This window comes from Lynx canadensis, chromosome C2 (genome assembly GCF_007474595.2).
Source record: "Lynx canadensis isolate LIC74 chromosome C2, mLynCan4.pri.v2, whole genome shotgun sequence".
Taxonomy (NCBI): Eukaryota; Metazoa; Chordata; class Mammalia; order Carnivora; family Felidae; genus Lynx; species Lynx canadensis.
The window spans coordinates 40,559,561-40,631,649 of NC_044311.2; positions in this window are offsets into that span (position 1 = coordinate 40,559,561).

Sequence of the window (72,089 nt, forward strand, 5' to 3'; positions counted from 1 at the left end):
TATTTGGAAGTGCTATTAAAAATAAACAGAACAATGTACAATCAAAGTCGCCTGCCACAGTGGAGAACTTTGGGGATGCTCGTTCCGCCAACTTCTGTCACCTAAACTGCTCCAGTTTTGAAATCCTGAGTCAACTGTAAGTAATTCTTAAAAAAAAAAAAAAAAAGTATTTTGTACTATAATACAATTGTATAATTATTTAATAATAAAGGATTCCGGGATAGTGATTTGGGAATTTTCTAGTCAAGTTTAAGTGATAACATTTTATTTTATATAAGTATCCTGAAATTCTGTGTAGTAGACTATTTTTATTATCTTTTTATCCCTTAAGTTTTTATTTTCTATATTTTGAAGTGTTGTAGTTGCCTCACATATTCTAACTAGCTAGAGCTTTGTTTCTTCTTAGTTTCTTAGATATCTGAGAGTTTTTTCTTATTTCAGAAACATTCCAGACATAGAAGATATTTAAAAGTTATTTTCCGTTACTTCCAATATTTTTTGAATTAGATGACTTCCAGATTCTAACATCAGATTCTTCCAAATATGAAAACAATTTTACACATCCATGCTGAGCATGGAGGTGCTTAAGATTCTCTCTCTCCCTCTGCCCTTCTCCAAGCTTGTGCACCACCCCCCAAAATTAAAAAAAAAAAGCCACATGTATTAATATCACCATCAGTCTTATCAGAAAAGCCTTTAAGTATTGAGAAGCTATCAAGCTCAAGGTAGCAGACAAAAAGTTTTACAAAATTTTAGTTTTTGCTCTTAAGCACAATTTTTATAATTGGCAAAAATACTTTTATGTGTTTTCTTTACAGTGATTGGCTGACTTCATCCACATTCAAGAAAATGTCTGTCAAATACTCAAATCTGAGTAAGCATAATTTGTCTGTCAGTTGTCCCTTCAAGTAATAATACTGTTCCATGGGGAAAAGAATTACTTTAACTTCGAACGCAAAGGAATTTATGTCCTTTTATACAACCATCCTATGTCAGTATACAACGCAAAGGCTTTATTTGTACTTCAGGTTTCTTCATACATTTTTTTTAATGTTTGTTTGTTTAGATAAAGAGAGAGAAAGAGAACATGTGCAATTGGGGAGGCAGAGAGAGAGAGAGAGAGAGAGAGAGAGAGAGAGAGAATCCTCAGTGCAGAGCTTAAGGCAAGGCTCCATGTGGGGCTAGATCTCATGGTTCATGAGATCATGACCTGACCAAGACTCAGATGCTTAACCCACTGAGCCACTCAGGTGCTCCATACAAAATATTTTTAAAGCATGTACTTAAGATCACACTTTTATAAAATTAAAAGAAACACTTTTTACTGATACCTGAAGGACAATCTTCAGCGAAACTTGTTTTTCCTAGGGTATTTTGGGGAAAATAAAACAACTAATTAAATAGGTGTCATTGGCTTGATTTATGTTAAGGCAACAGAAGTTTTAATTATCAATGCAAATGACAACACAACTGTAACTGAACAAACCCTGAGACTTAAATTGGTTATTCAACTCTTTGAATATTTTAGCACCAGTTCTGTACATTTCCAAGCATTTCTATAAAATAATTTCTTTGATGATTATATGGTACTGGTATCCAACGAAAAAGTGCAAAACAATGTCTACCTAGTATCTATACATGCATCCATTTGTAAGACATAATTAAAATTCTACAGATAAGAAGAGTATCAGTTCATGTTTACAGCTAAATCATTAATATGACAAGGTAAGGTATTGTTGGAAAATAGCAGTGCTATGATTTTGATTACTGACTTTTCATCAAGCAGCCATTCAGCAATGTCAACTCCATAAAGCTGTATTAATCATTCCACTACTGTATGTATTTCTCAAACAAATATAATATGATGGCTTACCCTGTTAAGATGCTTCAATGGCTTTTTCATTTTCAATTTGAAAAATTATGAAATAAAATTTACAGCTCCTAAAGAGCTCATCAAGTCTACATTTACAATATTTAATTCAGATTTCTTTTTTTTTTATTTTTTTAATTCAGATTTCTTTAAAGTCTAAGCAACTGATCTCAAAATGATGTTATAATTTAATTGTCAGCATAGATTATGAGAAAATATTTTGTTGTAGAAGATGTAATAAGTTAACTTTTTAACAGCTATAAAGCCTAAAGAGTTAAAGCATTTGCCATATCTGTTTTCACTACTTATACAATTTGTCCATTTTCACTGGGGTCAATTTGTCTTTCATGGTTCAAAAGTCTATGATATGTTTGTGTCATGTTTGTTTCAGCATCATTAGACATAGATGATGTACACTGAAAAAGCAAGTCTTCTAGTTTCCTCCTTTTAAGCTCATAGTGCACTTTGAAATACTAGAGACATATAGAACGCATACATTTTATCTTGTAATGAATTAATACAGTAGTCTGACATTTATTGGACAAAAGTGAGATTGTAGAGATTATAACAGATGTAACTGAAGATAGCTAGTAAGTGCCCAGGGGTGCCTAGGTGGCTCATTCGGTCGAGCCTCTGACTTCGGCTCAGGTCATGATCTCACAGTTCATGGGTTCAAGCCCCGCATCAGGCTCTGTGCTGACAGCTCAGAGCCTAAAGCCTGCTTGGGAATCTGTACACACACACACACACACACACACACACACAAGTGCCCAGGAAAGTATGGTATTATGTTTGAACAGGTACATATTTATATATTAAACCTAACTTAGAAATTTTTAGAAAACCAACACACAATTACACTCTCAATTATTCAAAAGAGAGCTGATATCACTATACAGCACATAATTTCTAGAAAACAGAAACTTCTCTATACACTCATATAATCATATAATGTGAAGAAATCATATAATGATTTAGTATTATTTTGAATGTACTTTAATATGGCTAACTCCCCAAAAGGTCCTCTTTTAGTGTTGCAAGACCGAAATAAAAATACCAAAATATATTATACATACAAGGATATACAGTTGACCTTGAACAATGTGAGGTTGGGGATGTTGACTCTCACCCCTGCATTGTTGAAAATAAATGTATAACTTTGGACTCCCCAAAAACGTAGCTAGTAATAGCCTACTGCTACCTGGAAGCCTTATCAATTACATAAATAGTTATTTTAACACATATTTCGTATATTATATGTATTATATATTGAATTCTTATAATAAAGCAAGAGAAAAGAAAATGTCATTAAGAAAACTATAAGGAAATAAAATACATTTACAGTGCTGTACTGTATTACTTTAAAAAATGCACATAAATGGACCCATGCAGTTTGATTCTGTGTTGTTCAAGGATCAACTGTCTGTTGGTTTTTAAGGCGTATTTTCATAGATACATGCATATGTGTGTATCTACCTCTATTGTAAAATGGATTTCTCACTTTCCATTGAGATGAAAACAGCATTCTAATGCAGGAGAAGAAACCTCTGCAAAGAAAGCAGAGGAAATAATGAAGAGAATGAAGTTGGACTGTGGCCGATTTGGTCATGCAGAAGAGGGGGCCTGGTGGGAACAGATCTTTTTGTTTTTTCATAAATTTAACTTTCTATAGGAAACATTTTCCTATGAAAAGTTCAGCAACTAATAACTTTTATGACACTATTCTCCCCCCTCCCCAACTACATCATTATACAAATACATTTTGCATCTTGGTAGTTTGGCAAAATAATTTAAAAGCCCTCTCTGGCCCGCATGCTCCTCATCCACTTTCTCGACCATCCTTCGATGAAAGCATTGATTAAATGCTCTCTTCTGACTCTCTTCTTCAATTCCTATTCACTCTTCAAACCATTCCAATTTGGCTTCCTCCGCCATCACTATATTTAAACTGCTTTTGGGGCGCCTGGGTGGCGCAGTCGGTTAAGCGTCCGACTTCAGCCAGGTCACGATCTCGCGGTTCCTGAGTTCGAGCCCCGCGTCGGGCTCTGAGCTGATGGCTCGGAGCCTGGAGCCTGTTTCCGATTCTGTGTCTCCCTCTCTCTCTGCCCCTCCCCCGTTCATGCTCTGTCTCTCTCTGTCCCCAAAATAAATAAAAAACGTTGAAAAAAAATTTTTAAACTGCTTTTGTAAAAGTTACCAACAAATTTCATGCTCAAAACTTTAATACACACTTCTAATTTTACTACATGTTTCTGACATATTATGAATTCCGACCATTTTCTCATGAAATAATTTTTCTTGCTTTATCCCCACTACTGTAAATACCTAGCTATTCTTTTAATCAGACTTGCCACCCTTTCTTGGTTTCCTTTGCCCTTTCCTGTTTCTAAATGTCACAGTGTCCCCACTGTGGGTCCCACAAAATTAGCAATGCTTTCTTCCTTTGGCACAGTTCTTACAGTAATCATTTTGATCTCAGTGAGATGAAAATTAAGGACAATAAAAAACCAGATAGGTTAATTAACGTGATTTATCATTACCTGATTTCTTATCATGTAAAATTCCAAGCATTACCCACTCTGGTTTTGGACTAAATGAGATGGGATTCTTCAATGTAAAATTTCTGGACCTAAGACCAGAAAAGACTCATTATGCATACAACTTGTGTTTATCATTGTAATTATAAAGGTAGAACAGAGAAATTTCTCACACAGCCTACCTGAAAACCTTGTAGATAACTAGGCTATGTTTCCCACCTTCCCCCCCTTGGGACATAATTGTGGACTCAGATTAGCATAGTATGATTTTGTTTTATCTTACTTTTGATGCAAAGAAATCTGTTTTCTCCAAGTTTAACTGTAGGGATATATATGCCAAGATAATAAACAGGCAGGCTTTCTAAATTAAGACTAGTAAAGCAGGGAAGTTTCAAGTTTCATAAAATTTAACCTCTTTCAGATTATGGTATATTAAAGATAGCTACAGAATCTATGACATTCCTACTAATGAAAAGGCAGGTCTATTTTCATATTCTTTTTGATATGATCTGGCCTGTGACTGCTTGAATCAGTAGAGTACAGAACACAGCATGGGACACTATGCCTTCAGGCTCTCTGTACTTCTAACACTCCTGGGGAGCCCAAGATGTATTAGATCTAACTGTATTCTGAAAAGACCATGTGAGGAAGCCTTGAGACTAAATGGAGAAAGAAAGGGACAAGATGATCCCTTTCTTCAACCTGCTGCCACCAAGTCACGTTGTCAAGTGAATATCATCAAGTGACCCTAGTCAATGCCACTACGGAGAAGAATCCAATAGCAAAGTCCTGCCCAATTCCCTGACTCCAAAATTATGAAATACAATTAAATCGTTATTATTTAAAGCCACCAAATTTTGAATTAGTTTGTTAGGTAGCAAAAGATAGCCGTAACAAAATTTGGTAACTGGCAGTAATGTGCCACCATAATAAGAAATCCAAAACATGAGGCATTGGCTGTAAAACCAGGTTGGAATCTGAAAGGATCTTCAGGAAACTGTAAGCAAAAGTTGGAAGACCTTTGTGAAGATAGTCTATGAGAACTTGAGTGATAAAAATTGTCATTGGAGGTTAGAAAAAACTGGACCCTTGTTATATAATGGCATGAAGTTTGGTAACAACAACACGTCACACTGGGAAAACTAATGGGCTTATATGTCTGGCTGAGGCATCTTCCATACAAATATAAAAATGGTTTTTTTATTAGAGTTGTCAGGGATAAAATAGACAGACTAAACATAAAAATATAAGGTTTTAGCAGAATTTAGAGGAAATAAAAAGCATCTTGGAGGGGTGCCTGGGCTGTCAGTCGGTTAAGCATCTGACACTTGACTTCAGCTCAGGTCATGATCTCACAGTTTATGAGATCAAGCTTAGTGTGGGGCTATGCACTGACAATGTGGAGCCTACTTGGGATTCTCTGTCTCTCTCTCTCTCTCTCAAAAAAAAAAAAAGCATCTTAGATAGTCTGTTAAAACACTCGTATACACATATACACACACATCAAAACAAAACAAAACAAAACATAACAAAAAATATTTTTTCTATCCTAGTCTCTTCTAGAAAAGGGTTATCAAGGTAAAAACAAATAGCCTCAATGGGAGGTGGAGGCTAGGGTAAATCAGTGAAGGTAGTAAAAATCTACAAACTTCTAGCTAAAAGATAAATAAGGTCTGGGGATATAATGTAGAGCATGGTGAATGTAGTTAAAAATGCTGAATTATATACTTGAAAGTTGCTAAGAGAGTAGATCTTAATGTGCTCATCACAAGAAATAAAATCATAACTATGCAAGGTGACGGATGTTAATTAAACTTACAGTGGCCATCATTTTATAAAATATATATATTAGGTATATAATATATGCAAAAAATATATATATGTATATATCAAATAACTATGTTGTACAACTTAAACTTATATAATATTATATGTCAATTATATCTCTATAAAGCTGAAAAAAGAGGAATAGCCTCAAGGCAAATACCACACCAGGATTACCAATAGGTATGTAAGACACTCAGATATCAGATCCCAGATCTTTTCAGCTATACAAAAGGCCTTTTAAAAAGGAGCTTAAAAATATGTCAAAAAGTCTTGCTCTTTTATGTTAAAGAATCTCTAAGAATCCTTAGCACTTTGGGTTACAACAGTCTCACATACCACCAAGATGGGAAAAAGTATCTGTCAAGAAGGCAGACTATGAGTTTAGCCATTTGTCCAATGGAGTAAACTGCAATGAAATTCTTTAAAGACCCACACAGGTTTTGCTCTAATGGTAAAAAATTTAAAAAGGCTTTGGATTCCCAAGTATACAATTGGAAAGAAGGCAGGAAAACCTATTCCGTTACCTAGGCTACTTCTTTTGAAAAAGGAAGGGTATCTCAGAGAGTGGTGCCAAGAACTCAGAAAGTAAAAACAGTATTCAAGGAGAACAATGGACTGGAGACATACCATCTAAGAGCAGAACCAGGCCCTAATCAAGGAACATCCTCAGCCCCCCAGATTAAGACTTTGAAATATTTGCCCTGTAAGATTTCAGAATTTTTTATGGACCAGTGACTGCTACTGGCCTCCCCTTACCCTCTTTGAAAAAAAGTGTCTATTAAGCCTATCCGTTCTCGCCCCCATTATTTGTTGGTTTGTGGATGGCAGGTAACTAATCTTTTAGTTTATAAGTCTATGCATCAGGAGGAGCCACAATCAAGGAGCTTCCAGTGCTCTTAGACTTGACTTAAATCATGAGCTCCTGAGCCTCAAGCTTGTTGCCATAATTCAGGGAAGACTTTTGAGACCTACAACTGGGGTCAACATAATTTGCATTTTTGAAGAATGTAAAAAATAATTTGCAGCCAAAACGGTAGACTCTAGAAAATTACATCCTTATATATACTCCTCTATATGATGTGACTTTGCACCTGCTCCGTTAAGAAATGGATTCTATTTCTCCATTCCTGAACTCTGGGTTCAGCCATATGCTTTGCTTTGGCCAATAGGATGATATCAAGCATGTTTGGAGCAGAGACTTAAAAGACATTTATCAACTGTGACTTGTCCTCTATTGGTACATTTGAAACTAGAGAGCACCATGCAAACAAGTGTAGGCCTCTAGCAAACTGAGGGAGAAACAAGAAGGGGAACTGAGATGCTATGATGAATATCTGCCTTTCTACAACAAATGAAGAAAGCTAACCTAGATCATCTAGTCACCATCCAACTCTCAAAATAGTACAACCAAATGGGAGAACCCAAACCAAGATGAGCAGAACCATCCTGACTAGAAAAACTGCTCAACAGATCCTAAAAAATGAACTAAATATGGGGCGCCTGGGTGGCTTGGTCGGTTAAGCGTCCGACTTCGGCTCAGGTCATGATCTCATGGTCCATGAGTTCGAGCCCCGCGTCGGGCTCTGTGCTGACAGCTCAGAGCCTGGAGCCTGTTTCAGATTCTGTGTCTCCCTCTCTCTCTGCCCCTCCCCTGTTCATGCTCTGTCTCTCTCTGTCTCAAAAATAAATAAATGTTAAAAAAAAATTTAAAAAAATAAAAAATAAAAAAATAAAAAAAATGAACTAAATAGAAAGCTTGTTTTTTTTAAGCTGCCAAATTTCAAGGTGGTTTGCTGTGCAACGAAAGTTTATGATGCAACCATATTAGCCTATATCCTAGCTATTATAGAGAAGTGGTATAAGAAAGTAGGGTGCTATCATAAAAATTTCCTATATTTATATCAGTCATATTGTAGGCAGCAAGGGTAAATGTAGAGCAGGGTAGAAAGCTAATGATGTATGTTATGCCATGGCAAAACATCAGTAAAGCTGTCATCTGACATAACTTGGAAGTTAAACTACATGCCAACACAGCCTATAATTTTGCATAATTGGTTGCTTTTAGGATGTGTGTGTGTTTCAACTATTCAAAACATGTTCCATTAAAATCAGGAAGATATTCTACAAACCCTTTACTATGGAGAAGGCTTTCAACATTCCCGTTCTCCATTCTTATTCAAAGAAAACTCTATACCCAACATCCTGTTGGTAATGAAACTGATTTTTTTTCTAATATAGTATTAGAAAAATCAAGTGGAACTAACCTCCACTGGAAGACCAAAAGTACATTTTTGTACTTAAAAGGGCATTCTTGTTTGATACATAGCTTTGTGGAAGCCAATCTCCAAGATGGCCTTCAATGATCTTCACCTCTTAGCACTTATGACCATAGACCTGTATCATCTAGGATATTACAGAGGTGACAGTACATAATTTCTGAGGCTAGATCATAAAAGGCATCATGACTTCTGCTTTTGTGACTTGGATCTTTCCAATTGGGGGAAGTCAGCTGCCATGTCATATACTTAAGCAGCTGTATGGAAAGAACTATAGGGAGTTAGGTGGAGGACTGAGGGTTCCTGCCTACATCCAGCTGGCCACGTGAAGGAGCCACGTTGGAAGTGAATCTTTTGGCCGTAAGTCAAGCCTGCAGATGAATGAACACCTGGCTGAAAGATCATGAGAGACTCCAAGGCAGGACTGCTCAGCTAAGAGGCTGCCAAATTTCTGATTTGCCCAAAGTACACGAAATAAAAACGTTCCTTGTTATTTTAAGGCGGTTAGTGTTGCAGCAATAAATAATGTGAACCGTAAACATTTTATGTTTTAAATTTTACTTGAAGGCCAAATTGATTTTTATTTAAAAGTACTACTGACTTACGGGGCGCGCCTGGGTGGCTCAGTTGGTTAAGCATCCGACTTCGGGTCAGGTCATGATCTCACGGTTCATGGGTCCGAACCCCGCGTCAGGCTCTGTGCCGACAGCTCAGAGCCTGGAGCCTGCTTTAGATTCTGTGTTTCCCACTCTCTCTGCCCCTCCCTCTCTCATGCTCTGTCTCTCTCACTCTCAAAAATGAATAAATGTTTAAAAAGGTTTTTTTTTTATTTTTTTTAAAGTACTGACTTAGGACACCACCCTTTGGATTTGCCACTTACCGGGGCGCCTGGGTGGCGCAGTCGGTTAAGCGTCCGACTTCAGCCAGGTCACGATCTCGCGGTCCGTGAGTTCGAGCCCCGCGTCAGGCTCTGGGCTGATGGCTCAGAGCCTGGAGCCTGTTTCCGATTCTGTGTCTCCCTCTCTCTGTGGCCCTCCCCCTTTCATGCTCTGTCTCTCTCTGTCCCAAAAATAAATAAACGTTGGATTTGCCACTTACCTACTCTGTGACTATGGGCAAGAGTCTGTATATACTCATTAATATGCAAAATGGAAGAATAATAGTAATCACACGATTGAGCTATGTTAAATTTAAATTAAGTAATATACATAAAGTGATTAGAAAGGTACTGGCCACATAGTACAGCACCTCTACCAAAAGTCATTTTGTGAAAGGGTTCATGTTTTAAGTTTGAAAATACATACAATATACCACATTTGACTGTATTCTAATATTTCAGGCTTGTTTCTTAAAATAATATACTGAATATTGAATAATATACTGAATAATATACTGAATATAACTGTTACTATTTTTTCTCATGGACTGTTTCTAAAAGTTGCTTTCACTTCTGCATTGTTTTGTTTCACAGAATTATAATGCATTTTGTACTTCTGCTATAAACAAACTAAGCTTTATGAAGATAGGCATGGTAGTTTCTCATATATGAAATAGTCATCCTAAGGCATAGTATGGAAGTTATATATCACTTCAAGGTCTGGATACAGAGTGGAGACTTCTATTAGGAGACTTCTATTAATATTAAGTATGCACTTCTCCAATTTTATTTTATTTTATTTTATTTTATTTTATTTTATTTTATTTTAACGTTTATTTATTTCTGAGACAGAGAGAGACAGAGCATGAACGGGGGAGGGGCAGAGAGAGAGGGAGACACAGAATCTGAAACAGGCTCCAGGCTCTGAGCGGTGAGCACAGAGCCTGACGCGGGGCTCGAACTCACGGACCGCGAGATCATGACCTGAGCCGAAGTCGGACGCTTAACCGACTGGAGCCACCCAGGCGCCCCAACACTTCTCCAATTTTAGACTCATATCCTTTATCTGAGCTTCACACTCCTTGGGAGACATATCAAATTGTAATTCTTGCCCTTTTGATGTTTACTACAGCAAATAACTTATTTCCTATGGCGCTATTCATTTTACTCTCATAAATAAAACATTCTTTCATCTATTGTATATTTTATTTGCTACTGAGAGCAAATTCTAAGACTAGCATCAGGATTTTATTTCTTTGGTTTGGCCATTTTATTGCTCCTTTAAGCTACCGTATGTTGGGAATACTTATGTATTACACGTTATGAATATTAGAAGCCTTCGCTTTGCATAACTTGTGTCTCCTTTTCAACTTCCCAAAAGACTAATTCTTCCCTAAATAATGCTTCCTTTTCAAGCAGAGTTGTTTCTCACACATATGATGAGAAGTCAGGCCCCTAAAGAATAATAAGGATAAAATTCACTAGATTAACTCTATTTTTGAATTTTTAAAAATGTTTACTTCAATAATTCAGATAAATCGTTGAATCATCCATAAGAAAACAAAATAAAAAATGATTACCTAAGGTGGCTACTGATGTAATAGTTTTATAAAGATGCTGGTTTCTAAACTGAGCTATTTATTAGTTCAACATAAATTAGGGGCAATGACAGTAGAATTTTCCATTAGATTTATTATGTTAATGTAATAAACTAAGAAAAATGATCTGCATATGTTATACAGGAAGAAATAGGAAAAGTCATCATATTATCATTGGTTTTATTTTTGACCTGGCTATCACCAACATGAAGAACATACGTTCACTGAGCTTTATTTGCACAACATTTAAACTGCACATACAGGCTACTAGCTTCTAGTTGCTGAGATGGCACCTATCGAGAAAACAACTGTTTAGGTGATGTTTAAAATATTGGGGCGCCTGGGTGGCGCAGTCGGTTAAGCGTCCGACTTCAGCCAGGTCACGATCTCGCAGTCCGGGAGTTCGAGCCCCGCGTCAGGCTCTGGGCTGATGGCTCGGAGCCTGGAGCCTGTTTCCGATTCTGTGTCTCCCTCTCTCTCTGCCCCTCCCCCGTTCATGCTCTGTCTCTCTCTGTCCCAAAAATAAATAAAAACGTTGGAAAAAAAAAATTTAAAAAAAAAAAAATATTACTACCAAACAAGTCAATTTGCAAAACGTAATATTACACTTTTCAACAGTTGCTTGAAATTATTTAGCTCACACTATGTACCCCACACAGCACAGGGATGTAAATAAAGCGGCCATTAGTTTCTCATACTTTAACACTCAGAAGAGAGAATGAGAAAAAAAAAAAAAAAAGGCCCACTTTATGTTTCCCCCCAACCTTATCTATTTGATAAAGATAGAATCTGTAGCTGTGGGGGAAAAGGTTATATCATACAGATGCTCAACAGGAGGAGCATTGTATTTTCCTACAATTATATATAAATATATGTAAGCACACCCCCCCACACACACTCCTACTGGATTCCTTCTCCTTCTACAGTTCCACACAGATTCAGCAGAGCCACGGGAGGGATTGTCTCCACCCTGTATGTGAACAGTTTATAGGACCTTCTAAATAATCTGAGACACTGAAAAAAAAAAAACAAACTGATTTCTTTTTTCAAGTCAGAAGACATGAGTTTTAATAATTATTGGTGTAAAATTTTTTAAGCATGTACAATCTAGAAAAAGATTTACCAGGGTATTTTCTTCTATTTGTGCATGAATACTTTCTTATTGTCATAGCTAAGCTGTGTAGGCAAAGGTATGCCCTATATCCAAAGTGGAAGCAAGAAATATATTGTGTGCATACAGTGAGTACTCAAATATAAACAATGATCAAACAGTATTAGGTTTTAATTCTTTAAAACCACCAAATAGGATGGTTTTAAGCTCAAGAGAGAAAGAAAAAAGGAAGGGAGGAAGAAAGGAAGGGAAGAAGGAAGAAAGAAAGGAAGGGAAGGAGTAAGGAAGGAAATCATCCAACATTTAATTTTTCCTCAAAAACACCATGTTCACACAAAGGTATCACCATATTTTATGCTTTCTGCCTGAAAGAGAAGAAGAGTAACAATGACCGCTGAGTCTAGAAACTCTGCCAATGACTAGAAGTTGGTGAATGTAAAGGAGAGGAGAATTTGTAGCCAGGCACACTTGCTTTTGAATCTCAATTCTATCACTTACTATGTGGTGGTAACTATATCTCAGTCAACATATTTAAGCTCACCCAGTATTTAAAATAGAATAACGAAAATTATAATCCAGACTTTTTGAGGGATAATTAAATGAAATGGTATATCTAATAACCTTGAGACTGAACAGTTTTTTAAATGTATGCACCTTTTTTGGACAATGAGTTACTGCCATGAGAGATCAGAACCCCCACAGCAGAAGTTTTATATATATATATATATATATATATATATATATATATATATATATATGGAGAGGCAGTTCTTTATTATCTTTATTACACACACACACACACACACACACACACACACACACATAATTAAATGAGAGACTACAGATCTTCATATTTTTATCAGATGAATGGTCTGGACTAGCCGGAATTTGCCAGTTAGAAATTTAAGATAAAGCAACTCACAATCAGAAGAACAAAAATATAAACCCCAAATTACAAATGTACTCTTTTAAATGAGATTAATAAAATAAATAGAATTTCTCTAAATTCTAAAGTAAGCTACATGATAGCAAAATTTTGTTCAGAATCACTGAGAAACCAATTAAAACCTTTCCTTAAATCATTCTGTTCAAATGTACACTTCCATTTAGATGTTTAAGGGAAACTAACTTGAAAATCACAGACATAATAAAATATTTGCTACACTTCATCAAGCCTGAAGAAACTGCAATGTTTACTTTTTTTTGCATTAGTTCATAGCGTAAAATGTTTCTAGCATTACCTGTACATAACTTATACCAAGTTTCCACAGTGTAGAAACATGTTTGAAATACATTTAGGGCCTTTTCATTTTATAGGATGCAAAGTAGGACCAAAGTAAAATTGGAGGAATGATCAATATTTTTTCCATATTCCAAGTTCCAGTTTGATAATTAGATAATTATTGATCTAGTCAATCATAGTCAATTCCTCCAAAATTTTGAAGGAATGATTTTTGTTTTCTAAAAATGATAAGAGGGGTGCCTGGGTGGCTCAGTCTATTGAGTGTCCGACTTTGACTCAGGTCATGATCTTGCAGTTTGTGAGTTCGAGCCCTGCATCGGGCTCTGTGCTAACAGCCCGGAGCCGGGTGCCTACTTCAGATTCTGTGCCTCCCTCTCTCTCTGCCCCAACCCACTCGCATTCTGTCTCTGTCTCTCTAAAAAATAAATAAACATTTAAAAAAATAATAAAATTTTTAAAAATAAATAAATAAAAATAAAAATGATTTAAAAAAAGTAAAATATCATCAAAGGAGAGTAATAACTTATTGCCTCAAACATCTTATAATATCCAGAAGCTTGAGATACTGGGCAGCTCAGGGGGTTCTTGACCGTGGTAAGTTGGCTCCACATTTGGTATCCATGTAGAATTTAAAAATTGCATGAAAAGAGATTTGTATAGTTCAGTTAGAGAAAGATACATGGAAGGAGTGATGAAGGAGCCAAGCTTTGCTGTTTCAGAAAAATTAAAAGAAAAATATAGGATACATTAGAGCTATTATTTTCCTGTTGTTTTCTGTGTGTGTGCTATTAAATTTGCCAGAAGTCATAATGTAATATGAAACAATGATCTTGGTACAAATATCCTGTCTAGTTCCTGCTTTTAATTAAAATGTTTTTAATATTTCATCAAGATATTTGCAGTGATTTCTAGTCAGTAGTTGTTATTATACTTAGAATGTTTACTTTAATTATTTTGTCATTTAGAATTTCTATTAGAAATAGTGACTGGGTCCTATGAAATACCTTTTCAGATTCTGTTGTTAAAATAAATTTGTTGCCCTTTCTTATTGATACAATGGGTTAGACTAATAAATATGGCAGCAGACAACCTTATATTTGTGGGATAAATGCAAACAGCTATTGAAATTTACTCATTTAAAATCCTTTAAACATTTTTTTTATTTTTTTTTAAATTTTTTTTTCAACGTTTATTTATTTTTTGGGACAGAGAGAGACAGAGCATGAACGGGTGAGGGGCAGAGAGAGAGGGAGACACAGAATCGGAAACAGGCTCCAGGCTCCGAGCCATCAGCCCAGAGCCTGACGCGGGGCTCGAACTCACGGACCGCGAGATCGTGACCTGGCTGAAGTCGGACGCTTAACCGACTGCGCCACCCAGGCGCCCCTAAACATTTTTTTAATATTTATTTATTTTTGAGAGAGACAGACACAGAGTGTGAGTGGGGGAGGGACAGAGAGAAAGGGAGACAGAATCGGAAACAGTCTCCAGGCTCTGAGCTGTCGGCACAGAGCCCATATGGGGCTCCAACTCACGGACTGTGAGATCATGACCTGAGCTGAAGTCAGACGCCCAACAGACTGAGCCACCCAATCGCCCCTAAAGTCTTTTTTAAGGAAAGAACTATTGAACTCAGTAATACAATTTTAGTATCTCTAAGTAATCATTCCTTGATTTCATCTATTATCTTTTTATTTGTTTTCCTAGTTTTCTTATTTTCTTATTTTCTAATTTTTATTTTTTTTTAAGTTTATTTATTTGGAGAGAGAAAGAACGTGAGTGGCGGAAGGGCAGAGAGAGAGGGAGACAGAGAATCCCAAGCAGGCTCTGTCTGCACTGTCATCAGAGCCCTAGGTGGGGCTTAAGCTCAAGAACCATGAGATCATGACCTGAGCTGAGATTAAGAGTCAGAGACTTAACCAACTGAGCCACCGAGGCACCCCTTTTCAAATAATTTTTAAATGTTACTATGACTTCCAATTTCCAGGTCTGCTTGTACGGAGCTTGGCGGTCACCATTCAGTCCTAACACATGAAAAAAACTTGACAACAACTCTTCTTGGATCTAGAGAGGGGATCAGCCCCAAGAATGGAGAGACAGACGGGCAGGTAGAAGGATATATGGTTTATTGGAGCAAAGACTCACAAATGGAAACTCTGGACACAAGCAGCGTCAGAGTAGGAAAACCTAAAGTATAAGTGACAATTTGCTGAGGCTTGGTGTGGACAACTCTGAGTGTTAAACACTCCAGGGGATCCTGTCATAGGTGGGCATCCACAACATTGTGAGATTTGTCTCCAGGAGCTCAACCAGATTTCCACAGTAAAGACAGGAGAAAAACCTCCCCAGGCTTTCAATAGAAGTGGGGGGGAAAGAACCATTTTAAAATGTCAGAGTATTCCATTCTTCTCAACAAGGCCTGCCTTCAGGGGAAACTGGTCAACCAGAGCCTAACCTTCTGTGCTACTATCAAAACCTAACTGACCTGTGGGGCCCCTCGGTGGTTCAGTGGGTGAAGCTTCCAACTCTTGGTTTCTCCTCAGGTCCTGATCTCACAGTTGCGTGAGTTTGAGCCCCGCATCTGACTCTGCGCTGCTTGGAATTCTCTCTCTCCCTCTTTCTCTCTGCTCCTCCCTCACTCGTGCGGTCTACTGTCTCTCTCCCAAAATAAATAAATAAACTTAAAAAAAGAAAAAAAAAACTGACCTGTGAAAAGAGAATATGTAATTCCAGCCAGCTTAAGTTGGGAGAAGAGAAATACACAACACCAGTTCTCTTTAGGCATTTTTTCCCACCTAATTGGAGACAAAACAAACAAACAAACAAAAACCTTAAAAAACAGTTGTGAAGTTTACATACCAAAAGCATGGGCTCACTAAAAGACTGAGCTCTAACCCTAGGATTATACAATGGATAGGATTTCTTCTCCTCCACACCTCCCACCACATTAATAAAGGCCTGGTCACAACAGTTCTTTTTACCCAGTAATTCAAATTTGGCTCTCAAGAAAGAATTATAAGGCATTCCAAAAGGGAAAAAAACACAATCTGAGGAGACAAAGCATAGCATCAGAATCAGACAGGGCAGTATGTTGGAATGATCAGACTGGGGATTTAAAACAACTACAACTAATACGCTAAGGGCTCTAATGAGTAAAATAGACACCATGGAAGCACAGATGGGCAATTTAAGCAGAGAGATGAAAATTCTAAGAAAGAGCCAAAACAAAGTGTTGAAGATCAAAAACACTGTAACAAAAATGAAGAAGGCCTTTGATGGGCTTATTAGCGGACTAAACAGGGTTGGCATAAGAGTCTCTGATCTAGAGGGTAGATTCCTTCATGAGATCACTCATAAAACCACAAAAGCACCTCGTAAATATCTGGATGTATCCTGGTTTATGTCATTTTCTAAACAGATAACTTATGCACAAATCACAAACGGCTTGTGGCATCATTGGTGCAACACTGTCGCCTTGAAATCAAAGGCTTTAGGCACACTGATTCCATTTACAAAAATACACAACACACATGCATATATACATACACGCATATATAAAATCTTTGGCTTCTGATTCAAACCAACAAGGAAAACATTACCTTCAAAAGTAAACATCAATTGTCGTCAGGTTATTTCAAATTGAAAATAGTGACAGACTTTTTTTCCTTCTCCTGGAGCAGTTAACAGATGAACTGGGAAAGGATGGCCAAAAAATAGGAACTAAAGTAAGGAGATTTTTCTTGTTTGGTTGGTTCATTCATTTCGTTTTTCAATGAGATCTTTTGATAAAAAGTACTGGGGGTGCCTGGGTGGCTCAGTTGGTTGAGCATCCAGCTCTTGATCTTGGCTCAGGTCACAATCCCAGGAGTGTGAGATGGTGTTCCGCCTAGGGCTATGTGCTGAGGGCGGGGCTTCCTTAAGATTCTCACACACTCTCTCTCTCTCTCTCTCAATAATAATAATCATAATAAAAATCCTGATAACATTTCTGCTAAAATGACATCTAATAATTTCCAATAGAATAACATTAATTCAAAAAAAAAAAAAAAAAGGATGAGAAGAGATGGTAATATGACACATTTAAATGTGATTTTTATAGTACTATACATGTTTTGGGGGGAAATGAGGGCTTTAGTCTTTTATATTTCTTTTATATTTTCTTTTATATTTTTTCATATTTTTTATGTTCCTATTATATTTCTTTTTTATTTCTTTTATATTTTCTAGAGTTTCTAGTCACTACTCTCAAGTTGATATATGATATGTCAATCCCTATAGCCCTTCATAGAACATATTTCAAATTAGAATAGGTCTTAGTATTGTAATAATACATAGTTGAGTAGAACTGGACACCTAGCCTCAGTTCACAGGTCCATGAAAACTTCTAAATATCTGTAGAATAAATTGATACAAATGTGGCACCAGAGTTCTGATTTATTAGTGAAAGATTAAATTTTATTTTTTTAATAATTGCGTTATTAAACAAATTAAGACTTCCCTGTGTCCTCAGATAGTAGCATCAACTTCCGTAGGTGCCCCACAACATTCTATCATTCCAGTGATATTAGATCTAGTCTACTATTGAAATTGTTTTGCAAATTTTTCTTTTATTCACATTTTAAGCTGCTCAAGTTTATATAATTAAAATATTTTAATGGGGACTTGCACACCTATAGGATTAATGGAAAGACCATATTCCCCCTACATACAGAGAATAGTTTTTCATTATTCATTCGTTCAAATTTCATTTAGTTATTAAATCATTCCACATTTACTCATCATTTTCTATTTATTAGAGATTCCTGGTAGGTTTATATATTGGTACAAAACTATAGGACCTTCCCTGATTTTAAGAAGTTTGGCCAGTTTTTCTCAATAGGTTGTCTCCACCAGACAAGCAGTTGCTAAAAACACCTTTTTACTTGAAAAGAATAGGTTATGACTGAAGAATTCCAATCAGAGTTCAGAGGCCTCAGCAGTAACAGAAAGTTTTGTTAACCAACCAAGTACAAGGAAAAGAGAATATTTTACTTAGAGATAGTTACTTGTATGAAATTCCACTCAGGGGGCAAGTTGCAAATAGAGAATAAAGAACTGCAAAAACTGGTGAGGGAGGAAACTAACAAAAATTAAGGATGGGCACTCTCAGAAATTTGCCTTTTGTCTGTGTCATTATGTCCATGGTTACAGGACACAATTGAAGCTGTGTCTTCAGCTATGAAATGTTCTGTGCATATTTATATCTCTTCTCTTTGATAGTGCTTAACACACATGCCCAGCAAGTATTTGATTAATGAGTAAAATAAACTACTTTGTAGAATGAGAAACACCATGAAAATAACAAATACGAGTTTTAAAGACCAAAAAAATCAATAGGCTTAATAAAGCCTAATATTTCCAAAACACATAGTAATACTCCTATACTAGAGAATAAACTTTTAAAATACTAAGACCTACAACCTCTTTAAAAGCATAAAGTTTTATTATTGTAGTCTAGCATCAATTGTAACTCACAAGTACTTATAACAAATCAATTTATTTAAGAGTTCTGTTTTGTGTTATGACCTCTTATGATAACAAAATATTCCCAACACCTTTGAAATTTTTCAAAATGCCCTGATGTAGAATTCCTCCATTACAACCGACCTTGTATCAAAACTTTCTGTCTCTGGGGCACTTGACTGGCTCAGCTGGAAAAGCGTAAAACTCTTGACCTAGGGGGTCATGAGTTTGAGACCCACGCTAGGTATAAAGATTACTAAAATAAATAAATAAACAAACAAGCAAACAAACTGAAAAGAAACCTTTCTGGCTCAAATCAATTCATTTAATATCTCTATTTCATCTTCTATCTCTTTATTAACATAAAAAATTACGTTTGCAACAGATGGCAAGTAACTTCAAGATCAAAATAATAAAGTAATACATTTAAAAATAAATTCGTTAAATGAAAACCTCTCCACATTAAGACCTGTACAAAATATTCATTACATAATGCCTTATTTAGAATAGCAAAAATTGACAATCAAATGTCTATGAACAACCAATAAAATGGATCCAACTACTATGCTATAACAAGCAACAAATTACCAATCCACACAATATACATGAATCCCAAAGGCATTATGCTAGTGAAGGAAGTCCATCACAATCCACTTCATATCGGATGATTGCATTTTTTTAAGTTCTAACAGAGGCAAAGTATAGTGATCTATGGTTGCCAGGAGATGGGAATGAGGAAAGGAGACCAACACAAAAGAACACAGGAGGCTGATCAAACTCAAAGAGGGTTACTTCAGAGTTAGCTGTCACTGTCCCAACAGAGTCAAAGCTCAGAGTGAACCAATGAAATGAGTAATGTGTCTATCAATTTTCAGGTCATGGATAAAGCAAAGGAGGAAAGAGAAAGATGACATATGTCACCAGGTGCCACTCAGCAGTAACTTGTAGAGCTCCAGACCAAATTCTAGCAAAGGCAGTGAGGAAAGAAAACGTTCAGGAAACATGCTATGTTCCTTCCAAGTATTGTTTACTCTAGCTAGACCATGGAATAAGAGTTTAGTAGTTTTCAAACTGTTGCCCAGGGGCTATTTCTGTCATAATAAAAATTCTTCATATAATTGCTCTTTTTCAAGTTCATTCTCTCACTATGTAGAGTGGAAAACTTCTCAGAGACTGCATAATGTGGTGACATCATCGTTCTGAAGGCTAATGGAATGGGGGTTTGTATAGCTTTGGGTTTCAAATGTTTTTGGGATTTAATTATTCATATGGTAAACATTAGAAGAGATAATTCACATAAATAAAACTGTGGAAATGAGTCCTAAGACCAGAAAGTTTGAAAATTACTAGCATAGTTAAATAAATAATGGACCACCTACCAAGATTGGGTCTGGAACCACCCCTCCCCTCTAGTATAATAAACAGCATTTGCTTCTAGGTTCAAGCTGTGAGAATCACTTTCTAACCACAGCAAAATATTTGCATAGGGAGCTCATATGGTTAAAAAGAAGAACATAGTCAAATTCACTACAGACCTCTATAGGGGACACAGATGAAAAGGACAAAATCTAAATGTCCCTCCATTCAACAATGTGACATTACCCTCAGGTACTCCAACATAGGACCATCCTTATTTTAGTCTGCTTACAGCAACCACATGCTCAGAGGATGCCCAGAGGCAGCTAATTCAGAAGAATAAAGAGACTAACACAACTACAAGGAAAATATATTACTTCTCATAGTGTTCCTCTCAAATATAAAAGCACAACAAAAGGCAAATAAATATTTGAGAAATGTAAATAATATTAAAGAAAATTTTGCTATGGGGGTGCCTGGGTGGCTCAGTCAGTTGAGCATCAGGTTCTTGATTGCCTCTCAGGTCATGATCAGGGTCATGAGATGGGGCCTTACATCAGGCTCTGCGCTGGGTGTGGAACTTGCTTAAGATTCTTTTTCTCCCTCTGCTCCTCCCCTTACTTGCAAATGTGTTCTGTCTCTCTCAAAAAAACGAGAGAAAGAAAGAAAGAAAGAAAGAAAGAAAGAAAGAAAGAAAGAAAGAAAGAAAGAAAAAGAAAGAAAGAAAAATTTGCTATGAACAATGAGAATAATTGGTCTAGTCAAAAACTGGATCTATGAATCTGAGGACGAAAGCATAATACTATGTAATCATAGAATCATAAGCATGTTATATACAGAAAACTTTATGAACTTCTCAGAACTTCAAATCAGAAAACAAGAAATAACTTCAAATTACAATGTAATTTCTAAAGACATTCAATAGAATAGAATAGAATAGAGAATGTATGTATAAGCGACTGGAAATTTAAAATTAGAAAATCTCCCAGAAGTTTCAAAAATAAGTAAAAGAAATATAAAATGTAATATAAAAGTTTAGAGTTCTGGAGTACAAAGCCAGAAATTCAAATGGCCATATAAATAAAAGTGCTGACGGGAGAACACTGAATTTACGGCAATAAATGATAGCTGAGAATACGTCTTCTCACTTCAGTTCATCTTCACAGAGTTCACCACTGACAAGCAGAAAATTAAATATACATATATCTAGACATATACTTGTGATTTTAAAAAGATTTTAAAAACTGAATTTTTAGTAATAAAATAATAATAATAATAATAACAATATCAACAACTTTACCTCTAACATAGTGAGAATAAGACTGAATTATCTCATTAGTTATATCTAATGTCAATTACTGACAAAGTAGTAAGTCCCTTGTCTTCCATGTTTTGACTATTACTGATCCTTGAATTATATATAACAAAAACAGTCAAATGTGAGGGCAATATGAAAGTATTTTCACATATATAATGACCAAAAACACTTCTCTTCCTGATAATCTTTCCAAAAAACTTCAATTTTCTCAACAATAAAATGAGTTTCTAAGATCTTTCATTTTCCCAATCAACAAAATTCTAGATGGTTCCAAATGAGCCATTTCTGTTTGATGTTTACTAACAATGCTAACTGAATATCAGTTGTGAAAACAAAAAGAACCTGAAGAAGTGCACCAGAAAATATAAAAGAGGAAGACAGGATCTAAATCTAATCCAGGGGTGCAGTGAACAAATGTGTCATTAGACCGGGGCAGCAGGCCCCACAGTATATAGGTCCAAATTATGTTAGGAGAACATATGAGAACTTCAAGTGAAGGGACTAGAAATGACTCAGGACTCTGTATCTTCAATGAATAATTGATGAGACCTATGCCTAAAATTTTATGTTCAACCATTTGCCTTCCAGGGCAGATATATGAAGCAGACAAACTTACGTGTATCCATCAGGAGAGGCGGTCATATGCTAAAACTACCCTGCATCTACAGTGGCTGAGAAAACCAACGTCAATATCTCACATGGCAAATGTGCATCATGGATCAGCTGGGGGCTCTCCCCTACCTTATCTTCACTTGAGGGCCCCTGCTAAATCGACTTCGTCGGGGGGGGTGCCATGTTTGCTAAGGTGATAGGAGTACACATGATGAACTGTGCCCAAGCTCAACATCTTTATCTGGAAGTAAACAAATTGCATGTTATCATCCATGTTTTACTCACCAAAGCACAGCCTGCTTTAGGAGCAGTGAATTGACATCTTATGTTTGGAGAAAAAACAGCCACAACTTTTTGCTAAATAGTATTTATGACACACATATTTCATAGAATTATTACCTATTACTTTATTTTATCATAATATCATTTTTGATACATAAGGATTAAATTTATCCCTGAGAAAGAGAGGTATTGATAAATTTAGCACAGGGGCGCCTGGGTGGCTTGGTCGGTTAAGCGTCCGACTTCGGCTCAGGTCACGATCTCGCGGTCGGTGGGTTCGAGCCCCGCGTCGGGCTCTGTGCTGACAGCTCAGAGCCTGGAGCCTGTTTCAGATTCTGTGTCTCCCTCTCTCTGTGACCCTCCCCCGTTCATGCTCTGTCTCTCTCTGTCTCAAGAATAAATAAACATTAAAAAAAATTTTTTTTTTAAAAATAAAAAAAAAAAAATTTAGCACACACAGGTTTAGGTCTAGTTTTGTTCTCCCATTACCAAAGGCTCCTTGGGTAACTGGGGCAGATCACCTTATCTAAGATCTATTTCTCAGGCATAAAGTCAATCTAAGTTGTTCAATTTCCTATGGTTTTAAAGAGACTTCCCCTGCTGGCTTGACATTGGCTTCTACATTATAGACATAAAGTAAGAACTTTAATGCACAGAGAAGTTCGATGACTCAAAGAATTTCACAGGACATGTTGGTAATCAATCTGAACTCTATTACATTATTTATATAGCTAAAGTTACATATATTTTATATCAAAAGCACATGGTGAATCTCCCAAAACAAAAGCAAAGACATAATAATCATAATTGCCAACCACGGAAACAAAATCTGTCTTAACAAAGCCAAATGATCTATTTTCCTTTTCAAATCTGCATTTGCATATCATATACTGTGCTCTTAGAAGTTAATGATGGTTATAGAACGGGAAAAAAATGAAATAAATGTGGAAGAGAACTGAAAAATATGTCATGTCATAGTCCAGACAGTATCTAAGATGTATTGCATAAAATATTTGTCAGCAAATGCACTTCAATCTCTGTAGGATTCTCTACACTTGAAAGAACAGATGTTCATTGTGTTTGATGAGCTGCAAAACCATTGCCTGCATCGAAAACAAAAGGAAAAAAGTGACATTGACATTGACATGTGACAAAAGCAGTCACTTCACAGCAAATTTCTGTTCAATCATTTATACCTTTCTTGAGTATCTGTAAGGTTCTAGTAACAAAATATCAAGAAAACAGTTATTTATTTTGCTTGATTTTAAATTACATATTTGTTTACTTCATTTTCTTCTCAAGATGGGAGACAAAATATTAATATACACAACAAATGTGGTTTTTTCAGCAATACAATACAAAAAATTCATTCTCCTTATAAAAATGTGAGACTTGTAATGATAAATGAGTCACTAATTACAATTGTCTTTCCTATTCTGCTTTATCTCCCATCATCAGTTACTGGTTTTAGGTTTTTCATGTATATTTACGAGCAATAATAACTGATAATACGCCTGTGTGTAAAGTTTATATAGATATACATTGTGTCTAAATGTAAATGTGTGTGTTGCATATGTTACATTTGAGCTATAAAGCTGGAACACGTTTATTTTTGTGCACATTGTATTATTTTTCAAATATGAAGATCATGTTTGATCTTTGTAAAGTTTAATACTGATATTCTGATATGATCACGGCAGTTTCTAAAATGTGGAAATAATTCCATACGTGTATAGTTAGTAGCATTTACCCCAAGCCATTTTCTTCCAGCTAACTTCCCTCTCCCTAAGGAGTCCCATGACCCACCAACTACATAGTGAACACTTAGCCTAAAAGAAGGCCTTCAGATCTTGCACTGTGCCCTAGAGAGTTAGCACTCTTCTGAATGGCCAAAGGAGTGAATTATTGTCAATATCACCCCTGGATATATATCAAAATATAATTTGTCATTTTGTCATTAGTAATTTTTTATCCCACTTTTTTTGTTGTTGTTTGTCTTGTTTTTGTTTTTGTTTTTTCTTTTAGAGAGAAAGAGAGAAGCATGAGCAGGGGAGAGAGGCAGAGGGAGAGAGAGAGAATCTTAAGCAAGATCCATGTTCAGCACGGAAGCTGACACGGGGCTCAATCCCATGCCCCTTGGATCATAACTTGAGCTAAAATCATGAGTCAAGAGTCCAGTGCTCAGTCTAAGCCACCCAGGCACCCCTCTCCCACTTCCTTATATGACTTCTTTTCATAACACATTTTACCTTCTAACAAATATAAAATGTAATTATAATTTCATTTACTTGATGGGGATGGTTTTTTTTCTGTTATTTTCTGCTATATCCCAAGTGCCAGCATAGTGTAGTGTCAGTGAATGTTTACTGAATTAACAATCTTGTGCTCTTACCAACATTGAAAAATCTTTATAATTGTTGCTAGTAAAATAAATTGAAAATTTCACATTGCTTTGTCAGTTAACATTTCCCATATTGCAACTGAGATTGAGCACTGTATTTCAAATGATTATTGTTTATATAAATATTTACATTCTATAAATTGTCAGATTATATGTCAGCTTATTGTTAACAAATTTGTATTCCTCATGTGATTTTTCAATAAATTTGTTTAAATCCTTATACTTTTTCTGAGGGCCACTTTGCTTCTGATATAATTACCAATTACTCCTTCCACTCTTCTAAGTGTAATTTGCAGATATAGTTTGATTCCAGGGCAGAATATTTAAAATTTCAGTTATTTAAAAATTTTGCTCTCTTGTTCCTAGTTTCCAATATTATTTCACTGTAGTGAGAAAAAGGGGGTTGCCTGATTTAAAAAAAAAAAAACAAAAAACAACTTTTTTTTAATGTTTATTCATTTTTGAGAGAGAGGACAGAGAGAGAAAGACAGAGCATGAGCAGGGAAGGGGCAGAGAGAGAGAGGGAGACACAGAATCCGAAGTAGGTTCTAGGCTCTGAGCTGTCAGCACAGAGCAGGATGCGGGGCTTGAACTCACGGACCGCGAGATCGTGACCTGAGCTGAAGTCGGACGCTTAACCGACGGAACCACCCAGGCGCCCCGCCTGATTTTTTATTTTTAAAATATATATTTTTTTTTAATTTTTCAGTAGAAGTTAGTTACATAAAACAGGCCAAGCATTTTTGTAGTCTTGTATTATACAACTCAGGACCTTGGTGGACTATTATGTAAATGTTCTTTTTCACACTTCTTGTTCCACATGGGTGAATGTGAGGGCTTAATTCCACACAGTCACTCAACACTCAGGATTTTGGAGGCTCCAAGGCACATAACTGTACCACAGGTAACATGCAATCTTCTTAAAACCGGCGAAAAGATAGCTTCCGTGCTTGACCTGGCATACCTTTCTTCTACACACAGATCATCTGTCAGAACTGGTCACATGGCCATGCTTCCCTACAAGGGAGCTGGGGACAGTGAATAGGTGGTCAGCATGTCCCTTTATTAATGTTTCCTTCTAGTTCCCAAGTATCCTTTTGCTCCTTTCTTTCCTTAAATGGAGCACAATCAAATCCTTCTTAAGGGAACAAAACACATACTTTCTCCACTCAGCGTGTGTGGTCTCTGGGTGATAGGTGGTCCTCCCTATGTCATTCCAAAAAATGTCTCCTCTTGGTCCAGAGGACCTGATAAATTACGTTTCTGTCGCCTCATATTTTTGTACAATGACCCCACGGGGATAACCCAATTACAATGAATTTCTCCCGGTGGAAAGACAAAGCGGTTTATAACATTTCTGAAATTGTGAGGGTTGATATCGTGAGGGTGCTTTTCCGGGGATTAATGAATGGTTCTTAATTAGGCATTGATTTTGCTTGTAGCAGAGACTGCTTTGTTCATTTTTCTCTATGGTCTCTGACTCTGCACTCTTGGAGGCTGTTATGTACCGAATGCTTGTTGGCTCCCCAAATTCACATGTCGAAGTCCTAGCCCCCCAGTGTGGCTATATTTGGAGAAGGAGCTTTCAAGAAGTAAATGAAGTTAAATGAAGTCATAAAGATGGGGTCCTCATCCAACAGGATCAGTGTCTTTCAAGAAAAGACACCAGCGTGCTTGCTCTCTGTCTGTCTCTCTCTGCACAAAGGCCATGAGAGGGCATGGTATTTGTTAATGGCCGCTGAGTTGGCTGATAGAGGGACATTTCCCTTGCTCTCAGCCTCAGTGGCCAAACCTCCGTGGCTGCTGAGGAATATGCCCGGCCTCAAGTCCTTTCTATACTCAGAGCAGGTGGGGAGCCCAAGGGCTTTTTATTTTCATAGAATCACAAAAAATTTGTAAATTTGTCTTTTTTTTTTTTTAATTTGAGAGAGAGAGAGGGAGAGATTGGGAGAGAACGAGCGGGGGAGGAACAGAAGGACAGAGAGAGCAAATCCCAAGCAGGCTCCACACTCAGCATAGAGCCCAACGTGGGGCTGGATCCCACGATGCTGGGAGCATGACCCTGGGATCTTGACCCAAGCTGAAATCAAGAGACGGACAGTCAACCGACTCAGCCACTCGTACGCCCCAAGTCACAGCAATTTTAAACTCTAGACTCATAGTATGTTTAGCAGCACTGCAGTCTTTGTTCATATATGTTTGAATCCAGTCAATTCCATGTGCTAGTTATTTTTGAAAAATCGTTTTAAGTTCTGCTTTCTTTACTTTTTTGCCAAATGCCTCTTTCACAAATTATCCTCTCAGGCTTCTCTGGCAAAGCCAGATTTATACCCTGAATCATATTATGCACTGACATGTATTACCAGCTGTCATACCATTATACGGATATATTTTCCTGAATCATCTTAATCAGGTAAGAAGTTTAGCAGTAAGAAAAAAGGCTACACCCAGGGTGCCTGTGTGGCTCAGTCGGTTAAGCGTCTGACTGGCTCAGGTCACAATCTCATGGTTTGTGAGTTCAAGCCCTGTGTCGGGCTCTGTGCTGACAGCTCAGAGCCTGGAGCCTGCTTCGGATTCTGTGTCTCCTTCTCTCTCTGTCCCTCCCATGCTTATGCTCTGTCTCTGTCTTTCAATAATAAATAAACATTAATTTTTTTTTAACAAAGAAGGAAAAAGGCTACACCCTTAATCTGATTTTTGCCTCAAAGCTGAATTTCAAAGCCCTTTGTTGCTCACATATTTTCATGGTTTTATCTCCTATTGTAAAAGTTAAAAGCAATTTACTGCTTCAATATTTTTACACCCAGAAATTTTCAGATTTCTTTATTACCTTCTATTCTGGCTTGAAAACAATCTGGTTATTTTCTGAGCTTATCATTTGCATCTAACACCTAGTCAAATCCAGTCAATAATAACCAATAAATTATAGTTCAGTTCTCCAACATTTTCTCCAAGAATTAAAAGTTCACCAAACCTAAAAAAAAAAAAAAAATGTTCACAAAGCCTATGATCTAGGCTTCAAGTTAGGTCTGATGAGTTTTACTAGATGTTTTGTCATTGCACGACATAGAATACCATCTTTCCATTCTCAGGAATTAATTTCTGAATTGGTCATCACCTGGTCCTTAAAATAATGCGAGCTTTTTCACACATCTGTTATGGTAACCTCACTTCCAATGGCTTTTAGTGAGGATAGGATAGGTCATGCTATAGTAGCTATACCAAAATTTCAAGGGCTTAAAACAGCATATCGATGCCTAATTCTGATGGCGTGTATGATGTAAGCTAGCAGAGGTTTCTGCTCTATCAGGGAGTGGGATCTCTTCCTCCACCCTTTGAATTTGGACTTGACCTGTAACCTGGTTTTACCAATGGGATGGCAGCAAATGTGATGCAAGTGGAGACTTGAAATGACTGAGGCACTGGAGTTTGCTCTTGCTTGGTACGCTTGAAACCACAAGAGAACCGTATGAATAAGCCCATGATAGTGTACGAGAAGATGAGGGCGTGCATAGAAGGAATGTGATCACCCTTTGTCACAATTTACTTCCAGAGATAGGAGGTAGGTCATTTAGATCATTTAACCTACCAGCCAGCTATCCACAGGCATATGATAGAGCCCAGCAGAAATCATTTGAACACCTTCAGACCAGAAAAACTACCTATCCACTAATAAAATCACAAGTTAGATGAAATAGTTAGCGTTTTAAGTCAATACGTTTGTTAAGCCAAATACATTTTTTAAGTTTTTAAGTTCTAGATTTTCTTTGTCATACATCAAAATCTAACTGATAAATGAATATCGAGAAATGGGGTGCTGCTGGAACAAAATGCTAAAACATGTTGCATTCATTTTGGGCCTGGGGCTGGTGAAGACTGGAAAAGCAGCAAGGAAATTGTAGAATTTGGAAAACTGGCAACATTACTGCTAGATGGGCCTGGAAAAATGGCAAGCTGTATTATACAGTGGTGGAAAAACTGTTAAAACTGTTGCCTGTGGTAACTTGGAATATAGACATGTACCCAAGGAACCCGAGGATTTGGCTAAATACATTGCTAGAATTTAAAAAAGAAAATTCACAAATATTTATGTCTTTGAATAAGCAATACTACCAATTTTCTCAGATACGCTCCCTTTGCCATCTGGGTATACCTTCTACCCTCCTCCTCTCCAGGAGGCCAAACAGTATGAACAACAATTTATAGGCTACTTTATTCCCTGACTCGTATTATGTTCAAAAATTTAGAAGCACTGGCACAGAATAGGGGAATAAGAGGACAGTGAAATTAGTGTATTTAATGGCATAGCTATTTTTCTGTCAAAGTCACAGGTTGATAGCGATGAAACTCCACTACCAAAGGTCATACTTCCTGTCCCTCTACAACTACAGCTGCATCCACAATTTCTCTCTCCATTTCCCCCTCTTCTAGCTCCCAACGGGGCAACAGAATCCCACTGCTGATGGCCCAAGAGTGCTTTACATCCCTGATGATTTTTTTTTTAAACCTGAGCCACTGAGGTGCCCCTAAAGCTCCCTGCATTTTCTAATTGGATCCTGAATGATATTATTGTTAATATTATTTTCAAATAAGAAGACTAGTTAGAATAGAAAGGTCTTAAAAATTATAGATTACCTTAACAGGTCTTAGTTTGTAAGACTGCTTCATATCAGCATTATAAAGACAGATTAATGATACTAAAGACTATTTATAATTTTGTAGCTGAAGGGGAGAAGGCAATAGTTCCTCTCCACATTACAATGACAGTTTTAGTGAACTGTTAGCAGAACCTGAAGTTTTTCAAGGCAGAATGCTGGGATTTTACTACTTAGCACAGGGAGAAAAATACTGTCCTGAGAAACCTAACTAAGATTATGTGGAAAACAAGTTACAGAATAGGATTATTAACAGATGTCCAGAATATGGGCATATCGTGCTTTTCATTTACATAACATTGGTACAAATTTTAAAACAAGAATAAACACAGTGTTTAACAAAACATTCATTTGTGTAAAAAACAAGCAAACAAACAAAAAACCCACAAAAGAAACAGGAAAAGCAAGGGACTGAAACAAAAATAATCAGATTAGTTACCTCTGTTGGAGGGAGGGGATGTGACTGGGAAGAAGTACACATTTATACATTTGAATATGTACTTATAAATAAGAAAAATGGATGTAATCACATGCTACAGAAGAATACTGGGAATGATTAAATATTGCCATATATTTACGATTCATGTTGAACACATTGAGCTGACATGTTACAAAACAAGTCTGAAATTAACATGGTATGAATCTTTTTTACAGGAAATTGAGGTGAGATTACAGTTTTTAAAGGTAAAATTGACATATAAATAATCATAATGCTATCCTATAAAGAAAAACTAAAAACCAAATTTTCCAATTACACTTTGAAAAGCATGTATAATATAATGGAAAATGCTATATATATTATCTACGAAGAAACGATAGCAACCAGATTGCGTATCTGAAGGTGTTTACAAGTCCTTTTACCTTTTATGTTTGAGCCAACCAAAAATTTTAGAAACTGACAATTAAGAGAATTTCAGCAAATAATTTAAATACTAAATGCACCAGTCAACACAGAATTGACTTGACTCAAGTGCATTTATTCTGTTTTCTTACTAAACATAATAATGCATCTTTGATTTCATATTTTCACTTTCTTTTCGATCAAATCACAGGCTCATGATAGCCTCATCTTGTTTTAAAAAATATTACTGGGGTGCCTGGGTGGCTTAGTCAGTTGAGTGCCCAAATTTGGCTTAGGTCATGATCTCACATTCATGGGTTCGAGCCCCATATTGGGCTCTTTGCTCACAACTCAGAGCCTAGAGCCTGCTTTGGATTCTGTGTCTCCCTCTCTCCCTGCCCCTCCCCTGCTCCCACTCTGTCTCTCAAAACACAAAATATTTAAAAAAATGAAAATAAAAAAACTATTACTAAAGAAGAACTGCTAGACAAATGTACTGAAGAAAACAAAATTTAAAAAGTTTTGGAAAGAAACAGGAAGTAGAATGGGAAATCATGTTTTAAATTTGATTTATGCCAAAAGCCATCACTAAACTTTATCTGGACACCAGGAATACACATGATAAAACTGCACCTATAATTCTTAAAATATACTTGCTACTGGATTATATATTTTGAGCACAAATAAAAATAACAGTAACTTGAAGAAGGACTTCATATAGTGTTAATATTTATATTTGTTCTCAAAGTCGGTATGCCCCAGGTTCAGTCCCTAATCATGTTCTCTGTCTATACTCACTCATTTGGTGATCTCATCCCATGTTTCTGGCTTTAAATATCACTGTAACCTCGATGATACAGAATTTATATTTCCAACAAAGAAAATTCTCTCAAATTTAAACCTGAACATCCAATTCTCTACTTGGTATTTCTGCCCAAATGCCGAACAAATATCAAAACTCAACTTGTCCAGAGCTGACCTCCTGATCTCCCCACCTCCCAAACCGCTGTAAGCACAGCCTTTTACATAACATTTGATGGGAAATTCAATCTTTTATTTGTTCAGATGAAAAACTTTGAAGACATGTTTGATCTTCTCGTACCCTACATCTAGTTCCTCAGGAAATCCTGTTGGCTGTCCCCTCAAACTATATCCAGGAACTAACTAATTTTCTCCCTTACCACTATCATCTCTGTCCTGGGCCACTGTGATACCCTCTTAGCTAGTCTCTGTTTCTATCCTTGCTCAGCTGTACTCTTAAACATGTATATCAAATCATGTCTCCCCTCTGTTCAAAACTGTACAGAAGTTCTTCATTGCACTAAAAATAAAAGCCAAATTTTCTTGGCTTCTCTTTCTGCTCAATCCACAAGGCTCTCCTTGCTGCTACTTGATCAGGCCAGGTCCATTCCTAGCTTAGGACATTTTCCCACACTGGGATGCTCTCCACTCAGATATCTGCCTTGCCAATTTCCATATCTTTCCAAGTCTGCTCAAATGTCACCATCACTAAGTCCTACTTTGTCCAAATTGTAACGTGACGCTTCCTTTCTATCCACCCCTGATCTCCTTTATACTCCTGGGTATGTACATATGTGTCGTGTGTGTGTGTGTATAATATATACAGACACATAATGGCTGTGTTTGTGTGTGTGTGTATTTTGGTTTTTTCAATAGCGTTTATATAATGTTTGGCATGTAAAATGTGCTCAAAAAATGTTTAAGTAAGTGGAAAATGAATGTGAGTGAATGAACATTTATAACTAATGAATTATAAAAGTAGCTAGGATAACAATATAGTTAAGCATAATTGGTAAACATTGTAATGTAATTTCTAATTTCAGAAGATTAAGTCATTTCAGATCATCCTCTTTAGTAGTACTTAATTATTAGAATTACATTTAGCTCCCTAATTTTTCAGGCAAATCCCATTCACTTATATTTTAAATGCCAATTTAATTTTCCAGTCCTTCCTAGCATATTCACAAATAAAGAAAATTTAAATTAAAAATGTGCATAATTGTAACGTAAACCCTGTTAACAGGATTGTTCTAGATCATTTACATTTAATTTAAATATAGATAAGGTTTTGTATAAACTGTCATCTTGCTATTTGTTTTATATTTATGCCATGTATTCTTTGTTCTTTTTCTTCTCAACAGTTATATTTTTATATTTATGGAAAGATATAACTTTGTGATCACACAATAGGCAAAAATGTTTTATTATTACACATAGGACCAACACAAGAGAACCGTAATATGGAGTCCTATTCAGATTAGAAAGATGTTTGCCTTATAGGCAGAATGGCAAAGGTAATTTAATTCAGTATCCAACCAGTTTTGATTTTATGTGCACAGTTAGGATCTGTTCTGCTTTATTAAGTTCACAAAATTCAGTACATTTCAAAGTTAGAAAATGAACTTTTCACGTCTAACCAGTATGTCATTTGACAGTATTGTGGTTATTCATTGAGTAATTAGGAAAAAGCGCCACTTACAACACTGAGCCCAAGATGTGATAACTAAAAGTGGTCTCTCTCTCCTGCTCACTTAGCATGAGAATTTGAGGATGAAGAGGAAGGAGAAATTCTTCATAGACAAATGTCATCTGACACATAAATGGTCGTCAAGAGTCACACGGAACTAGGGAAAACAAGAGTAATAAAGACCAAATGTAAACATACAGATGTATCCAAAATCAGTAGAAAAGGGTGGAATTAAAAAGTTTGAAAAATACACAGAAATTTTACAAGCTTCTGAAATTAAACCTAACTCACAAATCTTTTCACTTTTCCTGAATGAGATATAGTTTTATTTTGAGTAAAACAAACTAAAAATATTTTGAGTAAAAGAAACGAAAAATAAGATTATGATAATACTTAAACTTTCACATTTTAAGAATACATGCTTTTTACTATGCACAAAATTTTCATCACTCTAATAGCTGCAGATAATTTTTATAGTTACTTCTATATAATATGGTTCAATAATAAGAGACTGTCCTTGAGGTGTGGTATTTTATTCATCATCTGGGAGTAAGGCCCAGGCTATGGTAAGTATTGTTCTTGAAATAAATATGTGGGTAAGAAGAAAAATAAATAGATGGATAGATAAATAGATAAATTGATAGGCCCTTGAAATTTAATCACAGACAAATAATATATCAAATATAATTAAATTTCTGTAAGTCAACAGAGAAAAGTACAGCTGTTCTGTACTCATCTGATCCTTATAGGGCTCTCTGGAGAGAGGCAGACTGTTCTATTGAGTTAGGTCTTCTTCTAGAACTTAATTAATCTCTGATTCTAGAACAGCCTAATTTACCTGTTTCACATGAGCCTAGAACACAAGGAATACAACTGAAAGACAGGTTTGAGGGTGTGTGGGAAAGCCGGACCCTCCCCACACCAAAGCACGTCCTTTGCAAAGGTTTTAGCCTCTTTCCCATTACTAAAGGCCCTTTTAATTTTTTTTTTTCTCCACCAAAGCTGAAAAATGCTCTCTGCCTGCCTGTGGGAACACTGTTTTGACCGCCCCATATTCAACATAAACGACCAAATCGTTCACAAATATTTCAGAAACAGTATTTAAGTCACTGAAGTGGATAATTTCCTTTGAGAACCAAAAACAACACATTATATAAAGGAGCTAACCACCTCCAGGTGTTATTTACCAAGCTGAATTTTCAAAATTCCAGAACAATCCCTTTCCCTTTACAGTGCTGTTCCCTGTGTCTATCACGTTACATCTTTTCTTAGGGACACCTTTCACATAGTGAATGGTGTTTTGATAAAAATCTTATAAATAACATATAAAATAAATTTGCTTCTGAGTACACAAAGGCATAAAGATTAGTGAGGAAAGAAGGCCATTTTTCTGTGTGGATCACTTCTAGTTACATTACATCTTCCTAAACAAATGGAGGCAAAAAACCCGATGGCTAAAGAAAATTATAGAAGACTTGGAGTTCCAGGTAGGTATTAATTACCAAAATGTGTGACACATGATAAATAATTAGAGTTAATTACTCATTGCATTAATTTTCTTGGTTTATATGAGTTCAACTTCTGTATATAAATTGTTTCAGCTATCACTTAAACTAGCCATTTCACTATTTGACAAATGAAACCAAATAAATTACTACTTATGTAAAATGTCTCAATAATTACTATGTATGTAAAAATATTTCAATAATTGTTATCGTTGGATTTATCCTGATTCTAGCATTCTTTGTTATGATTTGTCTTCATTTGGAAAATGAAAAACAATACTGATCTTCACATCATATAACTAATAATACACTCATTTGGTTTGTTTTAGTTACTAAAACAAAACAATTAAAAGGGGAAGTCTAATGAAGAGGTTGGCTTGCCATGTATTTTTATTCTATTTACAAAAAATTAAAAATAGATAACATACTATATGCCAAGCACAGGTATTTTATTATATTTTAAAATAATTCTGAAAGTACAATCTCATTTATCTTCATTTTATAAATTAGGAAATTGAGGCTTAACAAGGTAAACCATTTTGCCCAGAGTTAATCATTTAAAGAAACTATAGAAAAGAAATTGAACTTAAGTTTTTCTAGCAAAAATATTATGCTCTTTTTATTAGACTGCCTGCTTGTAAATTTGAACTGAAATGGACTTTAAAACAGTTGAAACATTAGGATTAGAATACAGAAAGATTTTTCTTACATGGCTTAAGCAAGAATTTGGACTAATTTTTAAATAATCATGCCCAAACTGCATATCGTATATATGGATACATCAATTACAAAATTCTACCATATCTAGAGATTTACTATTTTAGTTCTCATATATTTCATATAATATTTATGCATTTTTATATTATTATTTATAGCAGCCTCTGGTGACTCTCTTCTAAAATAACTTTACTTTCTTCTCCTTTGCTTACAGACACCAATTTATTCCCCCTTAACGGAAGATAACTCTATTCCCATATCAGGGAGTATATATCTGAGTTGGTCTGAAAGTCAATGGTGGCAATTCCAGTGAACTATTTCCAGTGAATAGTTCATGGGCATGGGACTCAATTCTGGTCAATAATAAGTGAAAAAAAAATGTCTTCAGGGACTTTTAGGGAAAAAATGTCCATTATTTAAACGGACATTCATGAGAGTGAAATAGTCTTTCTTCTATGTGATGTTGTGTCTGAATGAGATGAGAACTGTTGCTGATGTAAGAGGTGGAAAGAGGAGTTTCTAGCACACTGAATTTGGCAGAGCGGAACCCGGAAAATACTGGGGTTTTTGATCAAATAATAAAACCTGGTAATTTCATACCAATAAGTTTCAGGTTATCTAAGATAATGAATTTCCTATGCCGTAAATTGAGCTTTCCTACTCTATGTTCCTGAAAGCAGCCTCCTTACCACCCTGTGAAGCAGTGTGCATTTCTATCTCTAATCATTATGCAACCCAACTTCCTTGTGGTTTAGTGTAAAAGCAAAGTGTATTCAAATGAAATCAAAGGGTCAATCCAGAGCAGTTGGTACTTGTGATGCACTCTCTCTTCATTTTGCTCTCTGAACCAGCTCTTTTTTTTTTTTCAATTTTCAAAATAAATATATATATTTTTAAATAGGCTTCCAGCATAGCATGGAGTCCAACACGGGGCTTGAACTCATGACCCTGAGATCAAGACCTGAACTGAGATTAAGAGTTGAATTCTTACCTGACTGAGCCACCCAGGTCACCCCCGCCCAGCTCTTTTTTTTAATAATGTGAGGTGAAATTCATACAACGAAACCCAACAATTAAAAGGAAACAATCCAATGACGTTTGGTACACGCACACTGCCGTGACGCCGTCACCTCTACCACCTGCAAAATATTTCCAGCACTTCAACGTACATACGGCCATCTGAGTCTATGAACAACTTGAGAGCAAGGCATGTTTAGTATTTGTCTTTGGATAACCAGACCATAACACAATTCCTGGCACAGGGTGGGTATTCAAAATAAGATCTTTAAAAATATAATGAGAGTTATTTCTCTACTACTGAACTTTGTTTTATGAACATAAACCTATACTTAGATCCTATAACACAGTTTAAGATATCATTCATTATTGACAAATCATATTGGTTAATATTATAGAACTTGACATTTTTGAATAATCTGTCCATGAAATAAAAGATTACAGAAAAGTGCAATATTGAGAGAAAAAAAAAACATTTACAGGTATTTTGATACCTTGCAGAGACACAATTATCACTTTAAGCAAAACCATGTATCACTGCATTAGGATCAGTAAATATTTATGTATTATAATGTAAATAACCCTATGCTTAATATAAATTAGTATTAACCTACAGCAATATATAAATTATGTTATTTTATATTTATATTTAACATTACAAATATATTTAACAAAAGAATATAACACATCACTATACATATGTGTATATGTGTATTCATACATATACATGCATAAATTTGGAAAAGTTAAAACCAAACTCAAACTTAAAAACAGATTCCAAAAATTTCAAAAGGTGACATGTGGTGGAAAAACATGGTTTCCTGTTGTTTATGGACTAAGTCTGGCCTAAGTTGGTAATGTAAGAAATATATTACTGTAATTCTTAAAATCATCACTGAATTACACTTGTTATTTGGCTATGGATATTTTCTTATATTCACATTTATTTTTTAGTTTTTGTTACTTGTGGGCAATGTTTACATTTCAAAAGATGATTCTGAAGAAAAAGATGTGGAAATAGATAACCTTGCCTCAGCAGTGGGAAAACTCAGACACTACCACAAAGGAGTTAAGGAAACTCTTGCCATGCAAAGAAGGGCTGAAAAACACATCTGCAAACTAGCATTTCAAAAAAGCAAACAGAAGGCACAGCACATTTTAATGGGCTTTTTGCTTATTTCAGTAATGTCACAGGTTTGATAATTAGACCCTGCATTCAATGTTGGTTTAACCGAGACTCTTCAAAGGCAGTTGCAGTAACCAGTGTTTTCGTGTTGCTCAGTGGGTTAAGGTCCCAGATATGATACCAACACTGGCTGGGTGGGTTTAACCTAGAAACATTTGATTTCCTGGTGAGGAGTCCACAGACCTCTCCCAAGAAGGCCTCAGTGAAGGTGCTAATGTATCAGCAAGAAGTTATGGCAAACAGACTAGATGCTGTTGTGACATAGTAACATCTTTCTGTTCCAAAGCTAACATTTGTAATTTTACTAATTGTCAAGGGATCCTTTAAAAAGAGTCCCACCTACCAGGGTCATCTCCAACAAACACATTTACTCATTTGCTACAATTACCAGCTGCATCAGTTCCTCTTTTGTGTGTGTGTGTGTGTGTGTGTGTGTGTGTATAAGTTTAATCCTTGAGTATGAGTTATTGCTACCTACATTTTACAGATGAATATGTATCTATGTCTATCTATGCTAATAAAATTCGTATCTGAAAATTGTCGATTTTCTGTGAAGGTGAAAATAAAAAACACCTGCAGTATATATTCACCTGAAAGTAATATTGTTTCCATTTTCTGCCAACAAAATAACAAAGAAGATAATACTTACTAGACTTGCAGGGCCTGGTACCTTTGTTGTGTGTGGAATTACCTTGATGCAATAGGAAAGGCCAAGTAGACTAACAAGAAAACTTTCCCCATAGTCAGGCAACATAAAGTTTCACAGACCAAATTAAAATGCTCAAATCACAAAGTTTATTAATTACATTTAATACATATAGCATAAGACGAGAGGAAAGAAAGGGAGTAAGTTAACACATTTAGGATGGGGTGCAAGTGTCTCAGAAGGACTATATCCCTATATCCGTGGGACACAATAGTCAGTTGCTCTATTGCTTTGCGTTTCCTGTACTGACATGGTTACTAGAATGATAGCTGAAGTTCAACCAAGAAAACCCAACTGAGGAAGAAGGTCAGGGCAAATGACACACTCTTGCTTTATCAGAGAGACACAGGACAAGGTGGCCTGGCTAATAGCTATACGTTGCCAATCAGCTTGCTGAACAGTCATGGGTTTCATGTCAGTTTCTTGGGCATTAGACTTGTCAAGGCCAAAATGGGTGTCACCAATGGGTGGCTGAATTAAGATCTTATGAATAATGAGTGCTTCATATGTCCCATGTATATTTACCGCATCCTGTTATTTAGTGCTTCTGGTACCTCATGTACATTTAACACCTCATGAATAATCATGCTTAGTCCTTCCATCCTCTCTATGGTTAACTCATACATGCTCTACTTAGTAATTTCTTCCGTATACTTACAGCAGCTTATGAGTTTTATCCATTCTTTCCTTGCTAGATTCAAATATTCTCAAACAATACAACAAATAGCTTTCCCTTAGCTATTGAACTCTGAACTGCTTAAAACCAACTCCAATAACCAGAATTTTCAAAACTTAGGGAAAATAGTATATGTATGATACATTTTCATGGATGTGTGTGTATAGTAGACAGATGGGTAGATATTAAAGAGAGGATCATACTCATATATGATTATGAGAAACTGACTTAAATATTGGGGTCATTTTAATTTGGAAACATGGGAGTCACAAGGTACAGAGTTATGAGAAAAATCTTAAATTTTTTTTTGAAAATTAACTTAAATTCAATTCATTGATAAGAAGAAATTCAACCATGAAGCTATTTCAAAGCAATTATTCTTTAAAAGAGCTGAATTACCAGAAGCACCAAATTATTTGATAGAATTAAATGTATAAATGTGTGTTCAAATGTCTTTTTATTTCTTGGAATAAAAACGTCTTGTTACATATCGTGAATTTATTTATACACTATTGATGAAAATAACACTTTGAAATAATTGTGGCAAGTGCTGTGTTCCAGTACAACTGACTTATGCAAAGATATTAAATCTGAAAGTAATATAATGAATAGTATGTCTAGTCTATACTACTCTAAATATTAACTAAATTACTGGACAGGTGCACCTTATTCAATGTATGTCAGTGTTGACACCTTCAATCTGCATGGCATACGGTTTTGTAGTTTCATTTGGTAAAAATATATTAATTTTAGATTACGCACCAGTGTGTTGATTGGCATGTACCTGTATGTTGGGGATAAAGGTAGTGATGAAGGTATTGGCTTCTCTCTGACCCAGATGCCAGCATGGCAGAAAGAAGGTGATGGTGCAAAGACAAAAGGAGTGAACAACCATGATACAGAATGTGAATTTTAAATTGTTAGAATAATACACATATGAGGCTCTTTGTTGTAAACAGTAGAGCCACATTTATTTTTCAATGTTGAATTTACTTTTTGTTCCTTCTGTCGTCAGAATAAAATGAGACCTGTTACAAAGAAATTTATTATTACTATTATTATTATTGTTGTTGTTGTTGTTATTATTATTTGTAGAGAGTTGAATTTTGGAGTGAAGTGAGCAGTCCTAGTCTTGCTCTATGTATTTAAGTTTCAAATTACACAAAGAAAAATAAATATGAACTCTACACCAGTGGGGGATAAATCTTTAGTCCCAATGATTGTAAGTGTGTTAGTTTGAAGTTATTATCACTAACTGCCCAACTGGGAATCACATGGATGCACGTAGCCATGCATCAATCTAAACTACACCAAAGCCTGAAGACATGCTTGCATGTATATTGGCAAAGTTAAACCACCCTGAGGTTGTTTATCTGACACAATCATGAACCAAGAAGAAAATACACATATGCTTTTGGTTACTATGTATTCCTTTATTAACCCCAAGATCAAGAGTCTAAGTAAAGTAGTGGAGACTACTTAAAAAATAATAATAAATAAAATATCTTACTTAATTTTCAAGTACTTGAGAATTATCTAGATAACTTTTGTTGCAGATTATTAATTCAACTCTGCCATCAACATATTCTGTAAAGTCTTTGAAATTTATTGAGATTTTTCTTCTGTTCCAGCATAATATCCATCCATATACATACACTAAAAAAGAATGTGTTCTGCAGTTGTTGAATTGTTTTCAATTTTTTTTCAATGTTTATTTTTATTTTTGAGAGAGAGAGAGAGAGAGAGAGAGAGAGACAGAGCGCCAACCGGGGAGGGGCAGAGAGAGAGGGAGACAAAGAATCCAAAGCAGGCTCCAGGCTCTGAGCTGTCAGCACAGAGCCCGATGCAGGACTTGAACCCATGAACTGTGAGATCATGACCTGAGCTGAAGTCGGATGCTTAGCTAACTGAGCCACCCAGGTGCCCCTAGATTGAACGTTTTAAAATGCCTATTAAGTCTAGTTGTTTTACTAAGTAGTGAGAGAGGATGTTAAAATCTCCAGTTGTCAGTATAGATTTGCATACTTCTCCCTGAATTTTGATCAGTTTTGCTTCATGTGCTTTGAAGTTCTACTATTAAAAATTTCCTCTATAATGGACATTTTATCACTATAAAATCACTATAAAACATTTATCACCTCTGTATCTTGACTTATGTCAGCTTTGTGTGATATTAATGTAGTTACTCCAACTTTCTTAGTATTTGCATTTACATATAAAGTTAATCTTATAAATAGCCTATGATCAGGCCTTGCTGTTTCTCATTAATTGTGGTAATGTTTGCCTTTTATTTGACGTTTTTAAATCTATTTACTTGTAATGTAATTATACATAGAGTTGTGTTAAAGACTATCATCTTGCCAGTTTTCTTTTTTTGTTGTTGTTGTTCTTCTGATTCAGCTTTCCCAACTTCTCTGAGACTAAAAAATCATTACATAATATTCAAATGTAATTCTTTTTTAAAATTTTTTTAATGTTTATTTTTGATAGAGAGAGACAGAGACAGAGTATGGGTGGGGGGAGGGCAGAGAGAGCGGGAGACACAGAATCTGAAGCAGGACTCAGGCTCTGAGCTTTCAGCACAGAGCCTAATGTAGGGCTCAAACTCAGAAACTGCCCCAGCTATATTTCTTGACATATTCGTTCTCTGTATCTCTTTTTTTTTAGTTGTTACTCTGAAGAATACATTATAACCTCTAATTTCTATTTCTCATCACTTATTTACCATTTCATTATTTTCTGCAAATGGGAACTTTCAACTTGTGTCATTCTAATGAATTTCATTTGGCATTTCTTACAGTGCTAGTTATTTTGTTGGCAACAAACCCTTAGCTTTAATTGATCAGAAAATATAATTTGAATTAATTTAACTGGACATAGAATTCTGGTATTACTTTTGTGTGTACTTTAAAAATGTAATCCCATTGTCTTCTGTTTTGTATTTATTGCTGATGTGAAGTCAGCATTGTCATTACAGTTGGTCTCCTCCGTGTGTGTATGCGTGTTTTTTTATTGACTGATTTTAGTATTTTCTCATTATACTCAGCCATTGGGCTTTCATGTGCTTAGGTTTGGTTTTTCTGAGCTACTTGTGTTTATTAATTGATAATTTTAATTAATTTTGGAAAAACTTCCTCCATTATTTATTTAATTTTTTTCTACCCAATCCTGCATCCTTTCCTTCTAAGACTCCAAACAGCTTTGTTAATTTATTGATATTATCTCACATCACCATCTTTTTTCTTCTATAGTGCTTCATTTTGGATCATTTCAATAGACATTTTTCAATTCAAGAATTCATTCTTTCACACTAGTATTTACTTGGTAGTTTGTATTTTTGATTTCAGAAAGTGTTTTTTCTACTCAAGAATATATTGTTTTAAAAAGCTCTAATTTTATTGCTGAGATTTCCTGCCTTTTCTCTCATTCTCTCCATCTTTCCTATGAATGTTTGATCAGACATGCATAATGATTAAAGTCCTTTTATGCTAGTTCCAATATCCAGGTTATTTAAGGAATTAATTTGTGTTAATTTTTCCCACATTGTGCCTCCTGTTTCTTACTTCTTAAAATTTGTTATTTTTAATTAGATATTGATTATTATATATAAAATAATAGGATTGTCTGAGCAACACTATTTTTCTCTTTCATGTTTTTTTTTTTTTCCCCAGAGAATACAAGTTATTTTTTAGGACTAGTGGCTAAGTGAAGAGTTGATCCTTCAGATTTGTATCAATAATCAATTTGTTCTCTGCCTGAGCAACAAATCTAAGGACATTTATCTCAGGTTTATGGGGATTTGTCACACTTATAATATTTGGTTAAGTGTTTTTGAATAAGTGTATTGTTTTACTATTCCACTATTTAAATATAAATTAAGATAGACAGTAAGCTAAAGTAGCTACAAAATAGCAAAACACTAATAGTTTTTAACTTAAATGCATATATGTAGGATGTCTGGTTCGTATATTCTCAAATGTATGGTCTTAATTATATAACATGAAGAAACATTCCCAACAACAGCAAACTAATGAACAGTTAAGGAGATAAATGTCATAGCAGAATCTAGGGATACTTAGTATCAATATTTCTTTAAAAATAAAGAAAACTATATTGTGCTTCTTTCAAAAATGTTTCAATATGAAACAAAAAGGTGTGTGTGTGTGTGTGTGTGTGTGTGTGCATATATGTCAAAACCTAAGGATAATTCATTGGCCAACAACAAAAAAATACTACTGTTGAAAATCATTTCGAAAAAAAAAAAACGTTATGAGCTGAAAAATTAAGAATATACAGGGTATAAATCATACATATTTTACAACGATCTGAATTTATACATCTTTCCAAAATTACAAAGGTGAGAGAGAATGAAAAGAACCATTTTAAATGCTACTGGAATTAGTGCAATAGAGCATTACTTCACTAGAAATTGCTCATGGGAGCAAACCATATATAGGAGAAGTTGCAAAAGAAAGGATAAGTGTTAGATCATTTTTCTGTAAAATAATACTTGGAGCAGCATATACTCATGCTTAAATTGTTTATATTAACTATTTATTTACCTTGTGGTCTCAGCTGAAAATACTGGAATACTGCAAATCTTGAAAGCCTTCCGTACAAAATTATCTCTTCTGTTTTAAATTCAGAAGTACTGAAGAAAGTATCACCAAAAATATAGAAAGAAGGGATGAGATGGAGTTAGGAATAAAAGAAGTGATAAGGAAATGAAACATAAGAATTCACAGTATTTCTTTCTTGTATATTTCTTAGAATTCCCCCATGATGCAATCTGGAGCTTTCCTTGCAGGAAGTTTTTAACCACAAATTTAATCTTTTTAACAGAAATAAGACTATTTCACTTAGGTATTTTCTTCTTGAATGATCTTGAGGAGTTTGTGGCATTTAGGTAATTTATTTCACTTAAATTGCCACACTTATTGGCAAAAGTTCCCTGTTATCCTCTTAATCTCTGTAAAATCGGTAGGGATATCTTCTCTCTCATTATGCTATCATTCATATACCACCTATCTCATATCATCACCTGATATAGGTAAACTGTCATATTTCTCTTTGTCTCTGATCAATTTTGTTAAAGTTTTAGTGATCTTATCTCTTGTGCCAAGGAAACAGCCTTGAGATTCATAGATTTTCTCTACTGTATTTTTTTCTATTTTCTGTATCTTTTTCCGCTCTGCCATGTATTATTTCCTTTCACCTGCTTATATTTGTGATTCTTTTTCTAATGTCCAAATGCAGACACCAATGTCATTGACTTGGTATCTTTCTTCTTTTCTGACATAGAGAGTTCTATACCTTCTCCATGTGTACTATTCTGGGAACATCCCCCAATTTTGATATATTGTATTTTTATTTTTATTCTATTCAAAAACTTTATAATTTTCTTTTGCCTATGTGCTTTTACATAGGCAATTTTATTTAGTGCACCAATGTTTGGAGATTTTTCAGATACCTTTCTATCAATCACATTAAAAGTTCATTTGAAGTTCCCCAGGGGCAGAAAGTAATTTAAAAAATCACAGGTGTGTTTTCAGGTTATGGGGAAGTGTTCAATCAGGAGTCAGAATTTTTCTGCATATAAGGTAGATGCTAATATATGGCTTATGTAGTAGCTGTAAAAACATCACTAACCATCGCCTAGATTTTATTAAAACCCAATATATGGGGTGCCTGGGTGGCGCAGTCGGTTAAGCGTCCGACTTCAGCCAGGTCATGATCTCGCGCTCCGTGAGTTCGAGCCCCGCGTCGGGCTCTGGGCTGATGGCTCAGAGCCTGGAGCCTGTTTCCGATTCTGTGTCTCCCTCTCTCTCTGCCCCTCCCCCGTTCATGCTCTGTCTCTCTCTGTCCCAAAAATAAATAAACGTTGAAAAAAAAAAAAAAAAAAAAAAAAAAAAAAAAAAAAAAAAAAAAATAAAACCCAATATATTTTTATTAGTAAAAATTTTTCCAAGTCTGAAAAAGGAGGAAAGTAAGCTGAAAGACATTACAGGTATAACAAAAAGCTAGTTCACAGATTCAAAGCTAAAGTAAATAAAGTTGCCTGATATTCTGAGGTCATGGCAAGATAATTTGTGTACTAGTGATTAGTAATATGCTGTTATGTATATAGGAGTTGGAATGGATAGCATGGGGAAATTGCCAGTAAGGTAGAATGATGCCACATATGAAAATGTGATAGAAATAGAAATGATGCCACATATGACAAGCCAAAGACTTAGGAATGACAGAAGACAATAAAAACAGTTAACTCTCTATACTTACTTAGTATATCACAGCTGGGCAGTGAGAAATACTAGATGACTGACTGTTTTTCTCAGACTAATTAATTCTCAAAAATATCTCGAATGGATACTTTTAAAATTGATGTAACTGCAATTTGGTAGGAAACCCAGCAAGAATTTTGAGCTAGAATCAGATAGAAGTCAAATTTTCATACACAGACTAAATACTTCTGTGGGTTTTTTGCCAGTTCTATCTTTATTTTCTTGTTTTTAAGTTAATGAAAGGTTAGGATAAAAGGCATTGAAATAAATGATGTTAAATTGGTTCCTGTAAAATTTCAAAATAGAGTAATAAATAAGAGTACTTAGAAATCTATGAGCTCTCTCAACAGATACGCATTTTTGAGGCTCACCAAATCCTTTTGACAAAATGTTATTATACTTTATACCTCATATGTTTTTAATGATGCATACTAATTTCATCTGTTTTACTAGAAGCATCATATCTCTTCACGATCATGTTGTTTCATATGTATTACCAGAGAATTCAGTTCACATATTTCAAATGCATGTCATTAGTCAAAAAATCACAACCTGTTTTTTTTTTGGGGGGGGGGTGAAGAAATGAGGAATGCTTTATTTTATATATTCTAAAATTTACATGTTTTATAATCTATGTATTTTATATTTCTATCTCTATATTTTGCACATCCTAAAACCTACATCTCAAGAGAGTAATTATCATGTATCGGCAAAAGAATATTTGCTTCAATTTTTCTTGGATCCTTTTAAAATTTAGCATTTGGAGAGAGAGAGAGAGAGAGAGAGAGAGAAAGAAAGAAAGAAAGAAAGAAAGAAAGAAAGAAAGAAAGAAAGAAAGAAAGAAAAGAAAAGAAAAGAAAGAAAGGAAGGAAGGATCTACTTGTAATCAACATTTTTTGAAAGTATGGCCATCCATTTTCTAATTAAGGCAAAGGAAGATAAATTGTTTGTTTGTTTTTCTTCCTAATATAGAAGATAGATTAGGCTATTTTCTTATGTTACACATGGATTACCTTGAAGAATTTGGGCACAGCTGGGCATGAAGTAGTTGCCCTACTTTAAAAGAATACAAAAGGAAATTATAGATCGAGGATACATGAATTTCCTTTATATTTTCCCCAGCTATGTTCACCATTGTCATAAACTTTAAATAGACATGCATGTTATTGAAGTAAGTATTATGGTAAGAATTAAGGTCTTGCTCATATGTTATGGATGAATTAACTGCTATAGGAATTTCCCTCTCATTATAAATAAGTACACAACCAAGCAAAACACATGAAACAACTGTTTGCAGATGGGACGATAGTGGTGCCTGGGTGACTCAGTCGGTTAAGTCTCCGAGTCTTGATTTTGGTTCAGGTCATGAGCTCAGGGTTCGTGAGATCAAGCCCCACGTAGGTCTCTGTGCTGACTGCATGAAGCCTGCTTGGGATTCTCTCTTTCCCTCTCTCTCTCTGCCCCTCCCCTGCTCTTTCTCTCTCTCAAAATAAATAAATAAACATTAAAAAAATAGTTTATAAAAATGGAAACTAGCAAAGAGGCCGAAGGGTGATTTGGCATGATCACCATAGATACCAAATCCATCCCCTACCTATATAATTGCCGGAAACATTTATAGACAGATCAGAGCATCGACTACCGGGAGGAGATTTCAAAGTGTGTGTCGTTTAAAGGAGCAGGTGCTATATAAAAGAAAGTAGACACAATGTAAACGCAGGCATGGTTTAAGGAACAGGCGCATATAAGGGAGGTTTTGAAATGCATAGCTTCTGGTGGAGAAATGGGACAACAGCTAGCAGAGGGATAAGATCTTGCGAGAAGGAAACAAACAAGGCGACTGCCCCATTTTACATCCTGGAGGCAAATCTCAGGCTGTAGCGCAGGATGGGTGACAGAAACATGGTCAAGCAGTTAAGGAGATAGAGATCTGAGTTGACAGAGTTATATGACCTAGTTATACACAGTGCATTAGGCAGAGACCTCAGAATGATGTCATCTTACTAGAGGTGACAAAATAACCATAGACTAATCAAACAAGCTTGTCAAGTTTCAAACTGATCCTGACTAGCTTGCCTGTGTGAAAGAACAAGGTTGCATATTACTTAAAGAAACACAACAAAATCTCACACTTAGTAATGTGAAATCAATAATATTTGGAAACTGACAAAATTCTCTCCATGACCAAACTTTAAACAGACTCATCTGAGTTCCCATTCAAATCCAGGGTTTCTGTGTCCTTCTTTGTACAGTCTAGTATTAGCAAGGATCATGTCAAGTCTATCTAGCAAGAGTCTCCACCCTCCCTCAATACCTGATCAAATTCGGCATCCCACAGCCTTAATAGCTGATCACTCTGGCCTGTCCTCAGCAAAAATCATGTCAAGTCGGTTTTGTCAGAATCCCCCTCACCCCTAACTCTTCCTTCAGTAATTTTCCATCCACCGATACCCACTTTTCTTTATTGTATTGAGAATTGAGTTTGGTTCTATAGAGGTCACTTTCTCCCTATTACAGTAGATTCTTTTTAAAAAAAAATGACATGTATTTCCAGTGATTCAACTTTAGTCTGCTCTGATTGTCTTTGATTCAAAGCCAATAAAATGCTATCAGTTCTAGGTGTAGCTGAGGATAAAGGCAGCCACATAGCTATCTGCATCCCTAAGTTTTCCCTCATAAAAAGTAAGAAAATAAGAAGGGATAAGTAAGTTCTATACGAAAATATGCCCTTGGCATGATTGAAAGCAGAAAGTACAAACTGTGAACGAAAAGAGAAAAATCACCAATCTTAGCATGTAATTTCTCATGCTACTGCCTTAGCCTTAACCGGCCACGAGGCTATGTGAAGAGCAAAGCCATAATGAGAAAAGGTGTGGAGAAGAGAGAAGATGGAAACTAGCAAAGGGGCCAAAGGCTGATTTGGCATGATCGCCAGAAATATTAAATCCATCCCCTACCTATAATTGCTGGGAACGTTTTTAGACAGATCAGAGCATCGACTACAGGGAAGAGATTTCAAAGTGTGTGTGGTTTGAAGGAGCAGGTGCTATTTAAAAAAAAAAAAAGTAAATACAATGTAAGGACAGGCATGGTTTAAGCAACAGGCGCATATAAAGGAGGTTTTGAAATGCATAGCTTCCAGTGGAGAAAAATGAACATAAGAGGAGAAAAGTATTTGGCAATTGGGTGGTGAAGGTAAAAAGAAAAGAAAAATCTTAGGGTCCTATAAGGCAAAAGAGAACCACAAAATAGAATTCACATCCCTTTCTCACCATCAAAACAGACAAGCAAACAAACCCACCTTGTCTGATCTATTTTGCAAATACGTTCTCCTATTTACCAGCTGTCCTGTGACTTTCTGTGGTGCTAGTTTCTATGCAAAAGTGGTTTTATTTTTATGTCGTAAAATTTATCAATTATATTCTTCAATTCCCTCTGAATGTTGAAACACAGTTAGAAAGCCTTCCTCAACACCTAGATAAAAAAGAATTGACCCATGTCTTCTAGAACTTGCATAGTTGGATTGTTTTACATTTAGGTCTCCAATCATTCTGGAATTTATTAGTATGTTTATTAGTACATTTACTAGTATCTATCATACATAGATCTAATTTCAACTTCTTTCCCCCAAGTTACTACCATTTTCGATAGAAGAATGGAAAAAAATGTGAACCATCATATATGTGTATGTATGTGCATAAACACTCATATGTGTGTAAATATGTGTGTGTATGTGTGTATATATATATATATATATATATATATATAAAGATTCAGTCATATTCATAGTTAAAGAGATGCAAATTAAATTAAAATAACACATAACACATACACCATTTCTCATCTATCAGATTGGGAAAATTAAAAAGCATAACAAATTCTGTTGGCAAACAATCACTCTCATACAATGCAAGTGGAAACACAAATTCGTACAACTGCTCTGGAGGGGAATTTGTCAATAAATCACAAATACATGTGTGCTTATCTTTTGACTCAGCAGTCCCATTTCTAAGGCTCTATCCTAAAGCGCCTCTAAGAATACAAAAATATATACGGACCAATTAATTTAACATTGCTTTTAGTTTCAAAATATCACATATAGTATAGCCTGAATCCCTTACATAGGAGAATATTGAAAAAAAAGTATGCTATACCTACATAGTGCAAGTATACGTAGCCATAAAAAGAATCTTTATGCACAGTTTTGTAGTGATTTGCAGAATATATTTTTAAATGAAACACCCTAAATGCACACAAAATGTATAGTATATTTCAAGCAAAAATATAGGAGGTAGAGAAAACAGAGATGTATGTGCTCATTGGTACTAAAGAATTACAGAAGAGATCATTTACAAACTAAAGAGATTATTTACCTACTAGGAAATACGTTGATAAAGTTGGCATGAAGAAATATGGTGGTAAGGAAGGAAAAAGAAAGCATTATTTCTCTGAGCATAATAGCTTTGATTCCACAAACTATGGCATAGTTTCACATAAGCAAAATACAAATTAATAATTAAAATCACTGAGGTATGAAGGAAATCAAAATGGAATACACATAGTGTATTAGTCAGGGTTCTCCAGAGATGGGGAACAAAAGAACTAACCTATGTAACTTTGGAAAACAGCATTTTCTCTAAGGCTAAAAATAGGAAGTGTACATTAGTTAGTAAATCAGTTTCCCATGGGGGCATGGGTGAGCAACTCAAATATTACTGTGTTTGTAGGATTATTTAAATAAATAAATGTATTATAAATAATAAGAGTGAGGTTTTCTGGCCACCAAAGAAAGTGTCACAATAAGAACAGGGAGAGGGCTAGCATAAGCCTGTAGTATTATTAGATTTGACAAATCAGAGAACTTGCGGTTTTTAAGATAGAGAGAGAGACAGAAATAAACATAATTGTGTGAGCACTCTTGAGTCAGAACACACACACATTTTATATATATATATATATATATATATATATATATATATACACACACACATATATATGTGTATATGTGTATATATATGTGTATATATATGTGTGTATATATACACATATACATGTACACATATATGTGTATATATATATGTGTATATATATGTGTATATATTATATGTGTATATATATATGTATATATATATGTGTGTATTACTAGTCAGAACACACACACATTATATATATATATACATATATATACACATATATATGTGTGTGTATATATATATATATATATATCTCAGATATCATATATATATCATAGCCCTATCTGCTGAGAGGACCTAGAAACAATGACATCCCAATAGCAATGAATATGCTTAGTCTTGGAGTTTGGCTTCTAAATTCCATTCTCCAATAAAAGAAATTAACATTCTTTGGAGAAGTAGATAATTACTAGTATTTGGACAGAGAAAACACAAGGTAAGCCTGGAATATATTGTAGTCTCAGGCAATAACAAAGTCCTTGAAAAAATGATGGGGGGAATGGCAAAAGGACACAGGATCCAAAACTGAAACAATTTGGGGGAAAAAAAAAAAAAATAAATAAATAAATAAATAAATAAATAACTGTAATACTGGATTATGACACAAAAAATAAAATTAATATCACGAGTCCATTCTGATATGACTGTATCATTGAATAAATAAATAAATAAATAAATAGACAAATGACAGATTTGCTTATAGAAGAATTCCTGTTAATAAATGCTAGAGAAATGAAGGAAATGACCAAGTGCCATTAGGCAAACAGTAGTAATTTCTGCAGTTTGCTAAGAATCAGTGAGTAAAAATTTGGAAGCAGTAGAATATAAGCATAGTAACAATGTATCCTCCTTAAGATATTTATCAATCACAAAGGGAAAAAATATTAAAACTACAATGAAGAAACTCAGCAGATCCAACCTTATGCAAGTGAAAGACAAGTAAAAGGAGGTATATAGCAAATTTATTCTTAATAGCCAAACCCTTGAAACAATCCAAATGGCCAGCAATGTGAATGTATATACAAAATGTAGTATACTCAAAATTGAACACTATTTACCAATAAAAAGTAAAAAGTAAATGATTGACACATGTAGAAATATAGATGAATTTTAAATGTATTTTTCTGAGTGAAGAGAGCTAGACCCAAAAGACTGTTTTATGCCATCCCAAAAAAGCAAAGCAGAATTCTGGTTGTAGACGCAAGGCAGGATGGAAGAGAAGAAGGGACTGATATAAACCGCTATGGAGAATTTTGCAGTGATACTAATACTCTATGTCTTGATTTGGATGGTAGTCCCAAAATTAGATGTGCTTCTCAAAATTCATAAAATTGAACTCTTAAAATGGATGATTTTTTTGTAGGTAAATTTTATCCGAAAAAGGCAGAATTTTAAAATGGGTGTGCATTCCATTGACACTGCATTGTCAAATGATGCCAAATAAAACTATTTTCCAAAAGAAATTGGCAGGAAGTCCATTGAAATTGATTAGGCAAATCTGGAGGTTCCCTGGAATTTTATTTACTTGAGCCAAATGAGAACTTAAGTTTCAGGCCTGAGAATAGGAGACTTCAAGAACAATGAGTCTTTTGAACCTGGAAATCCAAAGGAGTTTGGAATCTGGGAAAGCTACTTGATGAAGCACTGTCTTTAAGAACAAAGTAGGTGGTAAGTAAGGCAATGAAGTCCAAACCGCATTATCAGGACAATAATAGTAAAAACATCATATTATTTCTCAAAACTTTGTCACTTGAACATATTTGTGCCTTGAGTTCTTTTTCTCTTATAGAACGAATTTCATAAGACTTGGTAACCAGTGAATTATGAGAAAGCAGAAAAAGGAGAAACAAGCATAAATCCAAAGCATTTAATACAGGTGATACTCAGAGTCAAGTTCTCGAACTTGGTTGGGGTAGTAAGTTATTAAAAGGTTTAATCTGGTATACCTGAAAACATCTAGGTAGTTAAGTCCAACAGGAAGATAAAAATGAGAGTATTAATCTTCAGGGTGATGCTGGGATCAAAGGTACAGCTATGGGCACCGTATGTGAAAACTCAAAGTGATGAAAGCTATCACAATCTAGAGAAAAAAAAATTCAGATAGAGAAAAGCAAAGCACAGAGAAAAGAATTTTCGAAATTCTTACTTTTGAGTAGGAAAGGAAGTAGCCAAATCAGTAAACAAAACAGAGAAACTGTTGTAAAAGAAGCAAGAGAATTAGGCAATCATAGAGTCCCAGATAATCAGTGTGAATACCATTCTTTCCTCTTTAGCTGTAAAACATATTCTGAGAATCTCTTTACTTTCCATCTTCAGTTTCCCTTTCTTTTCCATATATTCTTGTACTCTGCCTTTAATCAATTTGACACACCTACCTTACCTTGAAGGAAATTAAAACTGGATAGTATCCAGAGAATAGGAATATAGTAATTTATTATTTTATGCTAGGTTATGTTACGTTTTCACTAAAATGTGTTTTAAAAGCCACTACATATTAACAGTAGTTGGTAATTTTGTGCTGCTAAAGTTTCTAAGGCAACAGCACAACTCTTGCTATAATTAGCAGTCCATTATGCACGCATGCAATATTTACTGGGTGAATTATTAGAGATAAATGAATATCAGGCATTCACAAGTGAATTGTGTCATAAAGAACTTATAATTTTAAATTGAAAATAGTTGTGCTGTTATTTTTAACAAATGGCAGACAATACAGACTACAGTATGAATATCAAATTTAACCAGTATATTTATTGCCAGATTTTTGCCTAATTTAGAGATACTGAACCATCAATATATCTGTCCAAAAATGCAGCTTCTCACAGTTATAAGTAGAGAAAGACTTGTAGCATTTACTATATGCTAGGTAGTCCTAAACACATTAGGATTTTTTATACGTACCTCAAGCACAGGTTATTTTAGATATTAAATCAACAAGGACTCTGGATTATCAACTTTGTTCCTCATTGTGTCAAAACAGATCACAATATATTTTAATCTACTGGAAAATTTTCAAAGCATATTGACCTTTACGAAACAAAACATGTTTTTATCATCTATCAGGAAACTATAAAATTGTTTGTCTTTGGAATCAGTAAATTTAAATATATATGTATGTATATATATACATCTCTTCATGTACAGATTCAAAACAATAAAGATGGCTATGGCTTGATATTGTAGGCACTACTGTAGGATCATTAGACAAGGTACACCTTTAATTTTTTTTAATGTTTACTTTTTTTTAAAGAGAGAGAAAGCGCAAGTGGGGGGGACAGACAGAGGTGGGGAACAGAGGATCCAAAGTAGGCTCTGTGCTGACAGCAGAGAGCCCCATGCAGGACTCCAACTCATGAACCCTGAGATCATAACCTGAGTCAAAGTCGGATGCTTAGCTGGCTGAGCCACCCAGGCAACATGATACACCTTTGAACCATAAGTGACAGCACAGTCCCTTCCTTAGGGAGAAAGCCTGACTTTTCATAGAAACATTCATACTCTGAACTAGGCGGCAAAGTCAGCCTTTGTCCCCTCCATCCCTGGATACTTTGTCCAGGGTTTTAATAGTTATTTCCTGAACTTTCATGCCACTCAAATGGCCTATGCAGCTAAAGCAATATGATTATGTAATTTTAAATAAAATGGAGAATATGGTGGAAGGTTTAGATAGTTATGTCTCCACAAATTCCCTGGCCTTCATATGTTTGCATCCTTCACTCCCCTTCCAGGCAATGATCAAGCACTAAATGACAATAATTGTATTTGCTGAGAAGAAAAAAAATACCATCTGCATTCCTGGGCATTTACACTGTATGGAATTTTTTTGAGAACATCCGATACCACTCACTCATGACAATGTTAGTATAGTCATATTAGTACTAGAGTTATTCTCCCAGAAGAATATGATAAAATGATATATTTTTTCCTAATTCAGCTTTCTGGTGAATGATAGAACTGGAAAGAATATTGGAAAGTTATTTAGTGTAATGCCAAGTTTGTAGGGAGAACACAGGTGCAGAGATGTCAAGGGTTGACAATATTGGCATCCAAAGATCATCAACAGAAGTGTCAATGAAAACCATCTTTATCGAATCAATCAGCCTACTAATTATATTTCAACCTCTTTTCTACTAACTAAAATGTAGAAAATCTTTTTGCAGTGCTCCAGAATGATGATATAAAAAGTGTTAAGACAATCTTGTAAATTGGGCTTTTAAAATTAATATTCACTTTTATCCTTTGCAGTTTTATGGAAGGTAATCAAAATAGTTTGCATGTTAAATCACATGTAAAATAAACTATCTTTTTAGTAGGGAGATTTCCATTAAAATTCAGTTCTGCTGATGAATTTATCAGTGAGATCTTGGTTGGCTCATGACCAAATGTTATGATCCATTTCAATCTTTTGAGTGCTAATATAATAAGCAATATTGTATAGAGAAAGCTTTAAGATTTGCTTCTTTTATTATGCACATTTAGCCACTTTCAAATTCCCCAAAATTATTTTGTACTATGTGTGTTATAGCCATTACGAGGTAAGTCGGAAAGGCACAAAGGACCAGACCATACTTTTTGCTTAAAATTTTGTTCATAAGATCACCCTGAAAGGCTTATCCTTTGGATATCAGGTTTTTATATAATTCATAGATATAAAGTACTTTTAAAGCAATCTATGGTAGAATTTCAAGAGCAGATAAGCAGATTGATCTCAGAAATACTTGTAGGTTAAATGAAAAACTCAGTAGGAGTTGAAATGAATACAGGAGTAATTTCAAAATGTGGCTTGCCTATTTTCAACTCCATAGGCTACTACTATACTTGGATTAAGGGGAGAAATGCAAATGAGTTAGCATGCACAGATATTGACAGAACTGTTAATAAAACTCATCTTTACTACTAATCAATCGACTATATTTTAACTTCTACTGTCTTTTATAGACAACTATGCAATAAAAGTTTCTATAAAAGAACCTCAGACTCTACAAGTGGCATTTTCAATTAGAAAGACATGGGAAGCATATAACATGAAATATACACTTCTGTGGATAAAATCTGGCATTTAGCTATTGATTTAGGTTTAAAAGAATTTCCAATTGAGTGAGAGGAAGGCAGAGTAGCTAAATGACATAAAATTATATTCTTTAAGAGATAGTGGTAAATATTTCTTAGCACACTAAAGGGTAAAAGAGTATTTCTTTCCTAACATCATATATACTTGAAGTTTTTGCTCTTATAACTATTTTTTCATATAAATTTTACAGACACCCACATGGATGCAAAGATTGATCTCTCATGAAACATCTTATCATCTTTGTATTTTGTCAGAGTTGTTTTCTTGGGTGGACTTTGGAGGTGTCAAGAGTCAGACTATAAAGGAAGACCTTACTATAATCGTTAACAAGTAGGCATATTCTTTTAAACTCTCAGATGAACTTGAACATATAAGCTCCATGTAAAGGCCACAGAACCTGGTAACTATAAAGTGTCTCTCCTGCAGGGATCCCTTAGTGTCTACTGGGCATGATGTGTTTCTAAAATTGGTGCCACTTGTATAAAGACTTTTCTCCTGTGTGGTTTCTCCACTAAATATGAAGACCTAAATTCTAGATGAAGCTATGACCGCACGTCAGATTGATGGGCTTTCTTTTCTTTGTGGATATCTTCATCAGTTTAAAGATCAGGTCTTTGAAAGAAGCATTTGTTATTCAGAAGACAATTATTGACAAATTCTATTTTCCGATTTGTTTGATAAATGGTCAAGTGTTATTTTCATTAGGAAAAGTCCTCACGCTATGTAGAGTCACAGGTTTTTTATTTCATAAAGTCTCTTATTTGGCCTTGGCAAATGAAGGCCTTGATGTAGTGGATAAAATAGATGGTGAACTAAGGTATTCTCTGTAATTCTTCTTTGGAGGTTTATTCCTATAAATGCTCTTCTGTCAGTGTCATTCTTGATTGATTGCAAAATGGCATTTGCTTTCAAGATAATTCTAGTTCATTCGTTGAATCACTGTATTTTATGTCCTGAGGAAACACCATTTCCATGTCCACCCTTTGTGTTCTTTTTTAAAGTTTGTTTGTTTGTTTCTTTATTTATTTACTTATTTATTTTGAGAGAGAGAGAAAATCCCAAGTAGCTTCTTCTGCCCTGTCAGCACAGAGCCCAAACACAGGGCTCCATCTCACAAACCATGAGATCGTGACCTAAGCCAAAACTCAAGAGTCTGACACTCAACTGACTGAGCCACCTAGGCGCCCCCCCGACCCTTTGTGTTTTTTAAACACAGTTTTAAAAGTTTCATATTATTCATTTTAAAAATTCTTACTGCGTTTGTTCTTGAACTCTGATAATTCTCCTTGAAAAGTCACCAAGAACTTTCTGATTTTCTCACATTTTTAATCTACTTTCTTTGACGTTGTTAGGAAAAGAAACACTTGAAATTTGATGTATCTATTAAATTTAGAAATAGACATTCTCTATACCCCAGCAATCCTACCTTTTTTTTTTTTTTTTACATTATCTACTCCTGGAACACACTTATATACGTGGATCATTTATATTATTATGTTCTTAAGTGTTTACAAGGGTCATTTTGCCTGAATTTTTGTAGTGATACAAAATTTTTGAACAAACTTAATGCCCACCTATAGGGGCATGTCTAGGTCATGATATGTAAATGCAACGGAATAGCATGAAACATTTTGAAAGAATGATAAAGGTCCATATATATTAACAGGAACATTCTTTAGGAGATATGGTTAAATCAGAATGAGATCTTGCCATCTGCCATGATATAGATGGAGCTAGAGTGTATTATGCTAAGCGAAATAAGTCAGAGAAAGACAGATATATGATTTCACTCATGTGGAATTGGAGAAACTTAACAGATAAGCATAGGGGAAGGGACGGATTAAAAAAACAAAAACAAAAACAGAGAGGGAGGCAAACTGTAAAAGACTCTTAAATACAGAGAACAAACTGAGGGTTGATGGGGGGGTGCATGTGGGGTAAGTTAAATAGGTGACAGGCATTAAGGAGGGCACTTTTTGGGATGAGCTGGGTTTTCACATGTAAGAGATGAATCACTGGGTTCTGCTCCTGAAGACAAGACTACACTGTATGTTAACTCACTTGAAAAAAGATACATGAAAATTAAGAAAAGAAATAAGACAAAAACCAGAAACAATTGAAATAAGAACTTAAATGAACTTCAGAAAGTAATATAAGAAATAGGCAAAACCATATCAGATTTGAAGACTAATGCATAAGGTTCCCAAGGGGGGGTAGATTCAAGTGAAAACTTAGTAAATAAATTTTTTAAAAAAACTTGTAAGAAGAGCTGGAATCAGCCAAGAAAATGAAAATGAGATTAAGGGAAAAAAAAGGAAACAAAACAATCCAAATATAAAGAGGTTGGAGATGGGCAGATGAGGTTGAGTACGTGACAAATGGTGACTATGAAGAAGAAAGCCAAAACACTAAAATAAAATAAAACTTAAAAGAGTAATTCAAGAAAAATTTTCAGAAACAAAAGAAAATGTGAACCTCCACTTTGAAGGAGCCTATTGAGGAAACTGACCGAGAACAAACAACTCTAACATCTACTCCAGTGAAATTATAAGACTTGAAACGGAAAGAAAAAATCCAGAGGGCCTGAGGCAAAAAGATAAAATAAATCCACAAATGCAAAAGAATCAGAATGATATCAAATTCCTCTTTCAAAAATATGTAATAAAAGGCAATATGGGGCAGAATTTTCAAGAAACTTAAGGAAATAAAGGAAAAACCATAAAACTTAAGTGCAGGACAAGTTATCCAAGTTTCGAGGGCACAAGAAAACAGGCTTGAGTAGGGCAGAACTCAGAGAATACTTTACAAATGTTTCCCAAAAAGTCTATTCAGGGATGAGCTTCAGCCAAAAGATAACTGAAACAGCAATGTAAAAGGACTGGCAGGTAAGCATTTCACAGATTTAATTAGAGAGCTATGTTTAAAACAAGGGTGGATTCGTGGATTAAAAGTCTATCAATAGAAATAGCACTTCTAATTTATTTTGACAAAGAGGAAATAATACAGCTAATAAAATGAGAGGAGAAGAGAAGGTAATGTAGAATAGTATAAATTGACTGTAGTAAATGAGCATGTATGGGATTCAAAGGATATCATTTAAAGAAAGCAAAAGTTAACTAAGGAAAATGGGTTTAAGAATCTGCAAATAGTATTAATACAAAAGTAGTGACCAGAACAGAAAGGCAAACCTTCCTGAAAGCCCAAAGAAATTAGAGAGCAGTGGGAAACAGCAAGAACAAAAACTAATAACCCAGAAAAGCAAAGAGATAAAGAAACACAGTACTTAGGACATAATATGGTACAACTCAGACGAAGAAACACAAATACCGTATGATGTCGCTCATGTGGAATCTAAAAACACAGATGAATAAACAAACAATAAGCAGAATCAGACCTATAAATACCAGAGAGGAGAGGATGATGGCTGCTTGAAAAGGGGCTGCGGAGATGGGCAAAACGGGTGAAGGGGAGTGGGAGACACAGGCTTCTAGTTATAAAATGGGTAAGTCACAGCTATAACAGGCCCAGCATAGGGAATATAGTCAGCGGTATTGTAATAACATTGTATAGCGACAGATGGTAGCTATAATTGTGGCGAGCACAGCATAACATACAGAGAAGTGAAACCACTATGTTGTACGCCTGAGACTCATGCAACATCATGTATCAACTCTACTCAGATAAAAAAGTTAAAAATAAATAAATACAAAAGATGAAATGACAGAATTGAGACCGAACGTAAGAATCATATTGACAAATACGAATGGGCTTGACTTGGCTCTCTAAAGAAAAATAACTTAAAATTGGCTTATAAAACAAAATCTAACCGTGTGGTATGTACAAGAGACACACTTAAAATTCAGTGACTCAAACGGGCCGAAAATAACAGAATGCGTAAAGATTGACCAGACAAAAAGAAAACAGAGCTTAGAAATCTGATAGCAAAGTCGACTTCAGCCCAAAGGCATTAAGTGAGACCAAAGAAGAGATACATTATAATATTAAAAGCCACAAACTAAAATGAGGATAGCAGTAAAGCCTAATAAATATAAGCAGTTAGCAAATCGTATAGAAACCGTGATGATTCATTTTATGTGTCCATTTGAGGGGGCCCGGAGATGCCCAGGTTAAACATTATTTCTCGGTGTGTCTATAAGGGTGATTCCGGCTGAAATTAGTATTAGAATCAGTAGACTCAGTATAACAGACTGCTCTCAGCAATGCAGGTGGGCACCGTCCAATTCATTAAGGGCCTGATTAGAACAAAAGAGAATGTGTCCCCTTCCTGTCTGCCTACCTGAGCAGGGACTTCAGTGTTCTCTGGCCCTCGGACTGGGACTCACAGCATCAGCTGATGTACACCTGCTCCCCAAGCCTTTGGACTCAGACTGGAATTACACTACCAGCTTTCCTGGGTCTCCAGCCTGCAGAGGGCAGATTATGGGACTCCTTGATCTCTGTAACCGTGTGAGCCAATCCCCTCACTCTCCTAGAGCCTGGGGAGGCCAAGATCAAGGCATCAGATTTGGTGTCAGGTAAATGCCTGCGTCCTCACTCACTGCCATCTTCTCACTGTGCACTCACATGACAGAAGGGCCAGGGAACTCTGTGGGGCCTCTTTTATAAAGCACTAATCCCAAATATGAGGGTGGCCCAATCACTGTCTAAAGGCCTCACCGCCTAATAATATCACCTTGGGGATTAATATTGCAACATATGAGGGGCGCCTGGGTGGCTCAGTCAGTTAAGCGTCCGACTTCGGCTCAGGTCATGATCTCACAGTTCGTGGGTTCGAGCCCCACGTCAGGATCTGTGCCGACAGCTCGGAGCCTGGAGCCTGCTTCGCATTCTGTGTCTCCCTCTCTCTCTGCCCCTCCTCCGCTCGTGCTCTGTCTCTCTCTGTCTCTCAAAAATAAATAAATGTAAAGATTGCAACGTATGAATTTTGGAGAGACTGGGATATTTGGAGGGACAAACAGTCTGACCATAGCACGTATTTTATTCATTATGAATAAAACCTAAAATTGTATCAAACATAATTATGGCAGTAACTTGTTTATCTCATTCATGAGTATAGTATTAAACCTACTTAGTCCCATCATCTTCCTCTTTATCTTCCATGCTCCAGGAATTTCTTTTATATCTCCCCTGCCCCTTGGAATCACTATAGCCAACCAAAAGTACTGCATCAAAAATAATAAACGAGAGAGGCACCTGGGTGGCTCAGTCGGTTAAATGTCTGACTCTTGATTTTGGCTCAGGTCACGGTTTCACAGTTCGTGGGCTGGAGCCCTGCACTGGGCTTCATGCTGGCAGTGTGGAGCCTGCTTGGAATTCTCTCTCTCTCCCTCTCTCTCTGCTCCTCCCTGTCTCATGAGCACGTGTGCACACACGCTCTCTCTTTATCTCCCTCTCAAAATGAATAAATAAACTTTACACAAATTATAAATGAGAAAGGCAATACTCTTGACTCAGAATATTAACAAAACTCAAATGAATGTGTTTACACACACTTTCACAAGCACACACTCACACGCTAACATTCACATTCACATACTGAGCCCTGAGGATAGTTGAACAAAAAGCTATTGCCTTTAAGGCAATTCGGCATTCCCAGATGATATGCTAATGAAGCAAGTGAGCAGTTCTAAGTCACTGATATCACATCATTCAGCACACAATTTCCAAAAACAAGTTAATGAACCAGTTTTTAAAAATCATTGAGAATAAGCACTGTTTGACACATACCAATGGAGCCAGTCCATTTGCTTGCTGAAATCGACTCTATCTTGGGTCCTTTCTAAACTAAAGCAAGCTTGACATCAGCTGTCATCAGAAATGGTACAAGAATAAAAAAGGATAAGTGTACCCCGAGACTGTTGATAGAAATACTATTTTCTCTCCTGGAGTAACTATATTCAAACCACGGTAACACCATAAGAGCTAATTACCTGATGAAAATGTTCTTGTGAATAGCTCGTGCCTCCAGAGAACTCTTCTTGCTAGATTTATTTAAAAATATTTCAAGTAGTAACTCTTTACAGTACACAAATATTTCTCATTTTGTTAAATACCTTTAAAGTAATTATTCAAAAAACTTGAATAAAAAGAAGATAGGTTTCCTCATTAGGAGGTACTTGTGTGTCCTTGTCTGTGTCTCTGGAGGTTTGTGTTTGCGTGAGCACAGACAAACTTGGATTCTGTCCGTCTGTTGTTTCACATGTACATTCTCTCAGACAAATATCCACGTGTATTTTACTGCTCTTGGAAATGCTTCAGTTCAGAGTTTCTACTTGAAATATTTTTAGGTAAATCTAGAAAGAAGGGTTCTCTGGAGATATGAACTATTTATTATAACATTCTTCTATGGTCCAGCAGGAAATGTCCTTTTCTTCATGCTTTCAGGCCTCTTTACTGTCTATAACCATTTTTGTTAATCCAATTGATCCCTGCTGGATTATTGGTGGTCTTTCATTCATCTGCAGGAACATCTTTGGAGGGTTCAGAACTTTATCTGAAAAAACATCAAGGCTCTACCTGACACCTAGTTCTATGTGGAGGAAAATTCTCCCTCCAGAATTCTCTTACCCACTGACTGTTTAGTCTCCCAAGATTATATATCACAGTCTGATGCTTTAATGTTTATTGTCATCTTTTATCCCATTACTTTTGGCATTAAAATTTCTACTTCTTTGATGATCTTTATGTCTAGACTCTGCATTCATGACTGCCGACTTATCATTTTATCATTTTGTCTCACTACTCTTTCACCAAGGAAGTGTATGAAGAGCTTAAAACTTTCCACCTCAATCCAATTTCTGCCATTACCATAAAAGAAATAAATGTGAGTGCACACACACACACACACACACACACACACACACCTGTCAACATGTACACTTTATCCAGCAAATCAATCTCAAATCATTTAGCTTCTCTCCTCCAACAATCATCAGCTATAGTGTATTTCAATCAATCATAATCAGGATCATAACATAAAATATATCACAAAAAAAGATCCCATGTCTGAAATAAAAAACATTGCATGCTCTCACCACTAGCTCCTTCCTCTACCTCTCTGTGACTTTATGTATATTATTTCTATTTTTTAAAAATTATTTCCACCTTTTTGAAATTTATTTTTTGAGACAGAGAGAATGTGAGGGTGGGGGAGAGGGTGGAGAGAGCAGGAAACAGAGGATCCTAAGTGGGCTCTGAACCCTGAGATCATGACCTGAGCTGAAGGTGGACACTCAACTGCCTGAGCCACTCAGGTCCCCCTTCACTTTTAGTTTCATTCAGACAAAATCATCCACGATCTGTGCTCCTTTGCTATCCCACTGCTTTCAGTCTAGTGAGAGACACAGTGGGAAAAGAATTATATTACAGTATGATTCAGTGCTGTGATCGGCCAGCACTTTCTCAGATTCCATGGGTTTTATTTACTTAATATCTCCCAGATTCATCCACTTATTTTCCATATTTACTGCATGTTTTTAAGAATTGATCACAGTCATCTCTTGCCCGGCTGACTCTGACACTTCCTTAGTGAACATTTCTGACTCATGGATTATATGTGTTCAATCCATTTCTCATGATGAAGCCTGAGGGATCTTTCTAAAATGAACATTTTCTATTTCTTCCTTGTTTAAAATATTTCAGCAGCCATCGCGTTGATATGGGAGTAAAAACCAAATTCTTTAATATAGTTTATAGGATGCCATACTTATATAATATATATTTGTAAGGGACATATATTTATATAATATATATCCCTAAAGTATATTTTCTCTGCTGTCTTCTCTCCTTGCTCTCACCACATGTCCTTGCATGTAATCTACAGTTTAGCCATACTGCATTGTTTTGGACAAATTATGCTTCTTCACACCCAGCAACTTGGCACATGCCATTTCTCTGATGGATAGGCACTGCTTGGATATACTGATGGATATACTTAACTTTCCCAACTTTCAGTTAAATTCCGTTTTCTCTAGCCTCAGGCTTTCGGGGCACTGGTGAAGAGGGCAATTTTTTTTTTAACTGCATTTTTCAGCCAGGTGGAAGGCTAGGACTGAATACAATCTAAATTATGCATCGATTTATGCCTTGAAATAAAAAGTGCTATGAATTAATAATGTCCATGCCTCTAAATACAAGGTGCTATGATTAGCAAGAGGCATCAGGTTCACCGTCTAAATTTATACTTTCCTTCCTGTTGTTTTGACTTCATTCATGGCCATGTGAGGGAAATGCGCTGTGGGATTCATGTCACGAACACACACTCGCAGTGTGCCACATGGGTCTCAGTTGGCTCTGAATGTGTTAATCACCTAAACTCTACCCTTGAATTTAGATTTCAGACACCTCGACTCTGACCATCACATATGAAGCTAGAGCTTAAAAAAGAAAATGTGAGAAAAAAACAGGGGTCCTAATTATGAAGGAAACATGCCGCCTTCTTGGATGTAATAAAGAAAAAAAAAACTTCTTGAAATTGCTGCAAACCAAAGGTGAAGAAAATTTGAAACATGTGTGCCTGGTAAACTACCTTTCCATAAATGAGGTTTTCATATGAAATCAAAGAATAATACATTTTCTTTAAAGACCTGCTTCTTTACTTTTATCTTATCTTCAAAACAGGAGAAGTCTGAAGCAGTGGGGGTATGAAAGAATTAAAAAGGAAAACAAGCTTGTTAAATTGGAAGAAGAGAGAGAATTCCTTAGGAGAATGTTTGAAATCTTGAAGAACAGAATAGACAGATATGAAAAAGAAATGAATGTGAGCCTAGTTGCTTTTGAAGAGAAAATTTCAAAAGAAAGATACTTTAGGTGTTACTAAAGCCAAGAGAATAATTATGACCCAAAATGAAAATGAAGAGAGTCAGAGTGGAGGGATACGTCCAGAGGGATCCCAAATCCAATACAGGGTGTGGAGTCATATTGTTAATGTAGAGAGTCTGTAATGAGAACAATTGATGAACAAGCCATTGAAGACTGAGTCAACTTCGCCAAGTGGTTACTTTACATAAAAGATGAACAGATTTAAGAGGCAAAAATAGGAATGTCAGACAAAGTATTAAAATATTACTAGGAGAGTTTCACATGGCAAAATTACTGTGGTTGGAGATGTAGGTATTGCCTGTGATCTATACTGATATAGAATATGAGATATACTGAAATGGCTCTTGGCAGGATTATGGTAGATTGAATGATTTCTTGGATTAATTGTTAGCCTATTAGAAACCATCTCCTGTATGCTATTGTCCAATTCAGAGAAGTAAAGGTAGAAAAGATTATTTTAATTATATTTTTAGTGTTTCCTTATTTATTTCTAAGAGAGAGAGAGAGGGAGACAGAACCCCAAGCAGACTCTGTGCTGTCAGTGTACAGCCAGACCCAGGGCTCAGGCTCACGCACTGTAAGATCATGACCTGAACCCAAATCAAGAGTCAGACACTTAACCAACTGAGCCACATAGGCGCCCCAAGATTTTCTTTTTTCAATTTTTTTTTAATGTTTATTTATCTTTGAGACAGAGAGAGTGCACAAGCAGGAGAGGGTCAGAGAGAGACGGAGACACAGAATCCGAAGCAGGCTCTGGGCTCCGAGCTGTCAGCACAGAGCCTGACGCGGGGCTCGAACCCACAAACCGTGAGATCATAACCTGAGCGGAAGTTGGACGGTCAACCAACTGAGCCACCCAGGCGCCCCAAGATTTTCTTTTTTTTTTTTCAACGTTTATTTATTTTTTTGGGGGGGAACAGAGAGAGACAGAGCATGAACGGGGGAGGGGCAGAGAGAGAAGGAGACACAGAATCGGAAACAGGCTCCAGGCTCTGAGCCATCAGCCCAGAGCCCGACGCGGGGCTCGAACTCACGGACCGCGACATCGTGAGCTGGCTGAAGTCGGACGCTTAACCGACTGCGCCACCCAGGCGCCCCAAGATTTTCTTTTTTTAAATAACAGATACGTTTTGCTCACTTAGAAGTGATTGAATTTCGTATTTATTATTCAGCGTGAACTCAAAGAAAAAAAAATCTAGCCATAAAACGTTTGAACCCAAAATGTTGGCACCCAAAATGTTGGCACCCAAAAGCAAAAGCAAAGATAAAGGAGGGAGGGGAATGCCGCCGCCCAACGCTAGACACACGGAAGCAAAACGACCAACTTCACGGCCATGTTATGCATCACAAATGCAGAAGTAGGCCTTCTTAAAAGGAGTGCATCAAAGGAAAATTATACCTCATTGCGTATCTCACAACTGCGGAAGATGTAGCCGAAGAATGATGAGCACACTTCAGACGGTCGACTAACTTCTTATTCCAAGAGTCCTTTTTTCCCTAAAACATGGCACTGATATGTGAACGAGAAAGGGAGAAAACAGGAAGAGACTTCCAGTTCAAAAGGAATGACTATCTATATTAGCTGTCTATTGCTGTGGTAACAAAGTACCACAACTTAATTGGCGAAAATGGCGGAATTAATTTTCTTATTGCCTGTCTGTTAAAAGTCGAATAAAAACCTCTCACTGGCCTAAAATCAAGGCATCAGGAATGTTATCTTTCTGAATGTTCTACAGGAAAATCCATTTCCTTGTCTTTTCCAAATTTCTCGAAACTGCCGGATAGTCTTGGCTCATAACCCCTCTCATAGTTTCAAATCCATCAACAGTGAGAGGAGTCCTTCCCCCTTCACACCAGTCCGACCTTCTCTTCTGTTTCTCTCATCTGTCTTCAAGGACCCTTAGATTACACTGGGCACGCTCAGAAAATGTAGGATACTTTCCCTATTGTAAGGTCAGCTGATTGGCAACCTTAATAATCTCCGCAACTTCAATTCCCCTTTGCCAGATATCATAGCATACTAACACATTCTGGGGATTAGGACATGGATATCTTTGGTGGGCCATTATTTTGCCTGCTGTCTGAGTTCTGGCTGCTATAACAAAATACCCTAGACTGCTCAACAGCAAACATTTATTTCTCACATTTTTGGAGGCTGGATGTCAAGTGAATGTGCCATCGTGGTTGGTTTCTTAGCAAGGGCCCTCTTTCGGATTTACAGAAAGCTTTCATCTTGCTGTATCTTTCCATGACATAAAGAGATCATCTCTCTTGTGTCCCTACTTATAAAAACACTAATACCGTCAAAAGGCCCCACCTCCAAACATCATCACACTTGGGATCACAGCTTCGGCATATGACTGAGGAAAGCACAAAAACATTCAGTCCACACCACCTACCACACCATCTGTATGAAACAGCAGTGGGACAAAAAATGAGCAGGGCTGAATCACTGGGCCTGAAGACAATGGTGACTAGGGCATTTGGCTTTGGAAGGATATCAGGGACTAAATGGTTTTGTTAGGTATATTAGACAATATCTGTAATTAACACAATATAATGAGTGATGCTGGGACACCTGGATACTTGGAAACAGGAAACAAGAAAAAACAGATTCATTCTTCACCAGACGCCAGGATAAATTTCTAAAATCTGTATGTAAAATATAAATCGTACAAGTATTACAGAAAAACACAGATGATGGACAAATCATTCTATGACTCAAAATGTAGACAAATTGACAAACTGAGGCAAAAGACTGGTTAACTTGATGTTTTTAAAAAAAAGGGAGAAAATAGATTTTTGTAGGCCAGCTTTATGAAAGTGGAAATAGGGCTCTCCTAATAGATTGTTCATCTCTTTCCCCCAAAAGAGGCAGTGACTTTCCTAGATGACTAAAGAAGTAAAGGTCAAACCCAACTGGCTAATAGGAAAACAAACAAACAAACAAATAACAGGAACTCAGGGAACCATAGAAAATAATTTCTATTCTTCTGATCTCATTTCCATGAGAGTCATCAGGTAGAATCACAGCCCTGACACTCCTTCCCCCCACTCCCTTTCTCCAATCCCAAGAAATCGGACATTTCCTTGAACTGGAGATTTTTTAACTGGTTGGAGCTAACCCATTAAACTAGTAAAGGTGGGAATTCGTTATTTATTTCAGTTATGTTGTGTATAAATATCATCTCTCACTTATCTTTCTACAACACTTAAAGTGCCTTTAGTGAAGTTTCAAATATTAAGTTGAATGTATCAGTCTGTTCCTTTACATTGAATATACTGTGTATTGTTTGGGAAGTCCTTCCCTACTCTTACATCAAGAGGCTGTGCTTGTACATTTTCTTCTAGAAATTTAATAGTGTTACCTTTCATATTTAGTGTTTGATGCCACTTGGATAAAAGAAGAAGATAGAATAACCTTAAAACGCTGGCAAAATCTCAAAAAAGCAGATACCGAACAGGACTAGCCAAACAGTCTATAAACATATGAAAGGGCGCTCAGCTTCCTTAGTACTCACAGAAATGCAAACTAATGGGCTCTTGGGTGGCTCAGTTGGTTGAGATTCAGACTTCAGCTCAGGTCATGATCTCAAGGTTTGTGAGTTCAAGCCCCGCGTCGGGCTCTGTGCTGACAGCTCAGAGCCTGGAGCCTGCTTCAGATTCTGTGTCTCCTCCTGTCTCTGCCCCTCCCCTGCTCATGCTCTGTCCTTCTGTCTCTCAATAATAAAATAAATGTTAAAAAAAAAGAAATGCAAACTCAAATGACAAAGAAACACCTCTAGAGACACACCGATTAGCTAAAATGTTTAAAGTTTGACCATTCCCAGTATCAGTGATGATGAGACATGAGAAATTTTAACAATGATGATGGGAGCACTACGCCTGGTACACATGTACCAGAGAATGACTGGTGCACTCATTTGGAAAAACAGGCATTATTTGGTAAGTGGAAGATAGAAATACCCCAAGTCCACTGGAAGGAATACATCCTAGAGAAACTTTTCACATATGTACCAGGGTATATACAATAGTTGATGACACCAACTTTCATAATAGTATCAACTAGAAATAGCCCATAAGTTCATCCAAAGCAGAAGGGTATATATTTTACTCTGTATTGATATAAGAGGATGCAACAACAAACACAAAATAGAACAACATACACAAAATACAACAACAAAAGTTAGCTACTGTTACATGCAACAGTTGTGGTTGTGTCTCACAACATATTGCTGAGACAAAGAAGCCAGATACCAAAGAATACATTCATTATGATCTCACGTGTACAAATGAGATCCAAAACAGGTGAAACTAAATAATACTATTTAGGGACCTATTCATAAGTAATAAAATATGAGTTAAAACAAAGATGGTATTGTCATAAAAATCATATAGTAGCTAGCTGAGAGGGGAGGAGGGATGATACCTGAGAACGGGGTAGACTTCTGAGGTGTTGATAACTTTCTTTTGCTTGATGGGGGCTGCAGTACACAGCATTTATAAATATCTTTAAACTATACATGTATATTTGCACTATCCTGTATGTGTAATATATCTCACGCTCAAATGTGGGGGCTCCCACAACATACAATCTTGTGGAAAACATAAAACACATGACTTCCACAGTACAACGACTTGAGAAAACAACTGTCAATATCTGACAAGGTTGAATATGGGTCTATCCTACGTTGAATTTATTCCACTTCTAGAATATGCAAGAATGTTCCAGAAAGCATGATTTGTAAATTTTGTGAAGCTGCTACAACCGAGGGTGTCACTCTCTCCCACTCTGTTTAGCACAGTAAAGAACAATGCTAGGTATTACACCCTCTGTACAGTCTCAGTGTTTTATCACAGTCCCCAGGCATGAAGGGGAATGAGGACAAGGATCTGAGTCCTCCATTCTGCACATCAGGTTTATCATTAGTAAAGCCGTTATTGACCTACACCTGTCTGGTTATGGTGCGTTATCTGTCAATTGGATCTGAACTCAGAAGGGGAAAAAAAAGTAGTTTTATTTCCACCTCCTCAAAGCTAATAAAGATAGGATATACAGACTCTTTTACTTGTGCCTCCTTAACTCTCTAGACTTATTTCCCACTTTTCTTTCCTTCCACACCCCTGCCTTCTTGGAGGCTAGTCCTGGAAATGACTTTAGCTTCTCCAGATAAACCATGTAGCCCCGTGTCTCATTTCCTTACCTCAGCCTGACTCTTTGTCCTGAAATATTTTGCTCTTTTCTTTGTAGGCTAGTGGAAAATCTTTACTCTGATTATTAACATTCAGATCAAGCACTAAATATTTTTAGAGCTTCATTCTAAGTCTTCTTCCACCTACAGAAGTGGCATTTTTTCCACACCTTCTTCTGTGCCCCATCTAGACTACATCTGGTCCATTTTTACAAGGTCAGCTTGAACCTCTAGGCTACAGAGATAAATAAATGTTTTGAATCTCACAGATAGTGGAGTTTCTAGCACAAAGAATTTATAAGATTGAAATAAAGTGATATCCTCTAAAGCAGAGGACTTTTTTGCCAAGAAGGGAGTTGTTATCGAGTAGTTGAGGTCAGATCATAGAGGAAATAGTTGTCCTGAGAAGTTGATTCCTGACAGCAGAAAAAGAAAGGTACCATCAACAGTAGAGCTGATGAGCGCTACAGAAGAAAACACATTGGGGTTGGCTTAAAAGCGCTTATTCTGACTTTCTAGGAAAGCCTAGTAAATGACATAGGTGGATGCTTGGAATAGTGGCAAGGGCATCATTGAGAAAGTTTTCCTCTCAGATTGATAAATGACAGAGAGAATGTCACTTGTTCCATACATCAGGTATGTGGCTTAAGAGACAGAACACAGGTTGGATTTCAGCTTCCCATTCACTTCTGGGCTGAGTGGTCTTGAGCAGAGTATTCCAGCAGAAACTTTTAATCCCTTAAATGGATTTGGTCATCAAGAAGCACTAAGGTGTTATTTTTGCCTAAGATGCTATTTTTGCCTTGAATTCCTCTGGTGATTCTTGATTGCTCAGAGCGATTGCCAACTACTTAGCTTGTCAAGCAGGGCCTTGCATAGACAAGCCTCTGCCTACTTCACCCTGACCTTTTGACAGTTCCCCCAACGACTGCATAATTGTCATCCTAGAAACCCTATGCCTTCTGGTCTCCATGTTGCTTGTCTGCCACAGAAATGTCCAACTCTTCTTATACTACCTAGTTCTGGGTCAGCCTCGGTGTATCTGTTCAGGCTACATATCCCAAGAAAAACTTTCTCCATCCAATCTCTATGGATCGGGTGCTCTTTGCATAATTGCCATGGGAACTTATTTCTCTTTATCCTAACATAGCTCAAGCTATACTGTAACTATTTGTTTCTTTGAATAGCTTCCTTTTAACGGAATCTGCTAATAACCCCCATCTCATTGTATTACTTTTAACAAAGTACCAAAAACTAGGTGGCTTAAAACAACAGAAATTCGTTGTCTCACATTTGTGGACGTCACATGTTTGGAATCAAGGGATCAGCAGTGTGCCATGCTCTCTCTGGAAGGCTTTAGACAACCTTTTGCCTTGTCTGGCTTCTGGTGTTTGCCACCAATCTTTGGCGTCCGTTGGCTTACAAATGCATCATTCCAGTGGCACGGCCATCTTCTCACTGTGTGTTTTCACATTGTCTTCCTTCTGTGCAGGTCTGTTTCTGTGTCAAAATTTCTCCTTTTTACGAGGACTCAAGTCATGCTGAATGAGACCTAATGATCTCATTTGTACTTGATTAACTCTGTAAAGGTTCCCATATCCAAATAAGGTCATATTCTGAAGTACTGAGGGTTAATATTTCACGATATATTCTGGGGCACACAATTTAATCCGTAAAAATCCCCAAATGTTGACATCATTCCTCTACTCCAATGCAATAGGAGAAGAGTGAATTCCATTATTTTCAATTGTATGTGTCAAAACAAGAGGATTGAGCTTATCTTGTTCACATGAGCTCTTCACTAAAAAAAAAAAAAATATACCCACTGTTCATTTTTTTTGTTTTTCATTTTTTTTAACATTTTTAAAATATTTATTTATTTCTGAGAGAGACAGAGAGAGAGAGACAGAGACAGAGTACAAGTGGGGGAGGGTGCACAGAGAGAGGGAGACACCGAATCCGAATCAGGCTCCAGGCTCCGAGCTGTCAGCACAGAGCCCGACGCGGGGCTCGAACTCACGGACCGCAAGATCATGACCTGAGCTGAAGCCAGACGCTCAACTGACTGAGCCACCCAGACACCCTTTTGCTTTTTCATTTTGGATCAGTTCTTTTGTACCTTCCCTCAAGAGCATGAGGTTTCATTGTTTTTCACTAGTATATCTCAAGTGTTTTCACAGTCCCTAACACACAACTAGTAAATATTTGATGAATGAATAAGTAAAGATGCAACCAGTACAAGGGTGTTTTGTTCACTTCAAGACAGGCCAACAAGTCAAGAGGCAAGGTGTTAGGGTAAGGAAAACAACTTTATTCAGAAAGCCAACAAACTGAGGTGAGGTGGACTACTGTCCTAAAGAACTCCCCTCTACGCACACGTGCACACACACACACACACACACACACACACACACACACATGAAACTGGAGCTTTTCCTATGTTAGCAAACATGGGAAGCAGGAGGAGATTAAAATCGAAAGATGACTGATGTTGGTAAACATCCGCGGAAGGTCATGGAACTTCTTTGTCCTTAGTTCAAATTTGCATACAGGAAACTGGCCATGTTGTGTCTGTAAATCTTAAACATGACATGGAGATTACTGTATGTACTTCCTTACATCTTTGGGGGTGGTAAGTTTCCAGTAAAAAGCAGGTTTTGCAAATCTCAGCTGTAAGCAAAATTCCTTGGATGATTAACATGCCTGTCTGCAGGGCTAAGCAGAAGTTTCTAAGCTGTGGGTCACAGCAGCAAGGGAAACGAACAATACGGCGTTAGACTTGCTGAATTTCTCCCTGTTACCAAGGTATCTCTATCTTTTCAAGCTTTTGTACACTGTCCTCTTTAAATCACCTGTTTATGTGCCTGACTTGCATTTATTACATTGGCGATCTTTATCTTATTTACTTGTAGATTTCCCTTTTTACTTTTTTAAATAATCACATAATTTGATATAAACATTGCCCCTACTCTTTCCCTGTCCTTTAACTGATTTGATAGTGGGTTTTTGCTCATTTGTTTCCTTTTGTTTTTGTTTTTGTTTTTTTTTTTGTTTTCTTTGTCATATAAAATTGTCAACCTGAACATAAAGAGCCACACAGAGAGTCAAACAAATCTTTGTTTGGGAT